Source organism: Vidua macroura, chromosome 18, assembly GCF_024509145.1.
Source record: "Vidua macroura isolate BioBank_ID:100142 chromosome 18, ASM2450914v1, whole genome shotgun sequence".
Taxonomy (NCBI): Eukaryota; Metazoa; Chordata; class Aves; order Passeriformes; family Viduidae; genus Vidua; species Vidua macroura.
In genome coordinates, this window is record NC_071588.1 from 12,106,144 (window position 1) to 12,172,881 (window position 66,738).

Below are 66,738 nucleotides of genomic sequence, written 5' to 3' on the forward strand. Positions count from 1 at the left end.
ACAGCGGTGAGTGTCAAAGAGCAGATGTGCCACCTGCAGCCCCACAGAGACCTCAGCACAGCCCAAGCACATCCCAGACCAGCTGGCAAGGCCCCAGCTGTGGGACAGAACCTCACGTTTAAACACTCCTGTGGCTACAACACATCACACACTGATGAAGGTAAGCTTGTGCTCAAGCACTGCACTGAATCACCACTTAGCACTGTGAGGAAGAGCCCTCTTCATCTCAAATGTACCAGTTGTGTTAATGCCCTTTCCACCATGACACTCCAAGCACAGGGCTGCTGTGAGCAGCAGCATCCCACTGCTGTGTTTGGAGAGTAACTTACAAAGCTGCCACAGCCCTGCAGTACTTTCCATCAGTGGTGCCCTGCATCATCCTCAGGGCCTCACTGCTCCTCTCTAGTGTAAATACACAGAAAGATTGTCCAAAGTCCAAAGGTTTGAGGCTAGGAAATGGTTACTCAACGTTCAAAATCAGGGCATTGCCTTTCAATTTGAACATATGCCTATACAGCATTGTCAAACAACAGAAGCCACTTTGAGGAGCAGAAATATTTGTTAGCCTTAGGAGGTTGAGCCTGGGAAGTTACAACAGTAAAAAGATCAACCATAGCTGGGAGCTACTGACTCCAGATGTCAGGCAGGCTCCAGCCCATGGAACAGGGACCATCTGCATGCAGGGGAAAGGGATTTTATCATGTCATTGCTGAGCCATAGATAAGGGTGGGATATCTGATTTTCTCCAACCTGAAGAGTGAAAAACGTTTCCTGCTTCTGTTGATTGATGTGTTCATGCCTGGGGGGGGAGGTTCCAGGGGCCTAAAAAACCATTTTGCAGGTTATGCTTCTTGAGTTCCAAAATACTGTCAAACCTATTCCAACATTAGCTCATGAAGTAAAAAATAGGCCATTTCTTCAGATCAACATGAACTTTTTACATCTTCTTGCTCAAGTCTGCAATCCTGAGGAAGTTGTTCCCAGGCACAAGCCCACACTGGGAGCAGCCAAGGGTGAGGAAAGCAGAGTCTGAAGAAGTCCCCGGGGTGGCCAACATGGCCCAAAACCAAGAGAGCTGGGGCCCAGGGTGGAGCAAGTTTTCTCTGAAGGAAACAAAGGCTTTGGCAAGGGTCTGTGGTTGTTACTTCAGGAGGCAGAAGGACCTCCAGGAAATGAACCATTTGCAGATCAGAATTAAAGTGAGATTATTTTCTGCATTTTGGAATATTCACCCTGCAAAGCCAGGGCTGTCCACCCCCTTCTCTGCAACACAGTACTGCTGAGTCAGTGTTCTCACTCAGGTCACCTACCTGGTCGTTGCCTGAGTTTCAACAACTTTTGATTGAAAAGATCTCCTGAGAAAGTGGAGAGACCTGGGCAGCCACAATGTCTGTCTCCAAGCACGAAGACCTACAAATCCCCAGTGCTGTGAGCCAGTAAACTGACACTTAACAAAAGAAGCTTTGCTACAGTTTATTAATCAGATAAAGTGTAGCTCCCCAGCCTGATACACAGATTTGTGTTTGGTATTGTATTCCTGTCAGATTTGTCAAACATAGAAGTTATTTATGGTGTATAGGGAACAAACAACTTCTAAATGGTAATTAGAAGATACTTCAAGCCATAAACAAAACTCCATTTAGAATGATGAAGGAGCACAGAAGCCCCCTTCAGCTTTGTGTTCTCATGCAGCCCCATGTCCCAGGGATGTGCTCTCAGTTCTGCTGAGCTCCCTGACCTCCAGCTGACCAATTCACACAGTGAAAGGGAACTGATAAATTATTTTATTAGCAGCAGAAGGCAGAGGCAACATTGTACACAAAAAGTACCCTGCTTTTGTTTTAATAAAATGCCCTGTGTATTCTAGTTACAAAGTGAGGGAGTATATGGATCCTAAAAACCTAAAACACTTCTCTGCAGGGACACTGAGCCAGAAACATCAGCCACAGATCACAGTGAGATGCTGTATCATCTCAAAACTCCTCATAATAGCAAGGAAAAGGACTCTGAACAGTGAACAACAGGAATTAAAGCTGGCAGTAGTAGAAACTTCAAAATATTTTCTGGTGGCACAGTGCAGGTCTTCAGAAGTGACTCCCTCCTCCAGACACTGCCATCAGCAGACAGACGTTGAGCCCTGAAAACCTTGTGAACAAGTGACACTTTGCAGGAGCAGTCACAGGAGGTGGCAATGGCAGAGCACAGAGCACAAGATCTGACATGAGCCTGCAATGCCTAAACTCTCCCAGTAATCACCTCTCTTTCCAGAAAGGGCTTTCAGGGGAAACTGAAAAAGAAAATAATTTGACTTCCAGGTCATCTTTGCTGGTCTGACACCCTTCTGCTGCCACAGAGAAACAGAAAAAAAGATTTTTTACTGCCTTTCAAACTATGAGAAAAACTAAATTAACCTCAGAACCTCTCTGGTCCTCAGTAAAGCCAAATGTTCTAAAATTAAACTTTTTACTGCTACAAGCAGCTTTGTCTAGGCCTGAGCTTGAGACAAAGACTTTGAACTATTTCAGTAAAATCAGTACAGTTGATTGCCTCAGTCTTGAGCTTTGTGTGTATAGGATGCAAAGACAAAAGTGAATCAAGCTACACAGATTTGATCACAAGAGGAAACAAGTAGACAGACAGAGCTGATCATCTCTGGGTTGCCTTCATCATGGCTTTGTTCCAGCAGCTGCTCCCAGGATCACAGGAATGTCATGACTGTCCTGTTCTTGCCGATCTGCCAGGGCTCCAGTGGGTAAAAGCGGATGACAATCCTTTCGGGTATAGAGCAAAAATGTGGACAGGAAACATTACTTTACAATTAAACATTATTGCTGCCCAGTTTGTAACATAGTAGAAAATCTGCACTAGGGTCTCACTGTCTTACACTTAGGGTGTTCATTTAACAGAAGGAAACATGAGCTGTGTATGGGTCAGGGTACAACCAGACTTCATCCACACAAACAAGAGCAGTCTGTATTTCAACACTTTAAATGTGATACTTGTCCATTTTAGAAGGATTCACATAGTGCATAATCTTGCCAGGGATTTATCCTGACAGCACCCAAGAGGCAGGGAAGTATTATTATCACTCTCCTTTGGGAATATGGGTAAGAGAAGCAGAGATGGACATGGCTGACCTTCAGGAACTGCCTTGTTCCAGCATTTGGCAGGGTGACACCCTGGCAGGGTGAAGCTCTACCAATTCCAGTGTGGTTTCACACCAGTTTCACCAACTGTAACTACTGATCTTCAGAGGACAGCAATGCCCAGACTGTTCAACAAGTGCATACCAGAATATGGTTTTATCTGGCTCCAAACCACGTCTGGGATTCAGCATCCACGAGCACTTAGTGCTTGCAATGTCCTCTTGGATCTGTGTTACAACTTAGTCTCCTGGAGGACATGGGAACTGCCACTACCTCCACTGCTCTGAACATCCCCTTGGCACTTGTTTGTCGTGTTCCATGTCCATGGACGGGCCTGTAGGCCCGGCGGGAGGACGCTCTGGTTGCCCCTGGGGTGAGCACGGTGCTCATGCTGAGCCCCGCCAGGCCGCACTCACCGATCGGGGCCGAGGCCCAGCTGCGCCGTCAGGACGTCGAAGAAGCGGGCGCTGTGCCCCTTGTTCTGCTCCGCCGTGCCCACCACGCCGATGGACGAGACCACCAGCTGGGCGCAGGGCTCGGCCGAGCCCGACAGCACCATGGGCAGCCCGCTCCGCACCGTCACGTTCACCCGCTGCCGGGACAGCCACGGTTAGCCACCGCCAGCCCCGCCGCCTCCGGCCCCGCCGCCCCGGCCCGGCCCCGCTCACCTCCGCCGGTTTGCCCAGGATGTCCGCGGCGGCGGCGCACAGGGTCTGGGCCAGCCCCGGCGGCAGCCGCTCGGCCGGCAGGCTGGTGTCCAGCTCCACGAACGGCATGGCGCTGCTGCCCCGCGGCCTGCACCGCCCGTGCCCGCGGCCCGGCCCGGCCCCCGCCCCGCCCCGGAGCCGGCGGCAGCGGAGCCGCGGCGGGGCGGGCTCAGCGCCGGGGCCGCCCGCAGCAGCGCCCTGCCGGGCCTGGCTCCGCGCCGGGCTCCGGCGGGTTCAGCCCAGCTGCGCCGGCTCGCCGCGGCACTCACCGTGGGCATTGCTGGGCTGTGCGCTGGAGGCTGTGAGACCACATCCGTCACGTCTCACTAACGGCTGGGTAGAAGGAGTTTTGTGACGGCCCTTACTGCCCGTGGAAAAACATTTCGGGTCACAACAGACACCTCTGTGCAGGGAGGGCTGAGCATGGAAGTGCGGTCATTTCTCTTAACAACCAAAACGACAAGAAATTAAAAAGCAAGCAGACAGGTTTACTGCTTTATCCAACGTGTATTAATTACAAGGACTTTGAGCAATCAGGACTTTGAACTCCCAAGCTGGTAAGTGACCTCGGCACGCTGGCTCACAGGGACGGTCTAATCTCCACATCACAGGTGTCTAAACTAGAGATCAGAGGCTCCGCAGAAGCTGAGCTACTGTCCAGTGAGGTTCCACCAGCTCTTTTACATCTAAGGGTTATGAACCAGCTATACTAAAAGGTCATCATTTAAGGCACAAAATTGTTGGGAAAATTTGCCTTGTGTAATGTGGCATCTTGGTTTTCTACAATTCTAGACAATGTTAATGAAAACTGATGAAATTGCTTTTTTTTTTTTTTTTTTTTTTTTTTTTGCTTAGGGAATTGCTTGGCCTTCACTGCTGCTAGTGAAGACAATACTGGCACAAAGAGTTATGTGCAAAAAACAGCCAGGAAGAAGGCTGGGCAAAGATTTCTAGGACAGAGTAGTATCTAGAACTGAAACCTGGGTGAAAAACACCATGAGAAAACAACAGGTTTTTTAGGACTTGCCAGCAAAAAATATCACATGGTAGAACTAGAGGAAAAAAAAAACAAACAAGCAGTTATTTGATTAGTGAAAGAAGCAATTCTTGAATTCCATTACTCATTTGGTTTTAGTCTTTACAGAAAGAATTTTTTGGCAAGGATTTTTGGGTAAGGGCAACAACTACTTATGAATGGAAATATAAAGATATATATTCCACCAATTTCTGCATCCTTTACAATTTGTTATTTTCAACTGAAGATACTGGAAATAATTGGATTTGCTCAGTTTTATCTCATAAATTGTGCTGCAATACAGAAGGATTTAGTGTTTGAGCTATAACTGAGCAGAAACAAACAGCCAAGGAAAAGAGCCCAAAAGCTCCAAAACAACTCTTTGCCCTTTTATTGTGATGCTTGCGTTGCTCAATGCCACAAAATCTCTCTTATTACTTCAGCTGCACTTACTTGGTGAACTTCCATCCAAAACAGTCTCAGAAGAGCATGTCTGCAATTATTCCCTCCCTGCATTTCCTAGGAGAAATGTGCTATTACAGTATTGCCATAGAAAAAAACCAGTTTGTGTACTGTTATATTCTCTTTCACAAAAACACAGTGAATGCATTCTTTCAGGCTACTGCCTATATGATATCAACGTGGGCTTTTAGGTAGGCAGTTATTCCAAGGCTGTGGCCACCAGCTGCATGAATCTCCTCGAACAGCTGCTGCCACATGTACTTGTAGACAGAGCACCAACAGAAGCCAGGCTTTCAGAAATCCAAAGCAGCAGATAAACTGAAGAATCATAAAGATTCACTTAGATGAATACAAATTTCTCAAAGGAACTTCAAGGGAAAAAGAAGTGTGGGATGTACATGGACAACTAAGCAAGATGCCTCAACAATAAGAAACCTTTTTTTTTTTTTTTCCACTTTTGTGAAGTAGTTTTGTGCTCTACTTGTCTGTGCAGACACAGGCTGGGAAGATGAGGATCAGGCACACTTTGCATTACAAATGTTAAAATTGGAAACAATGATCCTCATCCTATTCAGTCCTTTAATGTTCCTGATTTGTAAGCTGGCTTGAATTCTGTCAGGAAATACCATTCTTGTCTCTGCCATCTCTGAGAAGACTGACACTGAAATAAAATCCAGATGCATGTTAAGTGACCTGTAGGGCCTCAGCCTTCTGTATAAATTTATTGTTTTAGGTCTTAAACATTCCCCAGCTTCCACCCCCAAAGATACAAGAAAGACCTGGCCCACAGGGAAACACTCTGCAATTTCTGTATTAGAATTACAGTGCTCTTTCCAGTTACATGGAGAACTGGATGTCAGAGGAGAAGTTAAAAAGGAAAAAAAAAAGGGCAGGAAAAATGCTAAGATAGGTTAATTCATTTCAACATCTTCATCAACACAGGCGCCAGTTGCTCTTTCAGCTGTGGATCAATTTGAATATTGCTCAGTTCTTTGATATTGAGGATCATCTCATGGGCTTGGAAAAAAAGCTCTTTCCCCACAGCATCCTCCACCCGCCTGCGCCACTCCCTCAGCCTGGGTCTGTCTTCAAAGATGTCACAACCAACTCCAACAGGCTGCAGAAAGGGGAGAGAGCAACAGTGAGGCTTGGGGCAGTCCCTTCTTAACTGAGACAACAGGCACTACAAGTATACTTGCAGGTAAAGGGAAAAAAAGGGAAGAGCTCATAGAGGAGCAGTAGGAAGAAGGGAAATCTCTGGTCAGTGTAGCTATCTGGGGGACACAAAAGCTAACCTGTATTTTAAAGGGCATTTACAACTCAGTTCCTGGGTGCTGGAATAGCTGTTTAGGGCAGCATAGATAACCACATTCTGTGAGTGATTTTCAGCCACGACACTGAAGATGTGGTGGGCTGGCACCCAGGGAGCACTGCCCAGTTTGCAGTACAGAGTGCTGGATTATACAGCAACACCCAGCACAAAATGTGTTTAACTGAACCAGTGTCCTAACTAACATAATCGACCCCCTTCTGCTTTCTGCCTGTGCCACTCTCTGGAACACACTGTAGAGAAGCAGAACTGCTGTTTTTCAGTCCCTTGGACACTGAGCTGGGAGAAAGAAATCACTGCTGGGCTGAAGGATCCAGACCTGGTGGTCTGTCAGGGAAAAACCAGTTTGTAACAGACTTAATTTGATTGCCTCTATCTGAGGCAATTCTTTCATCTTCCAGACATGGCATGGGCAAGTATTATATTCTTGAATGATAGAAATATTCCTGTATGGTTGTCTCATTTCATCAGACCTGTCTGCTATTGCTTCTCATTTATATATATATTACCTCCTTCTCTGGAGGTTAAAAATAAAGTCATGACAAAAAATGAAGAAGAGGTTATTGCTATAGATGAGAAACAAAAGAGATCTGTTGCAGCCAGCTTTTTTTTTTGATTTTCGTTGCTGTTCTGAGCCCACTCCCACATTCTCCCCATTGTCTTAGGCCATTTCTGCTGAAATATGCCCTTGCTTCTCCTGCTAGTGAAGAGTTACCACGTGCTGCCCCCTCCCTGCTCGGCAGCATCTGTTTTCCTTGTCTGACACTTCCTCACCACGCTCCAGGCACTCACTTGCATCAGTTCCACAATGGCCACAAGATCTGCCAGGGAGATCTCACTCCCGATGATAAAAGCCTTGTCCTGCAGAAACCTCTCCTCAAATTGCTTCAGGGAAGTGGACAGCCCCTCCATAACCTCCTGGAGCTTCTCTGAGGGCAGTGGCTGCCCTGTGAAGAGGGGAATCAACACCTGAGGAGAGAAGGGACATAGCAGTACACATGACCATCTTCTCTGGTAGTAGTAATTGAAGTTACACCCATGATCATCAGTGCCCTGCAATCAAGCCACAGAAGGGGATGGCAGAGCTTCCTGGGCTGTGGCAGCTCCACAGAGCTCCTGGACAGAGAGCACACCAGCAGTCCTTAGTGTGACCTGGCACAGCAGTGACCTCCAGTTAATCAGCAGCAATGTGCGGAACAAAATCAAGGATCCTCACCTCATTTTGTGCCTGGCAGCTGTTCCCTCCCACTCCACCCTGTTGGGCTACAAAAGGAAAACAGGCAACAGCTCTAGGGAAGACAAATCTCTGCCACAGTCACCCCTGCCACATCCTCTGTGTTACCAGGAGCTGCCCAGCAGCCACCCCTGCCAGCCACCCTGCTGTGGAACTGGATGCTGCAGGCAGCTGCCTGTCCCGCAGGGTGACGGAGAGGAGGGAATGGTGGTGGCTGTGGCAGGAGCACCAGAAGGACTGGAATTCATCAACACTGGCTGGAGAGACAGAAATGGCTTCCTCTGTGTGACAGCAGCCAGCGAGGCTGGAAGTGGTCAACACCGTTTTTACACAAATCTTTCAGTGGCTTAAAGCATCATTCTTTAAACCACTAGAAACTTTTCTGGAGCAATCACACAAGAGCAGTCCTTGTGTCTGCACAGACTTGCTGGCACAGGGGGTAGTTGCCTTTCCACAATATTTTTCACCAGTCACAGAGGTGTATGCACCACTGGAGCCCACCCACAGTGTTTCACAGCTGTGCTGCCTTCACCTTCCACAGCTAAAGAAGTACAGTTTGTTTAGAGAATCAAAATTATAAACACAAATTTCAATCAGTGCGAGTGAACTGAATTTCTACTTACTGCTAGTATATGCAACAATTCAAGTTGGGATTGCTTAATCCAAGCCAGGATTTTGGCCAAATACATGTGGAATCCATTTCATCATAAAATTTGTGGCCAGTTCTCTTCCTAAGTGATTCCAATTATGCATGATGGGATCTTAGAGTAAAATCACTTGAAACAGCATCTTCTTCCTTTTCCTTATCTCAGGGCTGTCTAACTTCTCCCATTTTTAGCTAATATGCTTTTCTTACATGGTAGCTTTATATGTTTCCATATTTACAGTTATTCTGAGGACCTTTTCTGCATCTGGGCTATCTAATCACCATCAGCAGCAATTAGTTGGATTTCTTTCCCTTGGAGCACCGCAGGCTTCCAGCATGCTGTGGCTGGAAGAAACTGCTTCTTGTATGAATCAGCCTCATATTTGAATTGCTCCTGTGTACCCTATAGCCAAACAATCAAATACCAATAAATTCAGGAAGATAAATGAGTCCTGATATGCTTTGTTAGGCACAAACAAGGGCAAACTTTACAGGGGAGTAGTGAAGTTACCTGTTTACTAGCAATCCTGATTTCATCTGAAATTCCACACCAGCTGTCCTTGCAGAACTATACTTGCACCTAGGTCTCTCTAGGGATAGTTGGCTGGAAGTAGGTGTCCAGTAAAATCATCTGATACTAAATGATTTTCTGGCTCAGGATGAATCAGGTAATTTTGCCTAAATGTAAATTGACCTGACTACACTGAGTAAAGAAAATCTGCCTCTCAGTGTCTCTCTGCTCTCTGTCCCTGAGCATATTTCAGAGAAGCACATAAGCGTGCTGGAAGCAGAAGACTCCTTCTGGATTTCCACTCTTAAGAAGCTGCAGGAACTTTATGAAGAATGCAAGTCTTTCTGCTTTCAGCAACAAAACAAATGTTCACCAAAGCCAAACTGCCTATGTGCACACTCTGCACAGCTGTGCAGGGAGGGGGAGGCCCTTGGAAGCAATACTAAGTCTGTTACATATTCGCTCACAAATCCAGGCAATGAAAGTCTGTTGAGTTTGAGACCTTCTGTACCAGACCAAAATGGCCAAATCTGCTTTTGCCAGATCCTGATGTTGATCAGTTTGGAACCACTCCCTCTCCAACAGCTCCTTTCAGCTAGGAATGGCCCAGGTTTGTTGTTTCATCACAGCAAACTGTCTCTGAATTGGGGCTGTTAAAATGCTCAGGACTCTCACAGGACAACATCCCTTTACTCACGTTTTTCCATTCAGTCTCCTTACCTTGATCCACATGGTCTTAGGAGCATTAGCCCGGATGTTAGCGTGGTGCCAGGAGAGGTACTCATCCACCCGGGCCCGTTTCTGGATGTCTGAGGGGTACCAGTGGTCAGGAGTGTTGTACTTTCGGCTCAGGTACAGCAGGATGGCAGTGCTGCTCACGTGTCAGCAGGAGACAAGAAAGGGGTCAGGTGGTTACGATGCAGAATGCTTCTGCCTAAGCTCCCTCTCCTGCTCCTTCTCAGCTTGTTGCTTCCACTAAAAAACATCCCAGTCAGGATTTCCAGTGGAGTCTAAGGACCATATAAAAGCATCTAATTCATGTTGACATCAGTGCCCTTCCATGAAAACTTTAACCTGCTGGAAAATCACAGCACTGTTCTATGGTGCTACTGGACAGTACTGGGTCAAACAAAAATAAACCTCCATGATCATCTATCAGTGATGGCAACTCCACTTGCTCCTTGCCTGTTCTGACCCATCTCTCTGAGACCTGTGATGTTTCTGTGCCTGTGTACTAAATGAAACTCTCTGATGGGTTATTGCTGCCTTTTCATCAGATCTGTCTCCAGCATGCAGCTTCCACTGAAGTCAGTGGGAGTCTCAGCAAGGAAACCCTACAGAATATTTTTGTGTTTGTCCAGATGTTTATACTTTCACTAACTGGCAGAAGTCAGATGGAAAAATGTCTTAGTCATCTGCAACAATACTTAGGCTATTACTACAAAAAAAAAAAAAAAGCCACAGAAAATGTGCTGACAAAATGGAAGAAAATGCAGACACCCCTGCCATGCTGATACCACTATAGTTAAATTGTTTCAGTATTATGACATCATTAACCAGTTTCCATAATAATCTTTTAATGTAAAGCCTAAATTTTATCTGTGTAGATGCTCTCTCAGCCTTCATAACTAATTCAGATAAACAGAATTCTTTCCTAGAGTAAAAGGGATTTCTTTTCCTAGGGTGAAAGGGATTTTTATAAGCTTTAAACATCTCCCAGAAATGTTTATAATCCCATTTTGAGGTAAGTGCATTCAGGGTGAGATGAAGAAGCTAAGTCAGCTGAGTTGTTTACATTCTGAAAGATAATTCAAACAGAAAATGGAAAGAGATCAAATGAGGTTATACTATTAAAAATAACCAGCATGTTCATATATTCTGTGATCCTTAATTATTCCATGGGAATGACATCTTCTGAATGCAGCACAGATTGCTGGTACCCAAGGAAGTCTGTGGACTGAGTTCTTACCATTCTGCAAGGGTGAAGTCTCCGTCCTTCAGTGCTGGTACTTTCTTCAAGAGGCTGACTTTGCCTGCACCTTCACTATTCGATGGCCCTAAGAACATGAACAGACAAGTCTGAGGTTAGAAGTGTATCTGCCAGTGCATGATAAATGAAATATCTGCGGCCAGCTGGATGATCAGTGAACTGTGTGAGGTTTTCCCAATAGGGTCATAGCTCACAAGTGAAAGGTAATGAAATGGCAGTCAGCCTAAGAGCTGTCTGCAGAGGCAGCAGGCTCAGACTGACCAAGTGGCATGGAGCAGTTTATATTTTTATATTTCTAACAGGAGTTCTCTTTCTTGACTCAGGTACCAGGATACTTGCAGAACTTACTGACAGAATGGACATTGGCTAGGGGCAGGGAAGCTCAGACACCTCAACCCTGCACTACTCCTGACTCTGTTACTCCTGGCTCTGCATGTCAACCTCCTTCTAACAGGAAAACACAGGAGGAAGACACCATTCCATAAGAGTTTAAACTCCACAGTCCCTTGGAGGAATTAACAGCTGACTATCTAATCAGGCTTTCGGTTTCCCACTGCTGGCACCAGACTTGCCAGTCTGCAGTTAAATGCCAGGGAATTGCACAACAGCCCAGGAACACCTGAGTAAGAAAAGCTGTGAGGAATTTGTTTGCTTTGCTTGTTTTAAGTTCTCCTGAGGAGACATGACAATTAAAGTGCAAATCCTGATCAAATCAGCATGACCAGCAGGAGGTCTTGTACAAAACTCCCTTTGTTCAAAAAAAGACAAGAAAAAGGATCATTAACTTATAGTGACCTCCATCTCTAAGAACTATTTGTACCCATTGAGGAAGCAGTAGCAGAGGCTACATTACTGGACAAATGTGCAGTAGGAAACAGTCTCTGGGAAATAAAACCAGCCTCTGGACAAACAAATTCATTTGCAGCTGGTTTGGGAAGGGCTGGGAGAAGGCAGGTTGCTGCATTACAATTACAGACTGCTTTTCCTTATATCCATTTCACATAATGAGTTAAATCAAGCAGAGAATACATTACCACTTGGTCTCCTTTCCAGCTGACTAGCCTCTACCTTGTTTCTTCTTTGAGAAGATGGGGTTTTTTTTTAATTCCAGTGTAAGTAGCTTCATCAGAGATTAAGGGATTTGAAGGGATTCAAACCCACATTTTCCCTTTCATTAGGAAAAGTCTCTGTCTGCCTGCTGTGAATATGGCTTCCAGCTTAGCTGGGTAAGAGGTTCCAACTGCTCAGCAGAACCAGGCAACACTGTCCAGAGAGGTAGGAAACCCTAGGTAGGGCTTCTCAAAAATAATAGCCTGACAGAAAGTGCAAGTTAAGCCTAAAAACTGAGAAAATTGAGTATAAAAATGTCCAAAAGTGGGCAAAGTACAAGATGTGTCACCCCCATGATTTGTATCACAGAAACAGCGAGGCAAATGTTTGTAAATCTACTGTCATGCAAGGAATTGCTCAGGGAAGGTGCTTTGTGATTTTAGAATGGCCCCAAAGGCCAGTGGTCACCACACACCCAGCCCTGGTGAGATCTCTAGTGTTCACCTGGTCTTTGGAAAAATGCAGTAGAAAGTTGCCAGTCAGTGATGCTTACAGCTAACGAGCAATCCCTCGTCAGACCCAGCTGTTTGGTTGTCCTGCTGTCTGTGTTTATAATCCAGGGCAGCAGGGAACTAAGAAACAAGGATATGAGATGTAAGCAGTGGGTGAGGGCAGCTTGAATCAGATGTCAGAGAGCTTTCATCATACAGCAATTCTAGCAGGAATACTGAGCATATTTGTTCCCTGACGGAGCTAACATGTCCTTACAGCAGGCTGGACAGTAGGTCAGTGTCTGTGACACAGCCAGCACCACAGCCTGGGGAGGGAATCAGTTACTTTGGTTTGTAGATAGACATAAAAGACCTGTGCTGAGACTCTGACTGAGCTGTGAACTGGTAAATGCCTTGGTGTGAACACTAACTCCAGGCTGCTTCAATGGGACCCACTGATTATTGTATGAAAATAGAGACCAATATTTGTATTTGCAGTTTAGCAGAACTTAAGCTTGTGCCTCTCTTCCAGCCAGCAGAGCCAGCCTTTTTGTTTAGTGGTGTTGGGTGGTCCATCTTCATCATTCCTGTGATGTTGGCTTGACTTACAGTTCTGTTTGACATCAGTTGTATCTGGGGTAGTTGGTTCTTGATCACTCCCAAGGATGGTTGGAGGTACAGATATATAGATAGATATAGGTACACACACGGTGTGTATTGTTGGGCTTTGAGGTGTAACTTCAACAAGCAGAGTATCCACAGTCAAAAAGCAGGGCAGGCTGCACACATGAGGAAATCTTAAGCCTAAGTCATAGTGCAGAGAAGGAGGTTTATTGGTGGGTGAAAAGAGCACTGGAGAAGATTTTATGGAAATAGAAGGGGGGAAATCCCATTCTATTTGCCAATCACATCTATTTGCCTAATCATCTAATCCTCAATCAAGGGTTCCAAAGTAATGTGCTTTGCCTTAGGCACAAAAGTAACAATTTATATGAAACACAACATTTAAATGGGCAACAGTCATACAGCTGGAGGAGCCTGAACAGGGGTGCAGCAAAGTACAGCATTCCCAGAGCACTCCTCGGCTGTCAGTGTGACTAATTTGCTAGAAATGGCTAGAGGAACATTCCTTGGAGAGCCACAAAAATAGATGCAGCAGAGCTACGAGACTGCTCTGGGAACTGGAGCCGCACGGTCGAACCACGGCGTTCAACACCCCTGGGCAGCGCAGGCATTCAGCATCACCCGGGTGACCCGGGGAGCTCGTCCTTCCCTCTCAGCGGGCAGAAGGACGCGCTGCAGCTCCAGTGCCGGGAGGGGAAGGGGTTCCCCCGGGGTCCGTGGGAGCGAACCTCCGCCAGGTCCAGGGCCGCAGCGGCGGGCTCAGCCCGGCCCCGGCCGGGGATCGCCTTACAGCCGAGCGCTCGCGGGGCCGCCGCCCGCCTGTGGGGACCCTCCCGTCCCCTGCCCTGCCCTCACCTGCGCGGGGCTGCTCCGCGCCGCTCCCCGCCGCCGGCTTCTTCCCCAGCACCGAGTCTGCCAAGAGCCAAGAGAGCGGCTGAGCCCGCGCCCCGCCGGGCCGCGCCCGCCCCGGCCCCGCCGCCTCGGGGCAGCGCGGCGGCGGCCGCGCCCGTCCCACCTTTGAACAGCTCCACGTGCTTGAACTCGAAGGGGATGTTGTTGCTCCGGGCGAAGATGTAGATGGAGCGGCAGGGCTGCGAGAGCAGGTCCAGGTACAGCTCCAGCCCCATGCCGACCCGGCCCGCCCTGCGGGGAGCTGCCGCGGCTCTGCCGCCGACCGCCCGGGGCCGCCCTGCATGGGCCGGCGGGGGCCGAGCCGCGCCGGGCGGGAGGTGCCCTCCGTCCCTCCCTCCTTCCCTCCCCCGGGCCGCGCCGGCGGCCGTGCGGGGCGGGAGCGGAGCGAGCGGGGTCTGTGCCGTGGGGGCACCGCGGGAAGCCGCTCTCCTCCGTGGCCAGGACTGGAGAGTGCCGGAGGACCCCAGGAGAGCCCACCTCAGCCGGGGCAGGGAGGCACGGCCGGAGATGGGACAGGGGTTACAGAGTTCCCATTCCCACAGCGTCAGGCGGCCCTGGCCCTCTGTGGCTGGCATCGTGTTCATTCATTTTCCTTCAGGAAGGGAAGGTAATGTGAGCAGCGACACGAGTAGCGGTCAATTACCAGCCTCAAAAGAGAGGTTGGTACTAAGCAGTAAGAGAGAGGGGGCTGTGGCTCCCCTCCACAGCTTTGCTGGCACCGCAGGGTCTCGGAGCTACTCACCCACGGCATCCCACTGCGACTTTCACAAGGTAAATGCTGAGTTTTGTAACACAGTTCTGCAGGGCTGTGCCACGCTGCAGACAGGGCCTTTGCACAGTGTCCTCTAAGCCAGTGTTAATCACACGCTGCCAGATCTCAGTAGGGCTTTCCGTTCAGAACATAATTCTTTCGTCACATAGTCTCTGCTGCAAGGTGACATCTGAATGGCAGTGAAGTGTGGAGGACTTCTCTGTGGATATTACATCTGTATACTCACTCTAAGTGACTTTCCTCTCCCTGGTGTTTGTCACTGGCACTGAGCCCAGAGCGTTTCACAGCTGTGTGATTTGGGAAGGTGACGTGCTGGCTGAGCACAGGGACCTCTGGGACCTGTGAGATAGAGCAGCTCAACCACTCAGGCAAAGTCACCCCCAATCAAACCCACCTCAGCTGTGCTGACACCTTGCTATCAGTGTTGTGCCACAGAGCTTGTATGTCACACACAAATCTTTGGAAAGAGCCATAGGAATCTCAGGGAGAGGGAACTGGAGTTGCTCTTTTTACTGTGAAAAGGTTTGGGTACTGATCTGGGAGCTTGCGGACTAGACAAATTACAAACTGGAACATTTCCAGGGGTTTAGAACTTTCCGATTTAGAAGAGCACTGTAAGAATTTTTCAGTTTCTCAGCCAGAACAGGGAGAGGGGCTGTGCACCCCCTTCACTTCCCCTGCAGCACAGTTCAGCCTCTTGAGCACCTGCACCCAGCACTGATATGCTGGAGAGATCATGGCTCATAGAGTCTTGTGGCAGCTGCTTGAGTTCAAACACCTTCAGTGCAAAGGAATCTGAAATGTTAAAGGAGTGGGGAAAAGGAGCATGAAAGTGGCTCTGCACAGGTAAATAGTCAGAGAACTCTTTGTGCTTCAAAGTGCTCCCATGCCCATACTCTGAGAAATCATTGAGAAGAGTGTTGATCTCAGCAGTGTGCAGCAATATTAGCAGTGTGGGTTCACTTTGCTCCTTTATTCATGGTTCAGTTGATCCATTAGTCCTATCTGAACTTCAAAGATCTTTTCATGTGCTTCCTGGAAATGTTCCTTCCTTAAGTTTTTCTCCAATTTGCTGACTGCGCTGCACAGCCCACATAACCAAAGAGATATTTTTATCTGGTTGTGTTATAGGGCATTTGATTGATTATTCCTGGCTCCAGGCTAGTACTTCTAGCACTGTATTTTCATTTGACTCCATCATCTCAAAGACCGTTTTTCCTGTCCTTATTTTCTCTGTCAGCATTTTGGAAACAGGAACAAGACAGAAAAAAATGCATTAACTTTTGCAGTTTATTTCTTAATCATTTAGAAGAAGTCTCAGGATGTCTTTCTGTTTTTTAAACATTCCTCCTATTTTGTATGTTACAGCTTCATTTTCTTCCAAAATCACAGGTTCTCACTTATTTCCAAATAGCTCTGGCAGGAATTGAGAAAGTTGAATTGTTTAAGCTGACACGTTAAGCTGAGAGTGGAGGTGTAATCCCTCTCCCTTTTCAGGGTGAAAGGGGAGTAGACACTCAACAGACCTTGTACCAAGGCAAGCAAAACTCTTGCACAACCTGTTGGGTTTTGGGAGGCAGCTCCCAGGGCTTTCAATCTAGGAACTGGAACCAGACAAGATCCAATGACACAAAGCAACAAAATACAGAGGTGGAGGAATAGCAAAAGGCAAAGTACAAGGATGAGCAGCCTTATCTCCACGATTTAGAGCAAAGAACAAGGCAGATTTATGTTTTATAACTCTGTGGCCATCCAAGGTGTTACTCTAGGGAGGTGCTTTGTCCTGTGGGAATGGAAGGGCTCAAAATGCCACTGGTCACTGCAAACATACCAGGCAGAAAGTATGGGAAAAACAATTTAAAATCCCTTCCTGTCATCATGGCTAGGCTGGAATGAGGCAAGTGTACTTATCCTTTGTGAAACAGCAGTGGAGGAGCAGCAGAGGGCCAGCTCTGAACACAGCTCCAGCTTGGTTTTGAGGGCAGGCGTCCTTGCAGGAGTGCACGACGGGTGACATTTAAGGAACTTGTGCCTCATTCCAACAAGCAGAAAATTGGCTCAAGATTTTTATGTGGAGCTTTTGTGCTACAAGTATAGTAAATAAAAAAAGTTTAAAAAATACACTGTATTTGCAATGGTTTGCATGCAGAGCAGCCCTGTCTGGAGATTCTGCAGGGAGATGTGTGTCACAAAAGACTCTGCTCTTAAGTCCATTTTGAGATCTGTCAAGATTAGCACCCTACATAATAGACTCTTGGTTTTGATTGTTTCCCTGCTCTGCTTACACTTGAACAGAATGTGTGGGAAATATTTATGATGCTGGTAGAAGTTTGCTCTCTCCAAGAAAGGGAAAAGTTGAAAGTCAGGGAAGGTAGAAAGGTGCCAACAGCAGAGTGCAGCGAGGCTGGGCAGCCTCGGTAAGGCAGCAAAGGCACCTCTTTAACTGCAGGGGTGCAGAGCAGCCCAGCTGGGAGTGTGGTAAAGCTGCAGTTAGAGGAAGGAAGTGGTACAACATAAACACCTCCTGGGGCTCAGCACTGTGGCAGCTGCAGCAGGACAGGTCGTCAGGCATTGCTGCCCAGGCACCAGGCATGCAAGCACTGAAGGGCCAGAAGAGAGCCGCTCTCTTTGGCTTTGCTCACTGGCATGCAACAGGCCCTTCTCAACAAACCTACCAATAAAACATCAGGTAAGAAGACAAATATCCCTGCACGCATCAGCACGGAAAGGGAGAGAGTTTGAGGGCAAATGTGCCTTTTTACCACTGACATTGGGGGTTTCCTGCAGGTTGGAAGGATAGAAAGCAAAGGCACCAGCCTGCTTGGCTCCTACAGCTCAGCCTGCAGGCATGTGCAATGCAGACTGTGGTTCGTGTGGCCCTTTGAACTAAAGGGCAGGTTTACTCAGAAAACAAACAGAAAAGCCAGCTGGCTCACTCCCCAAAAACAGTAGATCCAACTGAAAGAATGTGTGAGACTTTGAGCAGCTCCATTCACCATTTCTGGGTAAATAACTCGACTTGCATTCAGACTGACATCTCACACCCAGCATAGCATGGTGTAACCAGCAGCAGAGGCAAACAGACTTCCAGGTACAAACACAGCTTAACAAGGAGGGGAGAAAAACAACTCTGCAAACTGGAACCCTCCTCATGGAGGCCTGTACCTGGAAATGGGGGGTCACAGGGACAGGAGAACAGGAAAGCAGGAATGGCACAAGGGGACACGGGCTATGGTTATGAAGGGTGCTGCACAGGTGTGGAGGATGACTTAATGTCCACTTCCTTCCAAATCCTGATTACAAATCCAAACAGAGCAACAACACCTGGCAAATGCAGCCATTGGCTTGATGGAGATTCTGAGGATACTGAAGAGCAGTGGAGCATTAACCATGTGTGGGACATGCCCCAGCTCATGTACCAAGCTCTCTGCTCACACAGGGCTGGCCAGCACAGCCCCCTGTGCTACCAGTGCTAGCCCAGCCCCTGCAGCACTCAGTGCTGACAGCCTAGCCAAAATGGTTTCTGCTGTGCTGACAAACCACTCTGGGAGAGGGACAGAGCATGATGTGGTTTGCAGAGGGAACCGTGTGGTTTGCAGCAGCTTGACCAAGAAAAGCAGCTTTTCTCCCCTGTGAAGAATGTTCTTTGTAGAGTGTAGCATGAGCCTCTGGGCGAGGAGCTTTATTGACTCTGTCCTTGCCAGAAGCTGGAGGCATCCCTTGGGTACCAGCACAGCTCCCTGCTCCTGGGCACTGTGTCCCTTTGCTCTCACAGGTGACGCAGCAGCATCTAGTGGCCAGATGTTCCAAAGGCCCTGGCAGGATTCCCACAGGGGCTGGGTGCTGACCTGTCTCTTTCCTAAAGAGCGAAAATCTTCCAGCAGACTGTTTCCACTTGGCAAAGTGAAAACCATCTGCTACAATGTTTTTTCCTTGTTTCAGACACACCTGTCCTGCCATACCCTCAGGAAACCTCTGCTCTGGCCTGAAAAACTCAGAGCAGAGGCGGGAGGGCAGCTCTGACTGCCCCTGCTCCCACACAGCCTGAATCACCTCAGCCCTGAAACAGATCCAGTGGTGCTGGAGCATGAAAGAAAAGCCTACAGGGCTACAGCTCCCATGCTGCAGTGGACAAGAGGGAAAAGCTGCTCATGGCAGTATAAGATGTATTTTTCTTCCCTTCTAAGTTGCAGAAAGGCTGTGAATGAAGGCAAGCACATTTTGTGGAATGGTGTTGATGATTTTTAGAAGACATGTTAAAAGACTATGATAAGCCTTCAGAAAAATAATCCATTTTATTAGAGCATAACCCTCTAATTCTGCTTTAGGAGCTGCTGCTTGAAATTCTCCATCAACTCAGGTGCAAAGTGATCAGCAGTCAAGTTCTTAACGTTCATGATCTCCTCATGGGCTTCCTGGAAGAGCTGCTTCCCCACAGCTTCTTCCACCCGCCTGCGCCACTCCTTTAGCTTCGGCCTCTCCTCAAACAGGTCGTAACCGGCACACACGGGCTGCAGGGACACACACAGCACCCGGGAGTGAGGCAAACAGGGCATTTGCCAGGGATGGCACCAATGAAAATGGATATGCTTCTGGCTCAAGGCAGCAGACAGTCATGATGTTAGGTGGAGCTCGTCTCTGGCTCTTAGGTCATAGGAGGTGACACCCTCAGCAGCTGCTGTCCCCTGGGACGTGCAGCAAAGAGCTCTGCCGTGGCTAACCCAAGAATGGCCTAACTCAGAGCATGGAAGTCCGTGCACACCAACACAGCTCTTCCAAATATCTGTACTTTCCTGCCTAGTTTGTAATTTATCTTTCTTTCCTGATGAATTCTATCCATATTTCTATAGAAAGAACTGTTTCATCAAAGTAGCTTTTTCCCGGTAAACTTAACTGTGATCAAAGTCAAAAAGGAGCAAGACTTAACCCCAGGGAAGATCTGGCATTACAGAGGTGGGGGTGCAGCAGCCCCCCCTTGGCCTGGCCTGCCCACAGCCCAACTCTCATGTCCAGCAGTGAGTTGTTGGGGTTGATGCTCACCTGCATGAGCTCCACCAGCGCTACGAGGTCTGCCAGGGAGACCTCGCTGCCTGCGATGAAGGGCTTGTCCTGCAAGAACTTTTCCTCAAACTGCTTCAGGGCAACGTTCAGCTCCTCAGTAACAAACTCCAGTTTCTCTGGAGGAAGTGGCTGGCCTGTGATGAGAGGCAGCAGCACCTGGTAGGGAGAAGAAACAACTTGGTTTTTATGTGTTTCCTTCCAAATCTAGTCATCACACTCTTATTGCCACCTTCTGAGGATCCCTCACCAGCCATGCATGAGAACAACCAGAGCTGCCCATCAGCCTTGCCAGGTGAACATTAATGTCAGTCATTACTTCCTGCCTCTCCTTGTCTGCTGCCTAGAAATCTGGAAATTCAACCACAAGAGTCTCCTCTCAAAGTGATGCCTTGTGAGGGCTGACCTAGAACAGAGACTAGATGGAGCTAAAGAATAAAGTAGGGATTTATTAGGAGGCCTCAATAGATACATCTTGGGCAGCACAAGGGCCCAGCCAGGGCTACATCCAAGATGAACCCAAAATGGTCACAAAATGGACCACCAGTCACAGGGTCTCACTCTTTTATAAGTTTAAGTCCATTTGCATATTGGAGTCCATTGTCCAATTCCAGCTTTAGCCCATGAAGTCCCATCCTCCTTGTTTTTTTCTCTTCAGCCCATGTTGTTTGTACTCTTGGGCCTGAGATTTGGATCATTTGTCCTTGGTCCCCAGCTGGAGAAGGAATTGTTTTGTCTCCCTGCTCTGTGAAGAGACCTCACCATCCCCTCATATGAAGCCCAGACCCACACACTAAAGCAGCACAGAATGTGAAAAAACATAAAAGCTAAAACCTGAGGCATCAAAGGGAAGACTGTATCATCTGCCAGCACCTGTGTTTTGTTTTCCAGAGGGAGATTGTTTCCTTCCATGGAGCTGGGCAGCCAGCACTGAGCTGTGTCTGGGGGGAGCTGCTCACCCAGGACACATTTGCTCTGGACCTTTGGCTGCACCATGAAGGATCCAGGCTACTTCAGTTAGGCTCACTTTGGCAGCCAAGTCAGCTTTGTTCCTATCTCTCACTTGGCTTGTACCTTTGCTGAGAAAGGCCCTGCAGACAGGCAGGCCATTTCACTTACATCCTTAGCACCTCATTTTTGATATATAATGGTTTTACCTTGGTTAAGAACAACTTGCTCCCCTTCGCACGGATGTTGACATGCTGCCAGGACAGGTACTCATCAACCCTAGCCCTTTTTTGCAGGTCAGATGGGTACCAGTGATCAGGAGTCTTGAATTTCTGGACCAGGTACAGGAGGATTGCAATGCTGCCCAGAGAGCAAGAGAGACTGGTGAGCTGATCATCTGAGACCAAAGCATCTCATCCTTTCTTTTCCCCCCAGATTTTGCACTGCTGGACAAGCAGCTACACAAACCTGATGGGAGTCAGGTAGAAGTGCAGCAGGGCACAGCACAGGACAGAGTTTGTGCTGCTGCCTGTGGACCACAATCTAATATGAGTAATTGCCCAGCAAGACAGGTGTGGTCTGCTGGTACAGTTTTGAGCAAATAGAAGCTGCAGAATGAGTTTGTAGCAAATCTGAGCTTTACGTTGCCTGGCCATCCAGCAGTGGGTGCTTTATGTCAGATTTCCTGCACTGGCCTACAGCCTCCAGCTGCAGGCAGAGAGCAGGACACCTGGACAGGTATTTAAGCTCAGAAACACTGCCTACAAAGCAGCAAAGTAGCTCCAAGCAGCAGCTTTTTCTACTATTAATGCTGTTCAAGGTGCTTACGTAAGATAGCTTCTCTTGAAACACAGGTTTGTTATGTACAAGTGGAACACAGGATAGGAAGGACAAAAACCTGCCTGGACTGGAGTCCCAGCAGCACACTGGCAGAATCCAAGCATTGGGATAAACAACACTGCAGCAGGGGATTGAGCTTATTTGAGCCTCACCTCTCTGCTAAGGTGAAAGAACCATCCCTCAGTGCAGGCACCTTCATCAGGACATTCACCTTCCGGAACTCCTCTGTCTTGTGCTGCCCTGAGGAGGGAAATGAGAAGTTTTACTTGGCAGGGATACTCAGGACCTGTTTGTAAACACCTGAGGAGTTTGTGGGGACTGTTTAGCTTCAAGTTCCCATTTTTGATTGTGCAAATTGAGTCTTGTATCAAGTTTATAAGCAATGAATAAGTGCTGCAGGGTGGGTAGGGGGCCAGCCCTGTGGTATCAGCTTACTTGCTTCTTGCCTGCATACCAGACCCACCTCTCCACCAAGGGCAGGATGGTTAGGAGTCCTTTCATACCAACAGCACTTGACAGCCTGGGGCTCTCTCCACTCCAAGTTGGGTGCCTGGAGGTACCTGTCCTGTACAAACCCAGAGGGAGCACCAAGCACCTTGGAGGAAAGGGATCTCACTAAGCCTTTCCTCCAAGGAAGGGAGGACAGTGAGAAAGCAGATACTGTTTTCTGGAAGATAATGTAATTTATATTCAACTACACTTTCTAAAGTCCACAGATGAAAATAAATTCCTGTGATTCCATATAAAGCCATGGGTACTTCATTACAGGTCATTCAATTAGCTCCTGTGCATTTTGCATATCTTTTGTAAGAGTAAATATGGATTTGAGGTTGCTTTTAAGCTATCTTGTAGGTCCTCTCCAGAAGGTAGGCAGAGTGAACCTGACAGGAGAAGGTGCTTTGTTCATCCGAGGTCTCAGCGTACTCCATTCTGTCTGAAAGCAGTCTCAGAAGTTTATGTGACTTGTTTGTGACAGCCTTTTCTATCCACTCCCTTCAGCCACACGTGGCTGCCTGGGTATTCAAGCCCCTCTGATGTGTAACTAACCTTGTGCCCATCCTGCTGTGTGAGCCATCTGAGAACCTGTGTGCCAGAGGAGATGCTCTGGAAGCAAATTTAGTTTTTCTGTACTTGACAGACTTGATTTGTGATTATTCCCCTGTCACTTGGCTCACAGCCCATCTCCCCTACCCCTCTCAAAAAGATGAATTGTGCAGATTCCAGGTGTTCAGGTGTCCTTTGAATGCCAGCTGATCCCTATCCATTCCCACTCTTTCCACCCCTTTCATTGACACCTGCCCTACTGGGGCCCAAGAGCTTTTCTGGGGCATCACATCTAAGCCACGAGCTCAGTTCTGAGTATCAGTTCCCTCACCTTGTCCTTATAAACCGTGCAGTGTCAGGTACCAGTGCAGTGAGGCCTCCCCACTGTAGCACCCAGTGCAGGTACTGGAGAGCTTCCCCATGGCATGGGAGGGGCACGCTCTGCAGGAACGGGAGGAGATGCACCCAAATCACCCATCTTAAATTCACAGGCCAAAAGCAGGCACTGTTGCCAAGGGACATGGAGCATTGGGAATCTGTGATTTAATTCCCTTTCCTTCCTCTCACTTCCCCTATCCTTGCAGTTCAGTTCCATTTTCTTTGGTGCTCTCATTCCTTGCCAGTCTCCTCTCCTTTGCTCCAGTGTCTCACCACAACAATTAATTTATTGGGAAAGAAGGGGAAGGACACAAGATGAGCCAGCCCCCAGCTACAAACAACTGCAAAAATTTTTGCTATGAGACAAATGGGAGGAAAGCCACAGTAAGGTACAACCAACACACAGCTCAGGTGCAGGAGAACACCCAAAGACTCAACCACAACACATCTGAGGTTTCTCTCAAGTTGGAGTCTCTTTTGTTCCTTCCTCAATTTCAGCTCCAGGAGCCTTCTCATCTTTCATTGGTTTTAAACATTACTTACTGAGGCCTTTTCATGCCCAATGCATTACCTTAATTCCAAATCCATCAGATAGCTGGAGAGGTTGAAGATAGTTTTACCAGCTTCAATTAGAAGCTGGTAAATTAGAAAGAAAGAAGATACAGATCTCTGGGCCTCCTTTGGTGAAAGCACACCTTTGGACAGGCTCCTACCACTTATCAGTTGTTTTTAACCCAGCTAAACCATCTCCCTTCATTTCTCAATGTTCAGATTACTGCCAGCTGCAGTGTCTCGCTCCACAGCCTTCACAAGCTGGTCCTCAACCCTCCCAAAACAACCAGACCACAAACCACTCGACCCAGTAGAACACCCAGAGGGGCAGCCCTACCCCTGCCCTGCCCTAGCTGCACATGGGGACAGCTCGGCAAGCTGGTGCAAGACGAGCCTCCCAAGGGGGAGTTAGCCCCTGCCAAGAGAAGAGCTGCTCTCAGCAACTGCTGCTGCTTACCAGAGCACAAAGTTTTCTAAGCTGAATTCCTGAACGAGAACCACACACCTTGCTGTCCTCGCCCATATGTGAATGTCCCATCTCTGCAGCTTTTTGTTTCCCATCTAAATGGGGAATGCCTCAGACCAGGCACATCCTGAGCGCTTCTCAGAAAAGCGTCTCTGTTTTTCAGAGACCCATTTTCTGCTGGGTGGGGCCGATTTCGAAGATATCACATGCCTTGGCAGAGTCCCGTTTGCTGCAGAGGAGCACACGCACTGAGATCAGTACTTAAACTACAGGATTGCATTGGGGAATTAGGTATTGGTTTTGTGTAGGCACGAGGAACCCTCTGCAGCAGGCGGGCCACCCCACCCTCTCACAACATCTCGCACTGATGGGGACGGTGAGTTACCCTCCTGCTTCCACCCGCGGGCTGGAATCGAGCATCCCCCCGGGAGGGGCGAAGGGACCCGGAGTGCCGGCGCGGGGAGCAGCGGGACACCCGCAGAGCCCGGGGCTGGCACCGCCTGGGACACCGGGGCGCCGCCGCCGCCCCCCGGCCCCGCTCACCCTTAGCCAGCTGCACCCGCTTGAACTCGAAGGGGATGTTGTTGCTCCGGGCGAAGATGTAGAGCGCCCGGCAGGGCTGCGAGAGCAGGTCCAGGTACAGCTCCAGCCCCATCCTGTCGCTGTCGCTGTCGCCGCCGCCCACGCCCGGTCCTGTTAAAGCCGTCCCGCCCGGTCCTGTTAAAGCCGTCCCGCCCGGTCCTGTTAAAGCCGTCCCGCCCGGTCCTGTTAAAGCCGTCCCGCCCGGTCCCGCCAGCAGCGGTCCCGCCCCGGGCGGGGCGGAGCGGCAGCGCCCTGCGCTCCGCCACCCGCGGGGAGCCTGACTGCGGGACACGGCCGATGGCACTTCGGGCAAAGTCCCAGCTGGCTCTGCCACCTCACACCGGTGGCATATTGGCCCGTCCGATAACTGCCCTTCACGATAAAGAAACCACAGCCCGGCTGAGGGGACGCGAGAGGCAGATGCTGGTTTTGCCCGTGGGAGCTCACAGCTCTTGCACAAGAGGACTTTTCCATTCATGTGACTCCAGCAGCAGCCCAGAAACCCGTGCTATGGAAAAACAACTGGAGAGCAAGCAGTCACAGCAGGAGAACACATTGCTTCACTGCTATAAGAAAACCTTGCTCCTATCTTTACAAGATTCAACCACCATTCCCAAACCCTGTTTCCTCAAGATTCCCAGCTTTCAATAATTTACTGCTAATGCTGGTGTACATTTCTTTTGCTTTGCAAAACAAAAAGCCAGAGCTGGAGCCATTCCTGCTAAAGGAAAAGCAACCCTTAGAGAGTAGTTGGAGGCCACAGCTACATGGCAGCTGTAAGCCTTCTGCCAGGGCAGCTAAAAATACCATGGCATGAGTCAAATACAGACTTACGGCTTGCAGTGACACCAGCTGGCTCCAGGACATTCATATTAGACATCAGACATTTCAGTCTGCATTAATTTCAATCTACACTTAATAATACCTGCTGTTACCTCTGGTACAGAACAACATAGGCAAGAAAAGGACATGGCACAGGACTGTAACAGTGAAAAGTCCTTTTAACAGTATCTCCATCCCTAATCATACAATACCGTGAGTTGGAAGGGGACCCACAAAGATCATAAAGTCCAATTCCTGAGCCCAGGAATCTTTATTAGACAGTGGTTTAAAAATATATATAATATTTATTTAATATTTACTTTAAAGCTGGAGTTACTGAAGCCTAGAGCAGTTCTTCAAACACATTTCTGCTTCAGGCACTGCACAGGTGTTTATGCATCTGCAGACAGACAGAACCATTGTCCCAGGGCAGGAGTGAGGGCCCAGCCCTCACCACTGGAGGACAGCAATTCCATCAGGCCACGCTCAGGAGCTGGTGGTAATTCTACATATGCCAACAGGATACGATGCAAAGTCCTCTTCAAGACAACCTGTATCTCAAAACTTATCTTTTTCTTTTTTTTTTTTTAACCAGTAACTGAACTCTGTTCACAGCATCCTTGAAAGAGGAATAAGGCCTGCAATAGCAGACTTCAGATATGATAAGGTTGAGGAACCAACCGTTGAGGGACCATGACTCAGTGTTGCTGTGCTGGGGAACAGCCCATGGCCTGTCCCACGCAGCAGCTTCAGTGTCACATCAGCAGCTCAGCTCCCATTCGCTCAGGCTCGTTTCTGTGCTCGCTCGTTCTGTTCAAAATTAAAGTTGACAAGGTGACTGAAGATGCCCCTGTCTCAGAGTCACATAGAAGGGACTTCAGAGAAGAATAGGACAACTTAATAATCCTTTCTGTCCCAGTTCTCAAACATTCCTAGTCTACAACTCAAAATCAGCATTTTTCAGGGCCAGATATTTATGAGTTCTCAGATTAGAGAGCAGAACACTTGCCCAAATCATGCAGCACAAAGTCTGTTAAGGATCCCTAGTCCACCCATTTGGCAAGGTAAATGCTACCCTGCTTTTGTCTCTAAGTTCTCAACTTCACACTGGTGTATAAAAAAGGGCCTGCAGATAGCTGTACATTACAGTCTTAAACTCTGTAATGACAAAAGGTTTAATCTCTACATTTTGCTTGCAGTTCTCTGGGTAGCTGTCAAAATCCCAGCTACAGAGGTAAAGAGAAGAGCAGAATAGAAAAACCCACCAAAAATCAGAATTGCTTTGGTTGAAAAAGACTCTTATGACCATTGAATCCACCCATTTACCTGGCACTGCCAAACCTACCACTAAATCACGTCCCCGAGTGTCACATCTACACATCTTTTAAACCCCTCCAGGAATGCTGCCTAACTTTGACAGAAACCCCTCCCCACCCTTTCTGAGTATTCCATAACAATGCACCCACCAATGCTGCCTTCACCAATGCTGAATTAGTATTATTTTAGGTGAAGGAAAGGCTCCTGGACTCTAACACTTGTGCTAAGCATGAATTGCAATTAAAAAATAATAAAAATAAACTTGCACAGTTTATTTTCTTCCCCATTTCAATTACCTTGACTGTCTTCTCGAGCTTACACAGAGCTCCCTCATATTGCTGCACCAATGGCTTCAATGAGTTGCCCTTCACTGGGTGTTTCTTTATATCCTGGATGCCAGCATCCCTCAACATCCGCAGGAACCGCCGCTCCTGCACAAAACAGACCCTGGAGATGAGACACCCCCCTGCCTATCAGCTACAAAATGAGCACATTTGGGAACATGCTGCTTAGTCAGGGAATAACTGAAGTTTCCAAGCACAAAGCTCAGCTGACTGGAAAAGGTGGGAAGTAGTATGAACTTGATGATCCTTATGCTCCTGCATGCATCCTTATGAGATGAATCCCACCCCAAAGACATACCTGAATTCTAAGGACCAAGCTGAAAGCAACACCTGCTTCTCCTGCACGAGCTGTTCTTCCAACTCTGAAAACAAAGTAGCTTCAAGTCAGTTTAGCCCCATAGTCACTGCCATTATCAACTCCAAGGTTCTGATGCTGAAATTTTCCAGTTTTAACAAAGTCTGATTCCAAGCAATGCTAGGCTTAATTTTTGCTAGAAAGGTATTTGCATAGTAAAGTAAAAAGAAAAGCTAAAAGCCCCTTTAAGTACATGTCACCTTGGCTAAATATTTCAAAATAAACCAAGCTCAGACATCTTCCTCTTGTTCCTGCTGTCTTACCGGTGAATGTATGTCCTGATGAACTGTGGTGCATCATAATTTATCACATAATTCACTCCTTTAACATCAATCCCTCGGGCTGTGGCATCTGTGCTGATTAATCTGTTTGTAAATGTATACACAGTCATTTTCAGGTAACATCTCAGGCACTACACACACAAATAAAACACCAGTGAACACAGCACAACTCTTGCTAATCTCTGTTCAAACTGGACAGTCAGCCTCTGCCTCTAAGCCTGGCAGCAGCCCTGCAGGTCACTTCTTACTGCCACTGGCCTTATTAGCTGCCCACAGACCTCCAAGCATCACTAGAGGCTTGTCACCCTCTGCTGAGCATGAAAAGGTACTGGGTGTTTCCAGGATCTCCAAGCATGCCAGACACCTCCCAGCATGTACAAATCTCTAAGGAATCTGAACATTCCATACAAGCACAGAACACACAAAGAGTGAAGTGAGAAATTCCAGTAGTCAATGAGGAATTTATACACCAGGTTTGGATAAAAAGAACACCCACAAAGTAAGTTTTTACCTTTTCCTCAGAGACACTGCACAGATACAATCTCATATAGCTTCCAAAACCACAATGCAAATCAAACACAGGGGTAGAAGTAGACCTGTATGCCAGTCCGAGCAGGGATTGCTTCAGTAGGAAGCTGTAACACTAAATACAGTTCAAGCACCAACATCCATTTCCACCCTACAAGTACCAGATGCTCAGCACAAACATTAAACTCCAGATTTGCAAACCTGCGTGTTTTGGGCAACTCTGTGAACACACAGTTGTATTTATTGCTTGTTATAAAACAACACGTAGAAATTCAGACTGCAGCTACATTAGAACAGGCTGAGTTACACGAAGGATAAACAATTCAAAGTCACAAGTCCAAGTCTCACACCCCTTCTGCAACAGACTCCTGCATGTTTTAGAAGACCCCAAGTCTGTGTCCCGACTGTCACACCCTGGACCCAACTGTGTCCCTTGTTCTGTTTAGCTTTTTACACTGGAAACAGCCTGTGCTGGAAAACACACAGGAAACTAGTTTAAGATGCTCACAGTTGTATTTTTCCTTGTTCAAACTCCTTCATGGTTCTCTTTCTCTCATTTGGAGGTAACCGAGAAGAAAACTCCGCCACTGTGACTCCACCAAAGGCTTGAACCAGCAGGAACAATCTGCAGGTAAACAAAAGAGAAGCTGTCACTTCTTTATCTCTGTAAGATCCCTTGACAGATACCCACAAGAGTGATCTCATTCATGCTTACCTGTGAGAGGCTTCCCTGGAGTTGGTGAAGCACAACACACGGGTGAATTTCATTTTCAGCATGAAATACAAGAGGAGCAAAGGCTTGGAATTCAGGTCACAAGGCACGTAACATTGCTGCAGTCAACAGGGAAAGAGTTCAGAGAGAAAAATCACTTCTTGCCAAGACTATCTTCCCTGAAACCCACTACCTGCCCACGACCTACACAGACTTGGATGTTTTATAGCTGACTAATAGCACCAAAACCAGAGCCCATAATGCCATCCCCTTTAGAATAAACAGGCTGGCAGGATACAACACGAGTGGAGACAGGAGACCTGAGTTGTTCTAATGCTCTTACACCTCCACAGCAAGTAACAACATGCACTGCCTTCCTGCCTACAGGCTGGCCTGTATATACATGTCTTGAAATGAATGTTAGACATATGGACAATTGATAGGTGCTACTACATTATTATGACTTCCTAGTTCCATTCCCCATTGCTGCTAAATTTAATTGTACATGAAGACAGATTAATTTAAAAAATAATCAAGTCTTAACCAAATTAACATTAAGTAATGAGAAAACAAATGTGCAAAGGTCTCTGGGTCACATATACTCCCAAAGCCACTTTTGCAAAGAAACACAGGGAAGACCTACTCGTTTTAGGGTAAAACCACAATTAGTCCAGAATTAAACAAATCTTCAAGTATAACTTATTCAAAAGAATTCACATCATACCGACAGCCCCTCCGGGAGTGTGTATTTATTATTAGTATCTTGCTCAGTTTCTGTTCCATCTCTATTTTTCTCGGAATACACAGATGTGAAGAGACGAGGCTGGAATAAATCCAGCTGCTGCAATTTCTCTGGGTCCTGGGTCAGTGTGGCTGAAAACAGCAGTTTCTGTAAGGGTATCTGAGGAGAGCAGGAACTGAAAGAAACAGCACACAGAAACTGGGCTTTGAGGATGGGGCAAAGGAGTTTCACCCCAAGTGCCTTTACATGATGTAAGGGAAGCAATCAATGCTCTTTGATGCTCTTTGCCTGCCCTGGGCCTTCCCTGTAGGTTCCTTCCCACCCTTGTTTTATGGTGGAGTTCACAGACAGAACTGATGAGCATTCTCAGTCAAGTGCACAACCCCAATCCATTACTCCTGCACAAGTCCCTGCACCCTGGTTATCCATGTTCTCATTCTAGTCATGTCCTTCCTTGGCCATTCATCTCAGTTTCTGACACATCTCTGCCATTGCTGTACAAAAACAGCAGCTGCAGATAGTTAATTGCAAGAGTTTTCCTCCAAATCCATTAATCAGCTTTGCCAGAAGGCACTACTATAGTTACTGTGCAAATGGATCACAGATTTTCAATATTTGTGCATTCTTTTGATGCTCCTTTAGTCTACATAAGGAAAGCCTGGAGAACACAATATTTAGTCTGAAAGACATCCTCTGACATTAGCTGTTCACTGCCCTATTTTGGTAGATATTTCTCAGAGGAATCAAGCTTTGAGATTCTGTGTGGCGGTGTACACACAGCCTACGCTGCCCACTCCCCAGTGGAGCAGGGCAGTGACATCCAAGTGCTGGTGTCCATACCATCAGTTCAAAGAAATGCACTCTGCAACTTACCTGGCTGCTGTTAAAGGCCCTGGTTTGGTCCTCTGAAAAAGCATGTTGGAGCCAGAGTCATTTTCTCCCTGGAATGCAGCTTTGACAATTTGGTTCAGACAGTTCTGGTGCATGTCATCAATCATACGGTCAGCTTCATCCACGATCTGAATTCACAAGGATGAAAAACACCACTTGTTAAATACTGGGAGCTTTTATTTCCCTTTGTATCTGTAACCAGTGAGCCAGAAGGTAAGGTAATGGAAGCTTCTAGTCAACAGAATTGCTTTCCTTGCCCATCCTTACTCCAAGTTTGCAAGAGCCTAAGAGAGAAGGGGAAGTGGGTGGATGCTTGGGTGTCACAAGTTGGAATCAAACATCTCATCTTGTGACTGCTCCCTCCACAATCTGGAGTGCAGACAGGCCCACACAACAGCTCCAACAGAGAGGTATTTATGTCCCACACAAAAAGCAAGCAGGAATTACTGCTGCAGCAGACACTGCTCTCAGATGGGAGAGCTGTGGTGACTCACCAGGAAGCGAAGCTGTGTCAGGTTGAAGCCTGGGGTCTGGTTAATGTGATCCGTGAGCCTCCCTGGTGTGGCCACCACGATGTCAGCCAGGCTGCAGTAGCCTGTCACTCTGAAAGGACAAGCAGCCCATCAGTAAGTCTCTCTCCTCACAATAAAAGCCTGGAGCAGAGACCTTAAGAAGCAGCCTGAAGGTTTTCCTACCACTCTACTAACTGAGTAATAACAAAATTCATATATGGACTTGACACTGGAGAGCATGCAGGGGCAGTGGTGGACACCAAACACCAGTCTCCACCGTGCTGCCTTGTTTTAAACAGAAAATGTCACTCTTCATTGCTCTTCAAAAAAGTTTAATTGCAGCAAAACCCCACACAGTCATATGTACCCGTGGGCACAAGGTAAACATTTGCATTCTGAGCATTTGCTGGTGAAGAGCCCCAAAAATCAAGTAAAACATTACAACCACAAAACAGGGGTAGTAACAAGCACTGTGACAAAGACAGAGCCACCAGAGTCCAGCACATGAACCCATTATCCAAAATCATGATAGCATGATGCTGTGCTGCAATAGTCCATATCTTGACCCCACCTTAATGACATTAATTAGCATGCAATCACTATAAACCTTGCCAAAATACCTTTGAACCTACTTTTTCTTGACAAGCATCTCCTGCTCCTTTGCAAAAGATTTCTGGCCAGTAATCAAAACGACCTTCAGACCTGTCCCATCAGTGTAAATGTTGAACACTTTACTCACCTGCAAAGAGATGGGCTTTGTCAGCTGCAGAAAACACTTTCCATGACATGAACAGCATCAAACCCACTGGCAGGTGCTCAGCCTGCCCCACAGAACAGCCAAAGGACTGGCTGCACCAGCCTGTCCCTCAGCCCAGCTCTGCCCAGACTCGCTGAGGAGTCAGGACATACCTGTTGTGCCAGTTCTTTGGTGGGCAGAACAACCAGAGCTCGTACGTGGCAAACCACTCGGTCTAACAGAACCTGCCAAAATAAAGGCCAAGTGAGTCCCTGACAGAACAGGGGAACAGGGTTCTTTGGCCTAACCTAGTGAGAGAAGATGGGCTTGACACATTCTCACAGTTTTATGTTTCCATTTTTCTCCCTCCACTCTCCCAACTCCTCATGCTGTGCCTGCTGTCTGAGAAAAGGAGTGGGAAGCTGACAAGAAGCTCCCTCAGACAGCTCTGGGCTGAAAATCTGCTGCCTTATGTCCACAAATTCCTTGGCTTTTCGACCTGCTTTTAAGTTCAGGTTTTGCTTGAACAAAAGTGTCGTCTTGATTTTCAAGAGTTTTCTAAAGCTTTCTGAGTTTACATTCTTGTAGAGAACTTTCCCACACAACTTTCTGTAAACAACCTATTGTTTTGCATTCTTTCATAGAGGCAGAGAAATTTGATATACAGGTAGCTTGTCCAGTGTCGTTGGAGAGGTGGCACATTCACCCTCCAATCCACTGGCACCTTTTGAGAATTATAAAAGATTGGAGTCAGAGAAAATAAATTAATCTCTTCATAATGACCAAAGCTGTACTGTGTCGTTTTTCCTTGTGTCATCTGGTGACACAAAAGCAACGCCAGCATCCCCTTAGAGACACTCCCCTGAGGATGAACTCACCTGTACAATGGGTATGACAAAAGACAGGGTCTTCCCACTGCCCGTGGGTGCTGAGACACAGATGTCCTTGGGGCGGTACCCGCCCCGCCCCAGCAGGTACCCGCTGGAGGCACTCTGGAGAATGGCAGGAATCACCTCTGCCTGGACTGAGCAAAACCAGAAATAAACACAACCTGTATGCTTCATCAGCTCACCAAGAACTCATAAAAGCATTATTGAAATGAGAAAATGTGTGCTGGCTTCCCAACATAGCCCTGACAGGCCTCTGGCAGAGCCTAAGTCTCCAGGCTCAGCTGCACTAAGGTCACCCTCTGTCCTTGTCCTTGCATCCAGCTGGCCTTTCTTCATACTTAAGAACTGACATTTATTGTACTTGTTGGCAAAACTGGCAAAATGACAGAAAACAAACTGGTTTCTTTTTTTGTTTGGATATTTTTCTAGTGCTTTAATGAGCTAAGTGAGTTCCCAGCAAGCTCTGACCAGCAGCAGAGACAGTGGAAAGTAAGGAGCTGAAGCACAAGTTTGGCATAAGGAGGAAAAGTGTGAGGACACAAGTAAGACCTCCCTCTTTGGGCAGCTCTGAGCCATTACTCCAAGCTGTATTCATGAGTAGGTGACAGATTTTACTCAGCCCAGACAAAGCTTTGAGAAAGAAGGGTTAAATCTCCTACAACCACTTTCATGCCTTACGGTTTGTCCTGCATTTTACTTCACTGCCTACACAAAATATACAGCACCAGACTGCAGGAACTCTGCGAGTCCCTTTAGAAGGAAACAAGAGCACTGCCAAGGCACCTGGAAAAAAGGAGTCTATTCCATTCATGTGCAGCTTTTTCAAGAGGCGGGGATGGATTCCTGGCACGTCTCGGACTGGACACAGATTGTCTCTGATGCGCTTCTGCACCCGCCTGGGCTCAGCAAGCCACAGGGGCAAGAAGGGCTGGACCTGACGTGAGGGAAAGGAGAAAGTGGCAACACCATATGGAAATGAAACTTGTAAGAAGCATTCTTTTCCTATCCATCACCAAAGTTCAGCCAAGCTGGTTACCTTCTGCACTGGCTTTGCGTCGTAGTCTCCAAGAATCATCATACTGGAGGGTGCACAGTTTGCCCCTTCCCCTGAGGCTGCTGAGGGCAGCTCCTCCTCTGTAGTTTTACTTCCTTCAGCTTTTTCACTGCTCTCTTTCTTCTCTGTTTCATCTCCTTGTGTTTCCTCATCTGCTCTCCTCCTTTTATTAGACTTGTTTTTAAAGTTCTTTCTGCTGTCCTGTTGCTTGATGTCTTCTTCAGAATCTGGAATTTGGGTAGCAGCAATACAAAGCTACAGGTCAGAGCACGCCACAGAAAAGGGATTTGGCAATATTACAACACAGGACTTAAGCAACAACTTGCGAGCTCTTTTCTCCTAAACCCAAGTGCAGAAGTCAAACGTTTCTTTGTTGCTATAGACACAACAAGACTGGGGTGATGTGATGTGCTTCCCTGCTCCCCTTGCACTAAAATGATCCTCAAAGTTCTCAGTACAGGGCCTTCCCTTGGAAAAAAGAAATTGGGAACATATTAAGGAGATGAAAACAGAATCAGGCAAACTGGGCAAGGCACTCAAAGAGCAACTCGTGTCCACTTTTCCGTGGTAACTGTCAAGCACAATGAACTGAAATCCTACAGCCTCACTTTATCCTCACCTGCTTCAGTCCTCTCTTGCTGCACTTTCGATTTTCTTCTATTTGCCTTCTTCTTCTTTGTGGGGCTGCTGCCATCTGCTGCCTCCTCAGCACCAGCCCTTTCTTCCGAAGAGCTGCGGGGCTGTAGTTTTCTCTTTAGCTTCTTCTGTCTATGCGCACTGGGCTGCTCTTCACTCTCCCTCTTTTCCTTTCCTTCTCCGGGCTCCCCCCCGGGGCTCAGCCCCGCAGCCCCCGGGCCTTCCCTTCCCTGTGGCGGCGCCTCTCGCCGCTTCTGCTGCTGCCGGGCCCTCGCCTGGCGCTGCAGCCGCTCCAGCAGGACCCGCGCCCGGCCCTCCGCCTCCTCCTCCTGCCCGTCCTCCTCGCCGTACCTGGAACAGCCCAGACAAACCTCCTCAGGCACGGCCCGCCCGCACAGAGCTGCGGACACGCACCCGCGGCAGGGCCCGGGGCAGGGCCCGGGTGGCGGAGCGGAGCGGGCCGGTGCCGGTACCTGCGGATGCAGAACAGCGCCATGGCCACGCCGCGCCGGCGCACTGCGATGACGCCATCGCGCCCCGCCAGGGAAGCCGCCAGTCGGCGTGGGGCGACCGCGCCCCCTGCCGGCCGGCGGTGGAAGGTGCGGGAGGGCAGCGCCGCGCGCGCCCAGCGGGGCCCTGAGGGGAGGGCGGGAAAGCGCTGAGGGAGGGACGGGAGCGGCAGCGCCGGGAGCCCCGGGGCGGCACAGCACAGGGCACAGCCCGCCAGGACGGGCTGGGACCGGGCACAGCACCGCCAGGGACGGGCTGGGACCGGGCACAGCACCTGTGAGGGACGGGCTGGGACAGGGCACAGCCCGCCAGGGACGGGCTGGGACAGGGCACAGCACCTGTGAGGGACAGGGCACAGCCTCAGCAGCATCAGTGCAGGACACAGCTCAGCACCAGCGAGGGACAGGCTGGCACAGCACACTGAAGCTCCCCACAGTGCTGCAGGCCCCTGCAGAGCTCCCGCTGCACTAAGGGCCATCCCTGCTGCCTGGGGCAGGCAGTGTAGCAATGTGGGTAACAGCATTCCCCCTCAGCGAGCAAAAGCACTCCTTCCCTTGCTCGTTTGGCCACACACAGGTGGCACATCCTCACAGGAAAGCTGCCCTGAAGCAGTCACAGGGCTGGTCCAAGGACTGCAGCAATTTCAGACACAACCCAAAAACAAACCTCAGAGCAACAAGCAGCCCTGAATACACCTATAGCAAGGTAAAAATCACTGGAGTGCTGTCAGGAACCAGCCCCAGGCACCACCACCATAGTGTGAAATACTGTGTCTAAGAAACACGGGCAAACACAAAACATTTCTTTTGTTTGCTTTAGGATCAGAGTGAACAGACATGTAAGCAATTGCCCAACTCCATCCCCAACCTGCCAAAGCCTACACCACACAGCTTACTTCTAAATCTTTATTTGTTTTCTACACAGAGAAAACAGAGGAATGTTGAAGCAGCAATATTTAAACACACTAGCAAGGAGCCATCAATCTGTGAGAGTGCACAAAGTGCAACATGGGGCCATTTGTGCTGTGGTCTCTGCTACGGGGCAGGGTGAGGGGAGGTCCAGAACAGCCTCTTCAGACGGACGGGAGAGCTCTATGCAAAGGTGGAGCCGTTCCAGCCCACGTTGGCAGCATTCATGTCGAAGTAGTTGATGTAGACCCTGCAGAAGAGGTACAGGAGGAAATAACAACGACCTTATTAACTCATTTATATAAGCTGGGACAACACAACAGGGGACAGTGCTTCCCATTCTTCTGCTTGAAAAAACATCAAGCTTCATCTTTACCAAAAAAACTGGTGGAGCTCCAAACAGCCTCAATATTTCTCAGTCCTCAAAACTGTACTTTTTCTATTTTTTTAAAATACAAATTTTTCTGCAGTCAGGGACTGTCCAGACACCAGACAGATTTTGTTTTGCAGCCTGTCAAGAATTTCCGGAGCTCAGCCCCTTTTGTTTCTGAGCCCTGCAGTCCCTCACATGTGTCACACAGACTGGCAGCCCTAGGATTTAAGCATGCCCTCAGGCCTGGCTCTGCTGTCTCCCTTCAACCCCGATGGCACCAGGTTCTTCCCATCTTTCACAGCTGCACACAGACACTGCCAAACTCTGCAGCCTGCAGGGGAGCTGCTCACAGCCTGCTGCCTTCTCCTGTCTCTCAGCTCCAGCCTGTTACTGCTCCTTGCTCCTGCTTTCAGCCTTGCTTCCCCAGAGGACAAGACACCACACCTCAGAGGCAAAAGACACACTGGGCAACTTGTCAGTGCTGTGGTGTTTTTCACTACTCTCTGAAGCAGAAAGCCATTGAACAGAGGACTCTCTAGGGAAAGAGGCAGGTACTGAATTCTTAATGTGGACGTGAAAGTGCTGCAAGTAATCACTTGGTATTTTCCAAAACACATGGACTTATTCCTGACATTTAAAATTTTCAAACAGACTTTTCAAAGCCATTTCAGAAAGCCAGGTAAATATGGTTAAACTACGTCCCAGCCTTACCTGTCTGCAGATACGTGCAAGTGCTTCGAGATCAGATCACACAGCATCTTGGTGTAAGTCTTGTTCTGCTGCCCTCCTATTTTGCCGATGCTGTAGAGGCTGCAGAGCGCGCAGGGATCAGTGGAGCCGCCAAAGGACATCATCTGGTCAGGTATGATGTGCACAGCTATGTACTGCGGGAGGGAAACACTGTTACGGGCTGTCTGAACTGCCCTCTCCTGACGAAAATCTGCTTTAGGTACCAACTCTTAACAGAGCAGCTGTATTGGGGTCAGGCAGCTCCTCAGTGCTGCCCCCTGCACTTCCCAGGCCCAGGGGAGGCTCAAGCCCGGCAGCCCCCATGGGGGCACGGCCCTGGGGGCTGCGGGGACCCTCGGCCCGGCTCTCAGCTTTAGGAACGCGGCTATGCGTGCACAAAGCCGCCGGCGAGGCAGTCACTCCTGCCCGCCACAGCCTCGTCACCGCGCGGGGCGGAGCGAGATAAAGGCCCAGAAACTGCCTGCGTGCCAGGGCTCACATCCCCAAATCACGGACCTGCCGGAGAGCCGGGCAGCGATTCGGTCATATCGGGCTCCTGCGGCCTGGCCCAGGAGGGGCTGTGTCGGATGGCTGAGCCGGCGGGAGCTGCTCGGAGCGCTCGGTCTGCCCGAGCCTCTGCCCGGGTGCGTCCGGGGCACTGCGCAGCTCCGCCGCTCGAATCGCGACCGCCAGCACAGGCGCAGCACATCCCCGGCTACGTGAGCGCCGCGCTCCTGCGGGCCCGGCCGCTGCTCCAGGCAGGGGCCGGGCATCGGGAGACTCGGCGCCGCGGGGTGGAACGGGCACCGGCTCCTCCCTCCGCAGCAGCGGGGCCGCCGCCGCGTTGTGCGGCAGCTGCTCCCTCGGCGGCGGCGGCCCGCCCGCCCCGGGGCCCGAGGGAGCGGAGGTGCCCCCGGGCCGCTCCGCCGCCGCCCCTCCCGCCGGGCCCGCCGCGCACGTGCTCGCCCCGCTCCCCGCGCGGGCCGGCCCCGCCGCCCGCCCTCACCTGCGCGGGCTTGCCAGTGGCCTTGGCCAGCTGCTGGGTGAGCTCGCCCAACAGGCTGTCGGGCACGGCGTCCTTGCAGACATTGGTGTAGATGGCGAACATGGGCATGGTGGCGGCGGTGGGGGCGGCGGGGCCGGCGATGGAAACCTAACGGAGCGGCGGGACCAGCACAGTGGAGCGGGGAGGCGTCAGCGGCGCTTTTAGTGCGCGAGGCCGCCCCGGACGTAAAGCGGCCCCGCCCGGCAGGGAGGGGAGGGAGCGGGGCGGGGACACACTCGCACACCGGCTCCGCGGCCTGCGGGCCCTGCTGCGGCGTGCTGGCCCCTCCCGCGGCCGCCTCTTGACCGGCGGTCTCCCCCGCTCCGCCGTTATTCCTTGGCTTTGTTACTATCACTGAACATTTTTTGAGGGTTTGTTGCAGGCTCCTTCCTGGAACGGAGTCCGGGCGCGCTGGGCAGCTCATACATAACCTGGTATGAGCGCGTGTGATATCACCGCTGTGGCACTCCCGCTGGTTTCTTCGGGATCAGGGCCAGAGAGGGATATAGGCCTCGGCTTGGCAGTTGTTGAAAGGGATACTTGCCCTGACTCCGGGAATTTTTTCCTTTTGCAAAATAAAGTAAGATTTGTAGAGGTTTTGCTTTAATGGTGTGTACAGCTTTAGCTCGGTGTAAGCAGAAATGTCTGCCTTGCTGCCACATGAATTATTCTCTAATGTATTTCAGTCAAATTAAAAAACCTATCGCTCCTCAGCCTCCCCATTTTCACATCATATCTTCCTGCTGGAAAAAGGCAGAAGTGAATTTTGTTTTGCTTCGGAATGAACTGGTGGGTGCCTATTGGGAGGTGAGAGGCAGCAGAGCCGAGCCGTATGCCGCGCTGTGTGATGTGATGCACGTAGGCTGCCAGGGCATGGCTCCCCACCCTGCCTCTTGCCTGCCCCGACGGCGGCAGCGCTGCTCTGCTCACGAAGTGACTCACAGGAAGGCTAAAGAGGATCAGGCCCGAAGCCTTCTCTGCCCAGACATTGCACACGCAGCAATCGTGCACTGCTGCTGCTAGAAAGCTTGCCCACACATACATGTTACAGATGTGAACACTCCTAGCCCTGAATGAGGAGTAAGGGATGGTGTCACTCGGGAGTGCATTGGAGTGACACAGGTTATAATGCTGAGAACTGGAGCACTTCTTTTCTAGTGATTAACAGTGCTTAAGAACAGCCACTAAGAACTGATTAAGTTTCCTCCCTTTGATATCCTCAGCTCCCTGCCCTTGCATAGTCCCACTTATTCCTCTCACCTTCCTGCCTCCCAGGTTTGTTGCATGGAGGTGGGGTAGGAATTCTACCTGTGCAGGGAGGAAAGCTTGAGAGCAACGTCACCACTGGTGTGCTTGCCCTGTGGCCTGCCAGGCCCAGAGTGGCAGCCCCTGGCTCTGCTGCCACTCAGCGGAGAGACATCTGCAATTTCATTCTCTTTTGCCTCCCTGACTAAGAAAGAAGCTTTCACCAAAGCAGCTTCCATTTGTTATCCCAACAAAGCATTTTTGTTTTTTGAGGTGCAGGTCTGTATTTAAAGACAGTGGCTGCAAAGCAAAGCTGTGGTAGAGACACAATGGGATGTTAACAATAGAGTTCAGAACAGGGGTGTGATAAGGTTTGCTCTTCCAGAAAAAACTCACAACACACTTAACTATAGAATTTCATGAAACATCTCTATTCAATCTTTTATTTTACTTTGGAAGCAAACGATCTTATCTGACCAAAGGCTTAAATAATAAATATTTGTATGCAAATTTTCCTTTCATAATTAATTCACCACTTCAGTCCCTAGGAATTACTGTGGCTTGCTGTGCCTCTGCCTCATTCTGAGCTGTGCTCTAATCTTCACTGTCATTACAAATTGTTCAATGGTTGAAAAGGGGAGGGCACAGCAGCGAACAGTGGTTTTTTCCACTCACTCCCTCTGCCTATGCTGAGGCCGGGGAGACTCACAGCACAAGTTTTCCTGCTACTCAGCTAGATATCCCTGCAGTGTTAGGCCTACAGAGGACCTGGACTGCAATCCTTTTACATAAGATGTAATAGTGTCTTTGCTCCTTTTGAAGAGAGGTCCATGTGCAACATTTGCACATCTATTAACTTAAATATATCTTGAAACCAGGTCAAGATATATTTATCTCTTCTTGAAATTTGGCTCTTGAGCATGGACAGGGCAAAGGCAAAAGGAGTGTTCATTTTCATATATGACTGAACTTTTTTTGAAAGAAAAGCTCTTAAGAGTATTTCGAGAAGGCACCCTCTATCTCAACTACAGGTCTTCCCAGCATAACAAGAAGGTTTCGGACATAAGATTTCTGCTGCATTTTTATTTAAGCAGCAGGCAAGATATTAAACAGCAGTGGGTAGCAGCAACTAAGATACCAATGCCTTTTGCATTTGCAGATGCCAGAAGGTGACTGGAACTGCAGTTCTCGAACCATGGTGAGGGTTCAGGAATAAGCTGTGATCATCCCAGGGCACCTCAAGCAAAGGTGGTGTTATTCCAGCCCACATTGCCAGGACTGATGTCAAAGAAGCTGACGTAGATTCTGGAAGGGAAGACAGGCACCGTTAGCAGCTGAGAGCAGAGTGCTGCAGGCTGGTCAGGGTGCTCCTGCACCAGGACACACGGCCACGCTGCAGATCTCCCCATGGGCTTTATCCTTCCCAGGCCTTACACTCCCCTCCTCCTGCTCCTTTTAATGCCTCATCTACTTGCATTCTGGAGTTCCTAGTGATCACGTTCCTGTGTCTGTACCTGGTCTTTTGCACATGATAGCTGTGGGTACATACATGCCTAAACCTAGATTGTTTTAACCAAGGAATTCTGCAGCTTCTGGACATTGGCATTGCAGCTCATGCAATGGCTCCTTTTTTCTTTTTAGCTGGGGAATTGCCCAGTTGACTTGGCATTTAATGTCTTTAATCAGCACATTAATAGAGAACACCAAAGGACCAGCCTGGGATGAATAGTTTTAACAATCTGTGGAAGGTCATGTCAGACAAATTGCCGTATGAGCTCACCTGTCAGATGGTATTTTCAGCTGTTTGCTCATCAGATCACAAAGCAGTTTGGAGTAGACCTTGTTCTCCTGCTCCCCTATCTTTCCAATGCTGTAGAGGAAACACATAGCACAAGGGTCTGTGGAGCCACCAAAGGACATCACTTGATCAGGAGAGATCTGTATTGCTAGATACTGTTGGAAGAAGAAGATGAATGTTTTTTTCTTTGCTGTATTAAGAAAAGTTTTGAAAATCCAGGAAGGCATTTATGTACCTAAACTGCAGTGAAAATCAGTGCATGTTTTTGATATGCAAGGTTTTAATTTGTCGACATCTTACTGTCTAGATTTGCATTCTACTCCAAGATACTCCCTCCTGTGTCAAAGGCCAGTACAAAGACTAGAGTTTTTAGGCTTCCTAATCCAGGTGCTCCAGGAGCTCAGTGACCTGAAATATCTGCAGCACCTCCTCCAAGCCACCAGGCTCTCCCTGCCTGTGTGGGAAGGTCAGGGGCGAGGGGGTGTGCCATGGTCCTGCTGCCGCATTGCGTTCCAGAGAGATTTTGCACCTCACTGCCTCCTGCTGCAGTCTTCCCTGCTGAGGTAAATGTGAGCTGACACAGCAGAGGCCTAAATCAACATCCACCTCATTAAACAAAATACAGCCTAATCCCGCTTTTTGTTCTTGATATCAGGAAAACAGAAGAAAGTATCTATGTTAATATTAATGACCAGCCTGCGATTTTCCCTGCTGCTAATACACAGTGTCAGATCCACACACTGGGGAATCTGGGGATCAGTTCCTCTGGCATTCATTTGGCTTCTGTGCTGTTCTTACCCACGTTTATTAGCAGCGCATCGTTGGAACTCAGCAGCAATTAACCCTCTTGGTAAAACAAGCTAGCCTGAGTACCAGGAGTTGTCTGGGTAATTAGTCTTGGCCATCATTTACAGTTTGTTTGGGTGTAAGGTGCATCAGACCACAGCAGTACAGGATAAGCCAAGGAGATCCTGCTGAGGCACCACTTGCTTGGCCCTGTTCTCCCCTGTCTGGACACCACGTGCTCTTGACTTTATGCCAAATGTAGGTACATCCATGCCTTTAACTCCTACCCAGGAAGCAGGTTATCACTATTAAAAGAAAAATCAAGTTGAGGCATTAATCAGCATTATTTTCTTTTTAGAGCAGTTTGAAAATATTTGGAACCGTTCTTCCAGTAGGAAAAAACCTAATTTGATTAAAAATCCATATTTTTCCCAAATGCTACAGTTTCCTGTGAGAGGAAAGCTCTGAATTCCAGCCCCCCCTAATCCTTTCCTTCTTTCTGTGTTATAACTAAGAGACTCTCCCTTTCCTATTGCCTCCTTTGTCACGAAGAGCTTGTATGTCCTCTTCAGAAAAATCTCTTTGTTATTCCCTGTATATTTCTAAGTCCCATTACATATCCCTTCCACACAGCTGCACAAACCTGTTCCAGCTGCATCCCAGCCCTGGCCTCTAGCTTTATATTCAGAAGCTGTTATGCAAGACACACCCCTTGCCCCCCCAACAGCAAGTACTTGTTTGCTAGACTGATAAAAATTGGCTTTTTTAAAGAGGGATAAAACACATCAGCTTTACATAAGAATTTAATGTGTTCAGGTGTCCCAGTGCATAGAGAAAGCTTTGCTGGGGAGCCCTCAGAGCCTTTTCTGTAGGCACCAAATCTTCTTTCTTTCTACGGTTTCAAAGCATCGCTCCCAAAGCAAAATAAACATTTTCTGAAAATAGGCTGTGAATATGCACAAAGGGTGCTTAAACAAGCGGCTACAGATCCATAGCCAATTCACTAAAGCTACTGCTGCTACAGCAACTGAGGTACAGCTCATGTTATGAAATTTACAGCTCTGTAGAGAAGTTTTCTTTTGCTTTTTCATACCTTCAGAAAGCAACTGATACAGTGACTAGTGACCAGTCAGTATTAAGAAAATAACAGCCTTATAAATCCTTATAAGACCCTCAATACCAGTATTTCAGGACTTCCCCTCAGTAGCATATGCCATATGTTTTGGCAGGTAAAACCCCCCCAGTTTGGTAGTGAAACCAGCAGGCAGCTTTTACTCTGGTATTTTGACAACAAATAGCAGGATGCCACACAGATATTTTTGCCAGATGTCCAAGCAAGCAGAATAAATAATTTCTGTACTTCAACTGTAACCACTAGGCTACAGGCAGTTTGGTGGCAAATGACAGGCCCTTATTTAACAGGACTCAGCAAGGAAGTGGAGGGTGAGGTTTGCTTTTCAGTCAGCCAGATTCTTGAGAGGTATTCACAGGTAACCGTGGACACATCCCCACATACACCCAGTGTCTTCACATACAGATAACTACATGCAATGACATCCTATACAAAGCTAGGTTGAATACTCCAGGTATTACTCCTCAAGGAAACTAAGTTACAGTGAACAAGTATTTGATATTCTCCCAGAGAGAGGACTGCAAATACTGGTGAGTCATTGGCTATATTAGTTTATCAAGTCTATCACTCAGAAACAGCTCATTGCATAGGCACAGCTGGCTAAAGAAGGAAAACAGTTCAGCAAATGGACTTACCTGTGCTGGTTTGCCCAATGCTTTTGATAATTGTTGGGTAAGCTCCCCTGCAAAAGATTCCGGAACTTTATCCTTGCTTATATTTGTGTTAACAATGAATTTAGGCATCTTTGGATGACAAGCAGGTTTTTTTTTCAGCTCACTCTGTTCTCAGCTTTATTTCTAACTCACCCACAGGCTGGCTCAGCCCACTGTGCCAGTAAGCACCTCAGGAGCCTCTAAATAGTCAGTGATACCTTCAGCAGGTGCATTGAGAGGGGTGGGAGTGTCTCAGGAGAGGTGAGGCTGAATGTGCCATCTGCAGGCTGCTAACACAGACAGCCAGTGCACTGGCCTGGGAGGGAACCCAGCTTTTGCACGCTGGAAACCAAAGCATCCAAAATGACCCCTCGTGTTTGGACACAGCCCAGTCATGAAACCAGTGGAAAAGCAAGTGTTTCAGAGACTGAGTGTAGGTTGTAATGCACCTCTTTATGAAAGCCTAGTAATTGTTTTCTAAAAATTGGATTAATGATTCAGTTGTGAGGTCTGAAACTTTCTCTGTGGAATAGACCATAACAAAAAATCTCCAGTGACACATGCTGTGCAGACCTTTCCTGAACCATGACTAAGTCACCACAAAGATGCCTTAAATTCAGACTCTTGATTTTCCGCTGTGGTGATGGATTCTACATGCTCAGAGAAGGCTTGTTTTCAACTTGCTCCTTTGTTGTGCAAATAGTTCCATAACAGTCATAACTCCTGAGAGATAGGAAATCCACAGGCTTTCTGACATGAGCAGCTTTTATCCAGACTGGGGGGAGTGTGTGGCAAGGCTGGGATCAGTTCTCACTGCTGCCTAGAAGAGCCTTACATGAGAGAAGTGATTTAGGGGGATCACATGGCATTTGGTAGGGGGTGTTCACAGTGAGATGTGTGGGGAAAGCAGGTTGAAAATGCTGGTGGGGATAAAATGAATGGCTTGACCATCCCTCCACGTTAAAAGTGATGGGTGTCTTTATGCCCAGTAGTTTCTGAGTTAAGGAAACTTTTCATTTTCTCCAGGCTTTCTATAGCTTGCACTAAATGCTTGTATTGAATGGTGTAATTGAAGTAAACCCTTTTAATTGTGAAAACTTCTGTATGAATGTGCTGAAGCTGATTGTGTTTAAGGTCAGATTGACTGGGCCCTGGGCAACCTGACCTAAATGGTGGCATCCTTGCCCATGGCAGGGGGGTGGAACTAGATGATCTTTAATGTCCCTTCCAACCCAATCCATTCTATGATTGTGTGGTGTATGTTGATTTTAAGTTAGTTCCTTCACTGTAGCACCCTTGCTGTAAAAAGTCAGCAAATAAAAAGTCAAGAGATGAAATTACCATGTCAGTGTTCATTTACAGCCCATGTTTGTGGATTGTGTTTCCTGTATGCATTCTGAAAATAATGAAAACACTAAAAAAAACCAGAAATAAAATCTGGTTTACAAAAAGCCTTTTCAGGGTATGTTTCCTAAGCCAAAGTGTTAAAAACAAACAAAAGTGACACCTCCATCTGTGAGAAGCTGTAGTTTGTAATATTGATTCTTTTTTTTTTTTTTTCCAGTGGTTAGAGGAAAGCAGGTGGCGTGATCCAAAGTGTTTAGTTACAAGCCATCCTATACTTGTTATTGGTCACTTGGAAAAACTTAGACTATTTCCAATGAACTTCACAACCTATTTTTACTGCTGGGTACAATAATCAGTCGTTATTCCCAGCTTGCTTACATAACAAGAAAAACATTTCCAAAACAAACTCCTTCTTCTGTGAAAACATCTGATGTAATTCCCAGAAGTTGATGCACCAGGTTGAAAATCAGTTCCTTAGACACCAGAGATGCTCTCCAGAGTCTGCTTTATTTTATAGCAGCCATTTTACTTCTTTTGCATGCAAGAATATCTCAGTTTAGCAGGTCCTTCTTCCTGCCTAGAGTTACTAGGATGTTTTCCACTGAGATTTCCATTACATCTCCAGGACTGTTGCACAGCAAATTTCACTTTCAATACTTTTTTCTGTTGTCATGCTGAAACCTGTTTTCCAAATTTGAGATGTTAATTTTTAGTCTGTATGGTCTTGGGTGACCCTAAGCCATGTGTTTAGCTTTCCCTCTGCATGCCTGTCAGCCACACTTTAGACTTCTGTGTTTTCCCAGCCTCATGACTGTTGGTCATTGAGCCTTCCTGATCATTCTTTACCTTGGTTCATCTTCTTAAAATATTTCACTTGTGCTTTGTATTTCTGATACTCTTCTCTGAGCTGTTTGCCAGCAGGTTCCTGCTTATGAGGAACTTATTGTTACTCTAGAATAATGAGTTTCATAGCTATCTTAAAAAAGAAAAAACAAATGAGACAGAAGAGCTTGCAGTCTGTTTTTAATGTTTCCCTTTTAGTTCTATTGCAACATTATTTCCTGTCTTTTCTAAAAGATGCAAATTTCTTCTCTGAACATTCAGAGCTTGGTGCAAGACAACTGTTCCTTAGGAAAGTTATTTTCAGTGACAGAGGTTTCTTTTTTCCCAAAGTTCAGCTTGTTGAATTCTGCTTTTATTTCCATGATTGATTTTCCCTTGGTCTCGGGAAGATACAGGTAGATGAAAATTGCTGATAAAGCAAGGATTCCCAAAAAGATAAGGAAGCAGAGGGGTCCAAGATTATCCTGCAGGCAGAAGTGCAAGACAATGTAAGGAAAATAAGAAACTCATTTCTGTTTCCCTGCCCTTTAGTGAAAGCCTGTGTCTTAGAAGTTCAAATTCAAAGGTGTGCTCCATACACGGTCCAGGACAGGTACCAAACCAGGAGTTCCCACTGGCCATGTTTGACCTGAGTCCAATTGCTTCTCCTTGACAAGCCTGGGGAATTTCTGAGCAGGTTTGGTGTTTGGACCAACAAAGAGTGCTAAGCTTTGCATGTCATTGCAATTTATTATTATTATTATTTAGCCCCTTGTTGGCATTCAGAAATAGATTAGCCTGGAAAGAGGGATCCTCTGAGAGTCACTTACAACAATTACTGGAAAAATCATCCCAAGTATAAACAGTCCCATCCAGTTGATGCAGCCAACAATCAGAAAGGCTGATGGTCTGTATGACTGGCTGAAGATTTCAACCATCACAGATATGGTGGCTCCAGCTGAAAAAGCAAAGCCAAACACACACCAGGTTTATTTGTTTCCTTGCTTCTGTTGAAGCTCTTCCCAGTGGCAGAGAGGCCAGACAGGCAGAACAGGTCACCTGATGGTAGATGGCCTCTGCTCTGAGGGTGAAAGATCTTGGTTCCAGAAATGGAATCCAGCAGTTAATTTAGGTTCCTTTTGTATGTACTGAATCGTTTTTCTGGTGTCAGTGGATCTGTGCAGTTCCATATTGCACTGGTAGCTGTTACTGGCACAGGGTTTATGAAACCAGCCTCCCTTTTGGCTCCTGTGGCCACTTCCACCTGGAGCATGTTGGTAGGCATAAGCTTAGCTTGTTAAGTTATTGAAGATGATTACTAGAACATACCTAGCAATGTCTAGAATCCTATTTTTAGCTGATTAATTTAGAAATTGTTTTGAAATTCCTATCTCACGCTCTCTGGAGAAGATGATACTGTTTTAAATTATTTAGATCATGTGATCAGCAATAAAATTTGAGGTGTCTGCATCCTTTTCGTGTCTCCCACTTGAATGTGTCTGCCCTTCCCTCCTTAATTTCCAGAACTTTTTAGCAAGGCACTAGCCTGTTCTTCCTCTGCCAGTTGCCAACCAATACAACACCACATTTCCTCCCAGCGTAACCACTGATGTACTCACATGGTCCAATTCCAAAGAAGACCACGAACAGGAAGATCAAGATAACACTGAAGTAGTGCATCCAGAAAAAACGATGCTAAAAGTGAGAAACCAGTGATACCAAACCATTAGACACAGGACAGAATAGCAGAGCTCTGTGTTTCCTGCCACTGGCTGTAGTTTTTATACATCTCCTGCAAGTTAAGAGCTGGGGCTGGGGAAGTGGCCAGGAGGCTGCTGCCTCTTTACCTGCAGTGACAGGGTCATGGTGAGCAGTGCCAGCACAGAACACATCAGCAAATATCCACCCCAGAGCAGCACCTTCCGCCCAAACCGGTCTATAAGGGTGCTCTGGAAAGCAGAAAACATGGCTCACAAACCCCAGTCCTCAAAGGAAATAATTCCTCCTCTCTCCATGTGTTCTGTGCAGAAGACTTGTCTAAATAATAGCCAGTGTCATTTGACAGTCTCTTAGTTCCTAATGAATTTGATTAGTTTCTTCAAAATTAATTCATCATTAATTAAACTGTGTCAATCCTAAGCTGGTTTTAGATAGTTCCCTCTTTTGCATGCTGGCATATGTCAACTTGTCCACACATGAGTACATGTATCTAATCCAGAACATCAGCAGATTATTATTTTGCAGAAAAAAGTGAGTCTAAAGACACACACTCATGCAAATAATTTGGGGGAAAAACTTCTCTGTATCCTGCCTGTGGTTTTGCAGAAGCAGGAAGATGTGGCTTAGGTTATGCAAAATTTCCCTGAGCCCAGTTACAAGAAAGGAAAGGCCCAGTTGTGGACCACATTAAATTTTTGCTTCAAACTCATGTCTGAAAAGACTTACACACAGTATGGTGGATAAGCACTCACACAGCCCAACTCCCAGGGACACGTATGGGATAAGGTATTCTTCAAACTTGGCTGTGTGGAATACTTCAAAAGAATAGAAGTATATCTGAAAAATGCAAAGAGGAAATTCACCTGTGAAAAAAGGTTTGCATTTGAGATACAATTCTAAGCTCATTTAATAACACTGACTTTGAGAGGTTTGTTATGCTGCCTCTCTTGTCCTGGGGATAAAGAGAGCACTCAACTGCATTTATTCCACAGAGCTGCAGTGTGATCATGACAATCATCAAAATGTAGAGCTGCCAGCGCAAAGATCGCTCTTTTATCACTTCAAGGACACGCAAGGTTTTCGTGCTCGCCATTGCACCCTTCTCCTTCATAATGTCATCAATTTCTGCTTGGTGGTCTCCTTCCCCCCAGAGCCTCCTGATGGCTGTAGGGGAGAAAGAGGGAAGTGGATTATCCTGCCAGGATAGCTCCATCAGGAGTGGTTGCATTAAACCCTCTAGGCTGTCTGTCCATTGGAGTAGGTGCTGGTGCTGCTTCTGCCATTTGGTTGCTGCAGGGGCAGTGAGCAATTTGAAGGATTTTGTCTGTCTGGTTGTCAGTATAGCACAGCTTTCTAATGTGGAGTTTACTGCGAACAAAGTAAACATTTGAGTACTTTTTATTTAACAATACAAATCAGGACAGCTGCCTGAACCATTTCCTTTAAAGAATTAAAGCAGTGCCCACCAAGGTGGGAAATGTTAGATGTGCTGATACACATCTGTGTTTCTTCACTTCATGGACTGAATGAGGCTGAGTGAGGCCCAGGTTAACACAGACATTGCCATGGGTACCTCAGCTGTTGTCTGTGAAACTGCCTGTGCTCCATGGCACTGCACTGTGCAGCACAGCTCTGCCCTGCCTCCTCTTCTGCAGAGGCTCTCCCTGTGACACAGCAGATGAAGGGAAGTAAGTGAGGAAAGCAGACACTCTACCTTTCCTGCAGGCTTCCTCATTACCCTTCTGTATCAGGAGGTAGGATGGTGAATCAGGGAAAAATGGGAGGGTAACCAGTTGAACCAATGCTGAAAGTCCACTAGATGCTAACAACCATGGCCACAAAGCTTCGCTTCCTAAAATCTCCCTGGAAAGTGTATGTGAAACAAAATTATGCTGAAATAATGGAATGAATGTTCAGGAAGTTTTTTTGAGTGATAAAGATTGCTCAGATTCCATTCAAGGGTTCACTGGAGTTAACCCCTGAATTTTAATTTGGCAGATTTCACATATGTGGCTATTTTTATTTCCGACAGTTTATTTTAAAGGAATTATCTGATATTTTGAAAATCTTTCTGAATATCGTTAGAACCCAGTATAATGTCTAGAGAGCTGATGAGACTCATTTGACCACTGCTTGGCCACAAGAGCCAAAGATTTGCTAAGGCTGTTCATGTAAGTACAGTGAATTTTGAAGGGCAAGTCTCCTAGTTGAAAGAGTGTGGACTAAGAAGAAATCAAATTATGAGTAAATAACTTTCTGCCTTCTATATTTAAAACTGTATTTCCCTCAAATACAATCAATATTTTTCTTCTGGCATAAGCTAAGGCATGTTTTGGGGAGGAGGAGAGTGTTTCTCAGTCACTGACTAGGTGAGAGGGTAAAGTTAGAGAAACATTTCTACTTTTAGTGTAAGCTGATAGAAAAAGTGGAGAATTTACCGTAGTCCAACAACCTGTCCTGTGAGTTTTCCCAGGGTCAGAAAAATAGCAACAGTGGAGTTGGTAAACCCACGCAACTTCTTGGGTGAAATCTCTCCTACATACTGAGGATGTATATTGAGAGAAAAACCTTGAACATACAAGAGGATAAATAACAGTTTAAATATTTAGAAAAGTTTAAGTTTTTGACTACCCTCTCTTACATTGTTTGCATTCACTCTGCTATTTAGATTACAATTTCTTGCAAAAGAGATGGTATCTTTCACTTTTAATGAGTGCCTGGTTTTGTTTGCTTTAAAAACCATGGCTGTAGAGACAAGCCCAGGACAGCAAGTCAGGGGCCTGCAGGCCTTGCAGGCCGTGGTGACATACCTGCACCAATGCCATAGAGAAAACGCCCAACCAGAATCATCTCGAAGGATTTGGCTGTTTTACTGAGGGCCATGAAAAGTGCAGCTACCAACATGATCAGGTTGGTGAACATTTGGCACTTTTTCCTGAGGGAAAAAAAAAAAGACCTTGAGAATTTAGTGTGAAATGAGAACCTCTTGTACTCTTTTGACTACTCTTGCTGTGACAGGAAGCATGATACATCCATTCCTACTGTTTTGAGGAATGGCTGAAATAATTTCAACTTAGGATAGCCAAAATGGTTCTTTAAAACTTTAGGATCTTTTAGATTTGAATTAATAAATGTTTTAGGTTAGAATTTAAACAGTTTGTCATCATTTCCGCAGTACAGGTAGGGAAAAAGATTAAAGGACTGGCCCAGTTTGTCACCAAGATTTTTAAATGGCTATAAGTCTTCATAAAATGTCAGGTTTTTCCCCAGAAACAGTCTGAGTCCACAGGTCCCATTCTAGAATGGCTCATACTAATGACACTCTTGGCTAAATGGGTGCTCTGAGATGGCAGACAGAGTTTTTTAGAGGCACATTTCATTTCAAAATTCCCTCTGTGAGAATTGTGGGCTGGTGTGTTCACCACCCTGGTGTCTCAGGCTCCAAGTCTTTTGCACTCAGATGTTTTGCTGTGACACTTGTTAAACAAGAGTCCCCTTGCACACACTGAGGATCACAGAGACTCTGTGTTTGGGCTGTGATTCAGCAATTGGGCTACCACGTGTTAAATAACCCATGGGAGAGGTGCATGATCCTGTTTCCAGTCTTGGGAGACTCTCAGCGTGTGGGATGAGGCAGTGTCCCACAAGAAATTTCTTGGGGGCACTTACCTGTTAGGAAAGAACACAATGGCAGGCAGGTTAAGATGGTTTGTTGAGACCCAAATGAGGGGCCTCTGGATCAGTGTGTTGTGGAGCAGATCTTTAAGTGGGTCACACCAAGAAGATATGTTTGCCAATTTCTCTGCAAATGAAATTAGTGGTGTTACACACAAGGCACCAAGAACAGACCAGACTGGTGAGGAATCCTTTCTTTGTCCAGTGGCAAAGATAGTTTGGAACTAGCTTTCAGTAAAATGGATTGTCAAGAACAGAGATGTCTCTTGGACATTTGTTTTGGTGCTGATTATATCTTTACAGTGAAATTACAAGCAAATTTTTTCTCCTCTCCATATTTTCACTAGAGTAGATCTGAATATTTAATGTAATGTCACCACCCCAAAATGAGTGCATTTAAATGGAAATCTGACTCTTTGTTCACATAAGGATGTTTTCCAGGTGTTTGAGTAACTGCATCCAGTGTGTTGCAACACAAGACACAGCTCCTTTATTGGAGTTTGTAAAGCTTGGCAGATCTTATGAGAGTGATAGGGCACCTTGAAGAGAATGTGACCCTGTGCCACTACTCCCAGAGGCACTGGTGATGTGGTGATGACTGCAGCCCTTACAGAGCACAGTTCCCTGGGGAGGGCAGATAAATAGGACAGAAGGCTGCTTGGAAAAAGTGGATGTGCCAGGAAACCAAACCAATTGTCTTCAACAGGGCTGCTTCAACCAAAAAGAAGGGACTTATTTGTCCACCTTGGTATTTCCCTGTGCTTTCTGACAGCTGAGCTGTTACAAGAAGCACTTACTTCCTGTATTTTGTAGTCAGGTATCCACAGCAGAGGCTTCCCAGGAATCCTCCTATCCCATAAACAGACACAATGAAGGACCACAGCAGCATGACTGTCTCAGGATGGAGGGGAGAGCCATGTCGATCTATCCAGGTTTCATTAATAAACTTCCTGATGTGCTGAAAAATCAAACAAGATTTGCCTGGATAATGGGTATAAGATCCCTTCACATTTGGTTGTTGTACTTCAGATCAAGCCTGTGGTTCTCATATTAGACTTACTTTGAGACATTTAGTAAAACAAGTTCATTGAGATCACACTGCAAATTCTTCAAGTCTGTATCAGTGAGGAAGGTTCCTGGCGAGCATGCTGAGAGCTGATTTTGTGCCCTCCTTTGGAGGCTTGTACTCTCATGGTAGGAGCTTATTTCAAACAGAAAATGCTATCCAGTTCTTTAAAGGAAGAAAAGTTCTCTACACATGTGATGTTACTGTCAGCCAAAGAAAAGGCCTAGACATATCAGCTGAATGCTCAGCAAATTTGGGATTTATGGGAGAACAGAGGCTCTCACCTTCGTGTTTTCAGCCTCAGAGTGATGGCTACTTACCACAGAAGGATAGTTGATGACAGAAATATGGAATCCATATGGGAAACTGCCACCAATTCCCAAGACTAAGATCATTTGAAGTAGGCCCCGGAACTGAGCCTGCGAAGCAAAAATAAAATGCTCCATCAGCTTCTCACTACTCTAGTTTTGTGCAAGGCCAGAGATTTTGTAGCCACACTGGTCCTTCCTCTTTGTCCACTTCAGATCCTTTTGAATTTAAAAATTTTTCAAAATCCTGCTAATCTGCTGCCAAAGCACAACCATCAGCCACAGTGCCAGAGCAAATAACATGGGTGTAAGGTGATAATCCATCACTCTGCTTGCAAGAAGGAAAAGGAGTTTGAAAAGGTGTTTCTGATAGTACAACTCTCACTGTATGCCTGCAACAGCTGACAGGTTGGCTGGATAAAGGTGTCAGTCCTGGATGTGGGGAAGAGGGAATCAATCCCTTGTCTGCAATGGACAGCAACTGGTGTACACCAAACCATAATGTATGATGATACATATCACTTCTTCCCTTTTTAAGATTATGGGAACTCTTGATGGATTATATTAATTATCTTTTGATGAAGTGAAGAAAGTAATTTATTTAAAAGTTTATGTCATGATTTCTTAGCCTTTTGCTGTACCATTACTATAGTCATTATTTTGGAAAGTAATCGGAGTGCTTAATATTTAGTATTGTTTTCAGTAATTTAGAAAACAAAGTAAAGTATTATAGTCAGTGGTGGAAGAGCCAGAGCTGTTGCTAGATTTTATTTTAATTTTATTTTCATTTATTTCATTTCATTTCATTTCATTTCATTTCATTTCATTTCATTTCATTTCGTTTCGTTTCGTTTCATTTCATTTCATTTCGTTTAGTTATTTCATTTTATCTTGTTACATAGAAAGACAATGCAACAGGATCTTCATGGCCCCAAGCCCCAATGCTCTTTGTCATGTTTAAACAGAAAGGAAAGATGGTCTCTGTAACAAAGGAATTTAAAATCTTTAAAGAACCCGAATCTCTAGTATTATGTTATCTTTGTCTTTTGTAAGCCAGAGGCCTGAGGAGATGTGAGCAGGTACTCACCAGGTTGGAGAGGAAGGCAGCCATCTCCTATGAATGAGCCAGTGCCTGCTGCTCACTGCTGCTACCTGCCAAAGGAGCCAAGTGCTCACATTATACAACAGCAGTGTCACTGAACTAGTCCCATGTTACTGAAGTTAAATTTTACTTCAGAGGTTTTTGAGTTAATTACACATATTCCAGCTGTCGTACAAAGTTTAGGATTGCTGGATTAAATATTTCAACCAACGGTTATGTGTAGGCCAAGTAAACAGGATGGTGTCCCTTGCAGGACCTGTGTACCTCATGAACTCTTGTCTTCTGCTAGGGGGACAGGGGACTGAGAAAACCATCTTAAACAGGATTCCCACCATCATAACCTGCTCAGTTCTCAGAATAAGTGAGAAACTTAGAGTTCTGTGTTGGGAATCTTACATGGGGCTTGGGTAGTGAACTCCAGGACTTTGACATGTAATAGGAAAGAACTGTCCTCTCTCCATGTGACAGCAACTGGAGCACATCATGACTTAATCATTACTGGAAGGAACTGAACTACTCCATGATTTTGAAATGGGGTGCAAACGAAACAATTCTACAGTGGTACACCAGGCTTGACCAGCCAAGTATTCAGTAGATGATTTTTCTTTGCTAGTAGAGAGAAGCATTCACCATGCACAGTTTTGTCTGGCATTTTCACTACTCAGTGTACTTATTTCTGTGTCTGCCATGAAAAAGAAGGTTGTTTTGAAGCTGTTTTGTAACCTCCACAGCTGGATTGATGTCTGTTTCTTCTGAGAGAAAATTATCAGGCTTTAACTTCAGTTATTTCACAATTAAGAGGGTCTTGAATGTATTCAGTTGGTAAATGGCTTAGTTATCACTTGCCATTTACACTTCAATTGAAGGAGAGGATGAAGAAGTCATACAGGGCTTAGTTGATGCAAGCAGTCATATTTACTAGAAAATGTTTCATATGCAAAGCATATTGCTGGATTCCCTAGCTAATGTTTGAAATGTAGTGTATGGCACCACCCAGCCATTTCTCCTGCCACTCTGGGGTCTCATCATGGCCTTGACATTGCTGTTGATTTGTGCTGAGAGTTATGGAGGGATTTTTTTTTTCAGTTGAGGTTCTCCAGCAGATACGCTGTTAGAGTGCAAATGAGACTGTCCCTTTGATGCTAAGAATTAATTTCCTTTTCTGTAAAGTTATACAAAGTTGAAACAATATGATCTGTATCTGACTAAGGGACGAAATTCCATGTTAGCTGCTGGTATCTGCCTTGCTCAGATGATATTGGGGGGGACACACAAACAGGCAATAACATGTAGATTTCAGCATGGGGCACTCCTTCTCAAATGCAGCATGTTGCACATATTTTCTAATGTTTTACTTCACCCACTTCTACTTTGTTATTTATACATATTGGAACTTACACTTTTTGCTCTCAGACTTTAATTTAGAATTCCTACTTTGGGTAGGTTGAATCTTCCTCTCATAACTCTCTTCCTGTGTAATGTCTTTTGCATTTATGGTGATTAGTGACTGTACTTCTTGCGTGCTGTTACTGCTTAGACTGGTTTGAGACCCCCTTTGTTAGATGTGCAGTTCCATAATATCTTACAGATGTCCTTTAGTCAGGTTTGTGCTCAGGACAGTGAATCTCACAGCATCAGGTCATTTAGTCATTTATCTATGCATGTGTGACACACATATCCAAAGCTGTGCTAAGCCTTCCTTAATACAGATCCATAATTTTTGTGTCCAGCTGACTGAAGTTCACAGATACATTTTTAAAGCTTTTATATCTGCCTTAATTAGCATTTGAGACACATCTTACCTATCAGGTCATGTCTCTGGAAGATAATGTGCATGTAGTGCTCCTGAATTACTGTCCCCTTTGTCCCTGTGCCCTCCCACCTATATTTGAGCCATCCCTTTTGCTGTTTCATCCCTTGACCACACTGTCCCCATGACACAGCTCTTGCTCCACTGAGCACAGGCCAAAGTTGACCTGTGCTTCACATGGCTGTTCCACTTCATTGTCACAGCAATGTTCCATAGGGCATGGCTGGCTTTCTGGGGAGGGTCCTATGGGGAAGGCTTTCCTAAATGGCACCTAATGAATAACTGAGATAGAGAAGTGACTCACTGGGGAGTCTGTCAGCAATGCTGCACAGTGCCACTCTGCTCTTCTTTCCACAGATTTCAGGGATTGTTGTAATGGAATTGTGTTTCCAGAATGACTGGTAGAGAAGAGAGAACTCTGTTTTGAAAAAAGTTGGTATTTCTTATCTATATTGATAAGAAATATTGATTGATTTCTTATCTGTATCTTGGCTGTCTCCAGATGACTGGTGGTTTTTAATCATATTACATGTATATGGAACACCACGAAGTTATTGAGTTTTCTGACTTTAGGACACTTCGTGTTTCATAGATACACAGTTCTATTTATGTAGTTATATTTAATGAGATGTCTGAAGTGTCACTCAGTACTAAAGACAGGAATAATGAAAAACCCCAGTCATGGAAGGTTATGCAAACCAACAACTTCTTCTAGTCAACTGCCCCTGAGGAGATCATGATGTGGGGAAAGAAATATTTGTGGAGGCCAGAAGTTTTATTACAAGGCAATCTGCCATTTTTATTATGGTTACCATTTGCAATTAAAAATAAGCAGCAGTTAAGATGAACAATTGAATTCTTAATTTCAATAACCTATCTGAGTTGAAGTAAATATGCCAGTCAAAGCAACAGCAGAGGTAAAGCCACTTATTTTACTGTGCAAGTCTAGAGTTTGGATTTAAATTGTATAGTGTGCTTCACAGCAAGCCTTAGCTTTGTTCATGTTCTTCCTCATAGTATTTCTTTCCTTCTACAACCATGTGAGCCTCTCATTAATAGAGGGAAACAGGCAGAATGTTAGACACCTTCTAAAGAAAAGAAAAGTCCCATGGGCCTGGATATTTAAAAAAAAAGTTTCTGATTCAATCCATTCCAGTCTGAGGCAGTTCTTCTGGAGTAAACAGGTTCCAGGTAGCCAAAAGTCACAGGAAGAAAACAGCAGTTCAGTTGCTGTGGGATTCACAGCCCTTGAGATATCTGTGGGAGTTCTGCTCCTGGAGGAAGAGCTGCAGACTTGAGATGACAGCAGTGATGGGCAGGAGGGCACAGAGTATCTAAAATGACAGTGGGTGCTTGGGGTTGATGGTGACTGGACTCTCTCCATCAGTCCTTTTAGCTCTATTGCTGCTGAAAGGCAATCTGAAATGGTTGAAGTCTGTCAAACCAGACACTATACAAGGACAACATGGTACTGTGCATGGGAACCTGGCAAGGTTTGGTTATTCAGTTGAATCTAGAGAAACAAAGAATTTATCTCCTATTCCACTAAATTTTTTCTTTAATCTGTTATGGATTGAACGCTAGCCAGAGATAGCAAGCCAAGAACTTCACTGTTCCCATTTCAGCGCTGTAAAAACATACTCAGAAATCATAGAGAGAGAGGATCACAGGTCTTTCCTTTCTCTGTGCTCAGCAGAGTGTTTATAAATTCTACATGTGTACTTTCAGTGTGTATTAGTTGTTCTGTTAAGAGATTTACACATCAGCACATTAAACTAAAATGCTCATAAGTCACACAAGTCTATCCTGTTAATATCAGCCCTTATCACTTTTCACAGCTGCCCAGAGTGGAGTGCTTGAGAAAGAAGCTGGTTTGGCAAAATGGGAACCTTGTAAGTGACAGATAGGAAAGCTGACAGTCCATTTGGAGCAACTTGTTAGTCAGAAAATGGCAAATGTCTTTTTTTTCCCCTACTTTTTTACAAAAACCTGATTCCCCCTTATGGTCAGTCAAAGCCTGGTGCAGAAGGTGTAATCCTCTGTGACATGATTTGGAGTTGCTGGAATATGCTTGTTTTTAAAATTCAGCTTATTGAATTCTTCTGTGATTTCCATGATTGATTTCCCTTTTGTTTCTGGAAGGAACAGGTGGATAATCATCCCTGAAGTGAAAAGTACCACCATAAAGATGAGGAAGCAGAAGTGCTTGAGTCTTTCCTGCAGGGAAGAACAAAGTGAGAAAGGGAGAAAGATGAGCACATCTTTGCTTTAGTCACTTTCTTGGCATGTTTTTTGTATTTGGGTCCCGTGATGCCTTAAGTTTTAGCTTTTACATTTTTCAGATCCTGCACTGCATTAGTGTACAACTCTGAACTCAGTACAGAGTGTTAGTCAGCTCTCTTCACATTTTGGGCAGAGTGAACAATTCCTCCAGGCCTGAGAACCAAGGTCATCAACACAGCCTCAGGCCCAAAAAATATAAATAAAAGGGAATTGGGGTGGAGAAAACCAGGGGAATGTGACTTCATTACCTGAAGCTATAATTGGACAATTAACCTCTGATATGCAAATAGACCAAAATTAAATCCATCCGAGAAACTTGTAACCATCATCCATCTTGGGTGTAGCCTCTGTGAGCCTTTTGCACTGCCCAAGGTGTGTCCTTTGAAGGCCTTTAATAAATGCCTGCTTTATTCTTTTAGCTCTGTCTAGCCTCTGTTCTAGGTAGCCACACCAAGGCATCACCCAAAGTATTTTGAATTTGATAAGGAACTCTTTCCATGTTGACCTTTGACAAATATTTTAGTCTGAATGAATATCTTGGGCAAATCAGGGCCCTTCGGTTGCAAAAGTGGGGGGGTGGGAGAGCAGGTGCCAGAGCACTCCGGGTGACCCAGCACTGCCACCTCTGCTGAGCAGAGGCGCTCACCACGATGAACGGGAAGGTGGTGCCGATCACAAACACTCCCAGCCAGTTCAGAAGGGCGCTGATCACAAAGGCAGGGGGTCTGCAGGACAGCTTGAAAATTTCAACCCTGGTGGAAACCGTGGCACCACCTGGAAAGAAAGAAGAACAAGAATTGTTTCTTGTTTGATGTGCTTGGCTTCCACATTTGGAGTGAGTGCTACTGTTACACAGTCGGCTAATCGATGTTACTATAATGGACTGCCATGAATTGTGCAGTGGCATTGAGCATGCTGCTCTTTGTTACAAAAGAAAACGTTTGTGGCACCTAATAGACCTAAAAGACTGCTAGACATCAGTTTATGAAAGTGGTAAAATACTCAAATTAATTTAATATACTGCTAGACATCAGTTTATGAAAGTGGTAAAATACTCAAATTAATTTAATATACTGCTAGACATCAGTTTATGAAAGTGATAAATACATTTTTGGGGACATCCAAGAATTAAGTAGTTGACACTTGAGAAAGTCTGTTATCCTCTCATGAAAGAAGATGTGTCAGGATGGAATGACAATTACTACTGATAAAATGAATTTTCAGTGTGATTCTGCTAGATTACCAATGAGTCATCTTCCCAGATTTACTTCTTGGGCATTTCAGTTATGTTTTGAAGTCACAGGATTTCAAGTGTTTTGAGTTAGGAAAATAATTCAACCCTGCCTTATGGGAAGGCAAATATTTAAAAAAAATATTAGCCTTTATAAAATAAAATTTAATGAGTAGCAGGTAATAAATGCTAGGAAAAAAATTATTCCAAAGTAGATCTTCTGCACTGCTGTCTATGTGGGATAAGATGTAACATTATACAAAACTGAATTTAAAAGAACTCTTGCTTTTCTTTTTCTCTTTTTTTCCCTAGCATTGAAAAAAAAAAATCTTAGCATCTTAGCATTTCCTAGCATTTAAAAAAAAAACCTTTTACCCATCTGCTTTTGCTCTATTTTTGCTTTTGCTGTATTTTTCCAGTGTACTCCTTTCCTCTTTTTAGCAAAACTCAAACCTGATGGTATTGAATTTTATGTCCAATGAGTAATTGGACCCACAATGTTTAAATGACTGCAAGATTACATTAAATGTATTTACTTATGCTAAATCTTCTGCAATATAAGGCAGTATTTTCCTAACCCTATTAATAAGCTCACATGACTCAATTCCTTTATTTCATTTGATTGAGAACTTACCTGGCCCAACAGCAAAGACAACTGTAAACAGGATAATGAGAGCAAGGCTGCAGTACGGCATCCAGAAGTACCAGTCCTGGGGAAAAAAAGCCATAACAAACTTCTGGTTGAAAACTGTTACCAGCCCTAGGTGAGGAATGCTCCTGCTTTTCCAACACTGTCACCTCAAGAAAGAAATATCCAGTGTGTGGGAAAAGAGAGCTGTGGATCCACTCTGTGGATGGAGCAGCTGAGGTCTTTGTTAGGTGAGCAGACAGGTCTGCCAGTGCAAATCTACCGAGGCTTCTCTTAAATGAAGTCTGAAGTGTTCTTTTGCACCCTCTCCTTTCCTTTTGACCTCATAGTACTTCCTCTGATCCTTAGGGACATGAGAAGGACAAATCACATTTTTCTTAACTTTTGTTAAATTATAGATTTAAAAACTGGTACTGAAAAGCAATTTTTCTAGATTTTAATCAAAGAGAAATGAGACTCAATGCTTTAGGGAAAAAAGATTTCTCTCTGCTATGTTTGAGAGCTTTCATGAATGAAGCAAAACCAGAAGTCTGCTGCCACCTTGCTTCTAGATCAGTTTTGCAGTGTATCTACAGAGTAGCTCTGGATGAGTACTGGTAACACAGTACTGGTACCTGGTACCTGGTACCACAGGTGATTTGCTTCTGGAAAAGCTACAGCAATGACACAGAGGTATCACTGTTTGAGAGGTGAGCTGCTCTCCAGTCTGCAAACAGAGAGTGCTTCCCCACAGTTATCTGCAGCAAAGTTCAGTTTCAAATTAACTGATGCCAAAGGTCTGGGGTTTTGTTGTTACATGTTAAAAACAGCATGAGTAGAAGGGGCCATTTTCCTAGGACTGCCTTGTGGTCTGTGCTGGCTGGTGTTTGGTGTTTGCAGTCAGACTGGTTCCTGATGAAGTCAGGAACCAGTCTCCCAGTGTTTTATGTGTTCCTTGCTAAGGTCATGGGATCATGTTGAAAGGAGGGCAGGAGTACAAGAGACTACTGGCTAAGAGAGAGTTTAATCCTGCATATAGACAAGCTTGATTTAAGCCTCACTTTCTCAGAAGTGTGGTCCTGCCAGTGAGCTTTAGATCAGAAATAGAATAGACAGAGCAATCTGCTGTGAGCAGAATTTCCTTACCTGCAGGGACAGAGTCACAGTGATAGCAGCTAGCAGTGAACCCATGATCCAGTAGCCTCCTCTTAGGAGCACTTTCCTGCCCAGCCTCTCAATGATGGAGCTCTGAAGGACAGAAATCACATCAGTGTCAGTGCTGCAGAGCAAAGTGTGCCCCACTCCCTGGAAATGTGACTTACACAGACTACAGCAGCTACGAGTTCAGAGAGTCCAATAGAGAGGGTCATATAGGAGGCCATTTTTTCATCAAAGCCAGCTGCCTGGAGGACTTCAAAAGTATAAAAATAAATCTGGAAAAAAAAAAACAAAAAACATCAAACAGTAAGAGAAGAAAATAATTGATTTCTTATCCAAACTTGCATGATACTGCCCTAGATATGAGCTGCTAATCAGGGAGCATGCAGCTCAGCTTTGGAGTGAGCTGGAATTCTGTACTCTTTGGTAGTATTCACTTTATCAGCAGACAAAAATACTATAAAACATTCTATAATTAATTCATTAATTTATTTGATAAAAGATAAATTGCTGGGATAATTGGACCTCCACTACTACAATGCAATTAGGTTTGCAGACTCCTGATTTAGGTGCTTTCAGAAACAGCCAGGTATATCTTGTTTTCAGAGCTCATCCAAAAACATCATTGTAGAATATTCCCGAGAAAGAAGAGCGTGGGTTACGGAGTCATGAGGGGTCAAACCAAACATATTTTCAAGTATCTCTGCTAGTGTTTGGAGATATACTGAAGTGATAAAGATGATAAATATTGCAGTTTAAGTTGTGTTAGATTCAGTTGTGTGTTTCCTTTAGAGATGCTGCTGCATCGTGATGTTAGAGGTAGGAGGGTCATGCAGGCAACTGCAAAGCTGTGACTTCAGAAGGATCCCAGAAGGGCACTGCTGTGAGGAAGAGCAGAGCTGCAGAAGCTGCAGAACAGGGAACATGCTTGTTGTTAGCTCTAAGGGCAGAGTGAGCAGACTGCTATCCCAACATCTCAGAGCCATCTCAGAGCTAAGAGCCAGGGGACAAATAGCAGCAGTTGCAGTGAGCAATCACATAAAACTACAGATTTTGCCAGTAGAGAGTGGGCTCATTCCTAAGAGTGAGCTCTGGAGCTCTGCAATGGCTCCCAAAGGTGGCTGTTCAGTGAGCCTAACTACAGCGGCAGGCAACTCCAGCAAGGACCAAGAGGGATGTCACACAGAGAGCCCAGCCAAGCTTTGTGCCTGCTGCTGTCCTGTAGAAGGGCTGGCAGACAGCAAGGTTTGGGCTGAGAAGTCTGAAAAAAATGGAGAGAGCTCCTGTGAGCTGTGATATCTTGGAACTTTAAGGGGGAAATACACTCAACTGCATTGATGCCACATAGCTGAATTGTGGCGGTCAGAGTAACTATCATGTACAGCTGCCAACGGAAAGCTGGTTCTTTCACTAGTTCCAGGACACTCAAGATCTTGGTGTTTTTCATTGTTGCTTTCTCTTTCATGATGTCATCAATCTCTGCTTGGTGTTGGCCTTCACCCCAAAGCTGCCTTATGGCTGTGAAGAAGGAGAGCGAGACCTGCCATGTTAATTCGTCTCTGTTTATTCCCTAAGAAGTTTTCTGAGCAGGTGATGCAAGCGTCTGACAGCCCTGTGTGCGTGGGCTGGGGCTGTGCTGAGAGGCAGAGATGTCTTACAGGGTGTTCCAAGCCCTGATCCCCTCCTGCTCAGTGGGACCTGCTGTGACAGAGGGGCCTAGCGGGGAGCACGAGGGCTCCCTCCCTGCCCATGGGGCCACTGTTCTGCCTTCCTCCTTCTCTCAGGGTGTGAGCAGGATGCACAGACAATAACCAGAGCTAAGGGGTGCCCAGTGGAGCCCTGCAGTGCAAACAGCTATTTTTCATTTATTATTTAGCATTAATTATCAGACTGACAGTGCAGGTGGTGTCAGACAGATGCAAAAGGTTTTGTAATACAGAGCTGTAGAGGGAAGTAGTTTTGTGTTCTATGTGGGGACTACAACAATAATGGACTTAGTAGGTATTCCAGAGCCATGTGGGAAATGAGCAGGGAGAAACTTTGTCCTATTTATTTCTTTCCATATGGGGAAAGCAAGCATCACAAAATGATTCTAAGTGAAGTGGGGAACAGGAACCTGAAGCCCTGAGTTACCTTTTTTACAGCCTTCCTGGTCTCCTTTCTGCATGAGGAGATAGGGTGGGGACTCTGGGAAGAAGGGAAGTGTGACCAGCTGGACCAGTGCTGGGAGTCCACAGGAGGCCATCAGCATGGGCCACAGCGACTGGCTGCCCAGCAGCTCCCTGGCAGGGAGAGAAAAGCTGGGTTAGAGTTCATTGCATCGGCTTTGAGGAGAGAAAGGAAGGGATGGAAAAGCAGAAGGAGAAGCAAAAGGTGGAAGGGATCCAGAAATTAATTGTGTGGGTAATCAATTGCATTATACCTTTGTCCTGAAATTTGCCCTACGGCTTTTCCCAACGTCCAAAAGAAAGAGGAAGTAGAGTTTGCAAATCCACGGAGCTTCCTAGGGGAAATTTCTCCAACATATTGGTGATGTAGAGGAACACAAAGACCTCGATGTGAAGAGGGAATTATGGGAGAGAAGAAAGAAGACATAACCATTGGAAATAAAACTGTATGTAAATAATTATTACAGAATACAGCTGTCTCTGGCACATACCTCGACTCACATCTGACACTGTCAGTACTAGATTTTTTAACTCTTTCTACAAAAGTATTGGTCCTCTTTGCAGAGTGCTGTTTCCTGATCTTATAAATGTACAGTTATCCCTTTAAAGTGTAGGTGTAGCCTCATCATAAGATCTCCTGTGAGCCTTAGAATGTTTTAAAGAACACAGGGTATGCAAGTGCTGAATAATTAAACACTTTTTAGCAGTATTTAATACGCTTGTAGTTAACCCACATAATCTCAAACTTTTCTGACACAAGGCATTTGAAGAGCTGTATGGTAGACTCATGGCAAATTATCACAAAGTTTTTGCTACATTGCTACAGTCAATGTCGATTTGTATATGATTTAGGTGGAGACATGAGTATTTCTTTTCTGCAATCCAGCAATAATTTTTATTGTTTCAGGCAGAGTTGATGTTTCCAGTTACATTTATTAACTCAGACATACTAAACACTAGTCTGGGAACAGAAGCTTTTTCCTGATATGGTGGTCACAGCCCCTTTTATCTGTTTCAAATGCAACATGTTCTTCTCTTGGCTGTATGAGATAGCAAAGCAATCTCTTTTGATTGCAGTCTCTTTAACAAAAATCTGGTTTTTGAATGGTGCATGATATAGATTCTAGAACAGAGCAAGGCCCCTGTTGGTAAGCTGCTCTCAAATTACAACTATAGCCCTTTAAAACATCTCTTTGTCAGAGAAGCAATGTACAAAATCTGGTTATTTGAAAAATAGGCAATAACTTCTAAGTTAACTCTTTAATAAGTGAAAAGAGGCATCCCTGTGAATATGCAAACAATAGAAAGGCAAGTTCTGTGTAGGGAAAAATGCAAAAAAATACTGATAGCAGCACAGGATGTTTTGACTGCCTGTAGTCTACTTGCCAGGAGTGATTTTGCTTTATTAAGCCCAGATCTCTGTACTAACCCCAAGGACTTATTACTTGGAATACTCCTCCTTATGAAAACACTAGCTTTAAACTGTATTATTTTCAGTACTGCTAGCTAAATTTAAGAAAATATTATACATATTTTTCCTTCAGAAAATCCCTTATTTCATGAGGTGTCAAAACATCTCTGAATATTCATACACTTGGCTAAACTGAATTTCATTTGGTATCAGTGAAATTGATAGTAATTATACTCTTTATTGCAGAGTATTATAGAAAATCTTCTTACAAAAGATCACTGACTTCAACATTTTGTTTTCTTAGTGGAAGCTTATTATTTACTTTGAAAAAAAATGTAAAATTTTGTGAGATTCAGCTGACCTGTGGGAGAAGTCACTCACCTGCACTTACTCCACACATGAAGCGTCCAATTAGAATCATCTCAAAGGACTGGGATATTTTACTGCAGCCCATGATAGATGCTGCCACTATCATCAGCACGTTGTTGCACAAGAGACATTTCTTTCTGTAAGTGCAAGAAAATGAAAAGATTTTTTGTGGCGCAGAAGGGAAATGGCACTTAATGCCATGCAGGAAGTCTTGGATGAAGTTGTCTTGATAGTTTTTTGAAATTACACATATATGGTCCAGGACAAAATAAGCACTGGGTACTTTGGGCTCATGGTGTGCCTTGGCACGTGGCTGCACCTGGGAGTTTGGGAGCACTTCTGGGGTGTGTAACAGAGAAAACTCTGAAAGCTTTTCTGCACTTGAACATCCACTGTGAAACACATTATTGCAGCACCAACAAGGATCTCAATGCTTCTGTGTTTTGAGTAGCACTTTCCAGAGCCCATTCTGACTTCAGCCAGGTGCTGCCTTTCCCCACTGCTGAGATTAACCCAGCCTGAGGAGCTGTGGCTGCTGTGACAGGCTGGCAGCACAGTCCATGCCACAGGACATGGGCAGGAAGCAGGAAAACCAGCTGACACCACAGCTAAGTTGGCTGTGCTACAGCCATCACTAAGTCTAAAAGTCTGTCTCATTTAAAACCTCAACTATCATTTCCTTAAGCTAAGATTCAATTGACAAATTGTCTTTAAACATACATACTTGCCAAATTTGATAGTGAGGTATCTGCTTCCTGAAGAACCCAAGAGACCTCCTACTCCGAAGATGGACACAGTGATAGACCACAGGAACAGGAGGTTATCCTGTTGGATGGGATAGCCATAGCGCTCCAGCCAAGTTTCATTAATGAAAGCCTTAACGTGCTGAGACAGAGAAAAAAAGTCATTAACAATACCTGTGACAGCAGTGCACCTATTTCATTATATTTACGAAATAATTTTGTTGCTTCAGCTGAAGTTATTATTTCACATAGGCTTTAAAAGTGTGTATTAGCTGACAGACATAGTATAATAGGGTGTGCTATGCTCATTCTGCCAGTAAAAGTTCAATCTTTGGCTTTTTTATCCTTGAAATCTGAGGAAGTGAAGCATGGACTGAAGAATACTAAAGAATAGTGTACAAGTGTACTAAAGAATAGTGTAAATAGTACTACAAAGTTCTGCAAATGAGTTACGGGTATTCTCTCACATACCTGCCAAGAACACCACATTACACAGAGTTTGTTCAGTGCAATTCCTAAATACTTTTTCACTCAGAACTTAGTGCTCTGAAGCCAGAAAATAATGTTTTTCCACTAAAGTGATGTCTACAAAATAATGATGTCTTCCCTCTAGACTTCAGTGCCCTTAATGTGGTCAGTGGAGAGAAGCAGACTTTTCCTAGAGCATGGCTCACGTGTTCTATTTTTCTGTGAGGATGGATAACCATAAAAATATCAACTGAAACCACTGAAGAAGGCACATGTGCTATAAGATTTTAGGGGAGACAGATGCCATCCCAATTAGTTTGTGTCTTCTGAGGAACAGTTCTATTAACAACTTGCAGATCTCTCTTTTCTTCTGTTTGCAACACTTTGACGTGCTCTGCTCTTCATAGCATAGCGTAGCAAATGGGAAATGAGAGGAGAATACTATGATTAAACCCTTTCTGAGTGCCAGAGGAGCAGCCTCAGGCAGCAGTGGAGACCCAGTGCTCTCATTAACCAGTGTGCCAGGTGCATCTTTGCCTACCTGAGACATGTAGGTGATGGTAGAAATTTGAAAGCCGATTTGGAATGTGCCACCAATCCCCAGGACAGCGATCATTTGAAAGAGCCCCTGGTATTGAACCTGCAGAAGTAGAACAAAATCATCTTAAGGTTG

General features: G+C 46.0%; 8 protein-coding genes across 10 annotated transcripts in view; all 8 read right to left on the minus strand.

Moving 5' to 3' along the window:
* Positions 1–1,761: 1,761 nt before the first annotated feature.
* On the minus strand, positions 1,762–3,985 carry LOC128816361 (D-dopachrome decarboxylase). The gene is made up of 3 exons (XM_053993929.1): positions 3,815–3,985; positions 3,563–3,738; positions 1,762–2,771 (listed from the first exon to the last, which is right to left on the minus strand). Exons 1-3 carry the CDS (start codon positions 3,920–3,922, stop codon positions 2,699–2,701), a joined length of 357 nt encoding a protein of 118 aa, XP_053849904.1. The 5' UTR covers positions 3,923–3,985; the 3' UTR covers positions 1,762–2,698.
* Positions 3,986–6,014: 2,029 nt separating this feature from the next.
* LOC128816360 (glutathione S-transferase theta-1) lies at positions 6,015–14,439 on the minus strand. 3 transcript variants are annotated; one of them, XM_053993927.1, is made up of 7 exons: positions 14,222–14,439; positions 14,062–14,118; positions 12,645–12,723; positions 11,021–11,108; positions 9,772–9,922; positions 7,453–7,629; positions 6,015–6,447 (listed from the first exon to the last, which is right to left on the minus strand). In XM_053993927.1, the coding sequence occupies exons 1-7, from the start codon at positions 14,399–14,401 to the stop codon at positions 6,247–6,249; spliced, it is 933 nt and encodes a 310-aa protein (XP_053849902.1). In that variant the 5' UTR covers positions 14,402–14,439; the 3' UTR covers positions 6,015–6,246. The 3 variants fall into 3 exon arrangements, with proteins under 3 accessions (XP_053849902.1, XP_053849901.1, XP_053849903.1); XM_053993926.1 differs by lacking the exon at positions 12,645–12,723 and adding an exon at positions 13,192–13,386 and having other exon boundaries at positions 14,222–14,410; XM_053993928.1 differs by lacking the exon at positions 12,645–12,723 and having other exon boundaries at positions 14,222–14,405.
* Positions 14,440–19,166: 4,727 nt separating this feature from the next.
* Positions 19,167–24,849, minus strand: GSTT2B (glutathione S-transferase theta 2B). The gene is made up of 5 exons (XM_053993871.1): positions 24,720–24,849; positions 21,889–21,976; positions 21,106–21,256; positions 19,931–20,107; positions 19,167–19,401 (listed from the first exon to the last, which is right to left on the minus strand). The coding sequence occupies exons 1-5, from the start codon at positions 24,829–24,831 to the stop codon at positions 19,204–19,206; spliced, it is 726 nt and encodes a 241-aa protein (XP_053849846.1). The 5' UTR covers positions 24,832–24,849; the 3' UTR covers positions 19,167–19,203.
* A 973-nt stretch (positions 24,850–25,822) lies between these two features.
* DDX51 (DEAD-box helicase 51) lies at positions 25,823–35,083 on the minus strand. The gene is made up of 16 exons (XM_053993870.1): positions 35,052–35,083; positions 34,562–34,929; positions 33,925–34,169; positions 33,672–33,822; positions 32,877–33,022; positions 32,172–32,243; positions 31,895–32,001; positions 31,245–31,353; positions 30,733–30,878; positions 29,842–30,034; positions 29,121–29,236; positions 28,914–29,030; positions 27,860–27,961; positions 27,540–27,603; positions 27,194–27,328; positions 25,823–26,390 (listed from the first exon to the last, which is right to left on the minus strand). The coding sequence occupies exons 1-16, from the start codon at positions 35,072–35,074 to the stop codon at positions 26,364–26,366; spliced, it is 2,121 nt and encodes a 706-aa protein (XP_053849845.1). The 5' UTR covers positions 35,075–35,083; the 3' UTR covers positions 25,823–26,363.
* Positions 35,084–35,979: 896 nt separating this feature from the next.
* On the minus strand, positions 35,980–38,335 carry LOC128816334 (macrophage migration inhibitory factor). Its single transcript, XM_053993878.1, has 3 exons — positions 38,105–38,335; positions 37,081–37,253; positions 35,980–36,246 (listed from the first exon to the last, which is right to left on the minus strand). The coding sequence occupies exons 1-3, from the start codon at positions 38,210–38,212 to the stop codon at positions 36,180–36,182; spliced, it is 348 nt and encodes a 115-aa protein (XP_053849853.1). The 5' UTR covers positions 38,213–38,335; the 3' UTR covers positions 35,980–36,179.
* A 2,291-nt stretch (positions 38,336–40,626) lies between these two features.
* LOC128816483 (macrophage migration inhibitory factor-like) lies at positions 40,627–43,865 on the minus strand. The gene is made up of 3 exons (XM_053994143.1): positions 43,740–43,865; positions 41,169–41,341; positions 40,627–40,693 (listed from the first exon to the last, which is right to left on the minus strand). The coding sequence occupies exons 1-3, from the start codon at positions 43,845–43,847 to the stop codon at positions 40,627–40,629; spliced, it is 348 nt and encodes a 115-aa protein (XP_053850118.1). The 5' UTR covers positions 43,848–43,865.
* A 2,339-nt stretch (positions 43,866–46,204) lies between these two features.
* On the minus strand, positions 46,205–53,838 carry LOC128816247 (solute carrier family 2, facilitated glucose transporter member 11-like). Its single transcript, XM_053993708.1, has 12 exons — positions 53,782–53,838; positions 52,707–52,805; positions 52,118–52,278; positions 50,456–50,580; positions 50,084–50,213; positions 49,360–49,508; positions 48,622–48,809; positions 48,372–48,482; positions 47,774–47,875; positions 47,546–47,621; positions 46,757–46,884; positions 46,205–46,411 (listed from the first exon to the last, which is right to left on the minus strand). Exons 1-12 carry the CDS (start codon positions 53,803–53,805, stop codon positions 46,205–46,207), a joined length of 1,500 nt encoding a protein of 499 aa, XP_053849683.1. The 5' UTR covers positions 53,806–53,838.
* A 3,778-nt stretch (positions 53,839–57,616) lies between these two features.
* The window catches only part of LOC128816245 (solute carrier family 2, facilitated glucose transporter member 11-like), a 9,717-nt gene continuing 595 nt past the window's right edge, over positions 57,617–66,738 (minus strand). Inside the window, exons 2-12 of the mRNA XM_053993706.1 lie at positions 66,607–66,705; positions 65,579–65,739; positions 64,867–64,991; positions 63,329–63,458; positions 63,040–63,188; positions 62,237–62,424; positions 61,071–61,181; positions 60,895–60,996; positions 59,755–59,830; positions 58,536–58,663; positions 57,617–57,823 (exon numbers count right to left, since the gene is read on the minus strand). Of these exons, the coding sequence (XP_053849681.1) occupies positions 57,617–57,823; positions 58,536–58,663; positions 59,755–59,830; positions 60,895–60,996; positions 61,071–61,181; positions 62,237–62,424; positions 63,040–63,188; positions 63,329–63,458; positions 64,867–64,991; positions 65,579–65,739; positions 66,607–66,705 (1,476 nt within the window). The remainder of the gene's footprint in view (positions 57,824–58,535; positions 58,664–59,754; positions 59,831–60,894; positions 60,997–61,070; positions 61,182–62,236; positions 62,425–63,039; positions 63,189–63,328; positions 63,459–64,866; positions 64,992–65,578; positions 65,740–66,606; positions 66,706–66,738) is intronic.

Bases quoted from the DNA above. Each gene is read 5' to 3' on its own strand.
- GSTT2B (XM_053993871.1), bottom strand. From the start codon at position 24,831: ATGGGGCTGGAGCTGTACCTGGACCTGCTCTCGCAGCCCTGCCGGGCG. The intron at 21,977-24,719 runs GTGAGCGGGGCC...TTCCCTCCTCAG, and splicing joins GCGGGTGCAGCTGGCTAAGG to GGCAGCACAAGACAGAGGAG. The intron at 21,257-21,888 runs GTGAGGCTCAAA...CTCTCTGGGCAG, and splicing joins TCTTTCACCTTAGCAGAGAG to CATTGCAATCCTCCTGTACC.
- LOC128816360 (XM_053993926.1), bottom strand. From the start codon at position 14,333: ATGGGGCTGGAGCTGTACCTGGACCTGCTCTCGCAGCCCTGCCGCTCC. The intron at 14,119-14,221 runs GTGGGACGGGCG...GGCTCTTGGCAG, and splicing joins GCACGTGGAGCTGTTCAAAG to ACTCGGTGCTGGGGAAGAAG. The intron at 7,630-9,771 runs GTAAGGAGACTG...TTCTCTCCTCAG, and splicing joins CTAAGACCATGTGGATCAAG to GTGTTGATTCCCCTCTTCAC.
- LOC128816361 (XM_053993929.1), bottom strand. From the start codon at position 3,922: ATGCCGTTCGTGGAGCTGGACACCAGCCTGCCGGCCGAGCGGCTGCCG. The intron at 3,739-3,814 runs GTGAGCGGGGCC...CTGTCCCGGCAG, and splicing joins TCCTGGGCAAACCGGCGGAG to CGGGTGAACGTGACGGTGCG. The intron at 2,772-3,562 runs GTGAGTGCGGCC...TATACCCGAAAG, and splicing joins CTGGGCCTCGGCCCCGATCG to GATTGTCATCCGCTTTTACC.
- LOC128816247 (XM_053993708.1), bottom strand. From the start codon at position 53,805: ATGGCTGCCTTCCTCTCCAACCTG. The intron at 47,876-48,371 runs GTAAGTCTTTTC...TCTGCTTTCCAG, and splicing joins GCTTATCCACCATACTGTGT to AGCACCCTTATAGACCGGTT. The intron at 46,412-46,756 runs GTAAGTGACTCT...TTCTGCCTGCAG, and splicing joins TGATTTTTCCAGTAATTGTT to GATAATCTTGGACCCCTCTG.
- LOC128816483 (XM_053994143.1), bottom strand. From the start codon at position 43,847: ATGCCTAAATTCATTGTTAACACAAATATAAGCAAGGATAAAGTTCCG. The intron at 41,342-43,739 runs GTAAGTCCATTT...TTCTTCCAACAG, and splicing joins CATTGGGCAAACCAGCACAG to TATCTAGCAATACAGATCTC. The intron at 40,694-41,168 runs GTGAGCTCATAC...CTTCCCTTCCAG, and splicing joins CTGAAAATACCATCTGACAG to AATCTACGTCAGCTTCTTTG.
- DDX51 (XM_053993870.1), bottom strand. From the start codon at position 35,074: ATGGCGCTGTTCTGCATCCGCAG. The intron at 34,170-34,561 runs GTGAGGATAAAG...CCCAAATTCCAG, and splicing joins GCAAGAGAGGACTGAAGCAG to ATTCTGAAGAAGACATCAAG. The intron at 26,391-27,193 runs GTAATTGAAATG...AATTTTGAACAG, and splicing joins AGCTCGAGAAGACAGTCAAG to AACGAGCGAGCACAGAAACG.
- LOC128816334 (XM_053993878.1), bottom strand. From the start codon at position 38,212: ATGCCCATGTTCGCCATCTACACCAATGTCTGCAAGGACGCCGTGCCC. The intron at 37,254-38,104 runs GTGAGGGCGGGC...TCCCTCCCGCAG, and splicing joins CCACTGGCAAGCCCGCGCAG to TACATAGCTGTGCACATCAT. The intron at 36,247-37,080 runs GTAAGGCTGGGA...CCTCTTCTGCAG, and splicing joins TTGCACGTATCTGCAGACAG to GGTCTACATCAACTACTTCG.